We start from the raw sequence: 71466 nt of genomic DNA, 5'->3' as shown, positions 1-71466 counted from the left end.
GGATATATGAAGCTATAAATGTGTATGGAATGCAGTGAACTCCTTTTTGTTTTCATTTTTCTTGGCCATTTAGCTGGTTTTCCCTATTCCATTTTGTGATAGATTGCACAACAGAAAGGATATGTATAGGTCACACATGTTGTTTATGCTAATGTTGCATAATATTCTCATCAAAATAAACTGTACAAGACTCCAAATTGCTTGGGTGGGCAAATTTAACAAGTACTTGTCTTAGTGGAAGTAGCATGTATTAGATTGAACAATGGAGGCATCGCTTCAGTTGGTTTGGACATCACGGTTATTTTAACTATGAAAATGCTAGTACCATAGGTCAATTTGGTTTATTCTAAATTATAGTTCATTCTTGCCTTTGAAGTATAAAATATTAAATAAAAAAATTAAACCCCAAATTATTGTTTTTACTAATTTGAATAAAAAGAAAAGATCTTATTTTAAATAGATGAAAATGATCCTACAAGTTCTCAAAGTGTTCTATTTACCTATCTCTTAGTTCTTACCCGGTGTTTGATTCGAAGTAAAATATATATTATTTTAAAAATATTTTTATATAATTTAGATAAATATTATAGAAGATAGAAATGACGGCGAATAGAATAGGGCGGAGATGAGTGCGTTGAAGAACACAATTAATATAGAATTTCACTTATAAAACTTAGAATTTCACTTAGCTTCTGTATTTTTATTAGAAGCTATTATTTTCATTTATAACTAACCCACTTACCTAAAAATTAATATTGATCTTGCCGACTATTTTGTAGGTAAGTGCGTCCACAGGCTGACAAGAAAGGGAATTCTTGCACTATACCAAATCTACTACTAGCATTTTCATCTTTTGCCATCTTTAGTACAATATCTTAGCTTTTTTTATTTTAATCTATTTCGTCGTTAAAATACTTTAATAACCATTATAGTATGTAAGAAATAGAAAGCACATTTGAAATTTGATGAAGTCTTGATTAAATTTAGATCGCGTTTTACAGAGCTTATTCGAAGGTGACACTTGTTGTTATCAATTAGACAGTTATGGTTAGATGATATAATTAGACACATATAAACGCAATTTTTATACGAAACATAAATTTAAGCGTGAAAATTTCATCTCGGAACTAAAAATATAAAAGTATATATAGCAAATTTATTAGTGATTTGAAATTTTATGAATCAAATTTCAAATGTGAATCTGTTACAACTTGAGTGATAGCAGGTGATTGCGTGGAGGATGCCACGACAAATATTCTTGTGGACGTATATAACACTTGGATATTGTTTTAAATAAGTATTTGTACATTAAATTTTATGTTTAATATATATACTCAGCCTCATAGACTTGTCAAGAGAGGCTGACCCACGTGCATTTTGTGAGGTACGTTTATTCGATAACTTTAAATTTATATATTTATATATATCTTGAAAAATTAACAGAAATTAAACATAATTAATAGTGCCCTCATAAAAAGTATAAAGGTATGCATTGTACAATTTGTAAATTATACTTTTTTTTTTTTTGAAATTTTACAAAATTAATATAAACGTAGTTTTCAGGTTTTGAGTTATATATTAAAAAAAATTAATACCAAAAAACCAAAAATTTGACATAATAAACAGACATAATATTATTGGTGAATTAATAGCTAGAACCTTTTTTATAAGCTTAATATTGGTGAATTTAGAGTTTTCAAATCTTGAGTTTGCCTTTACTTATCGAAATATTCTATCTAAACATTAGAATTTAATAGTGTTTCGGTTGAACACCTTAAACTCCTAATAAAGCGTTTCAATAGAAATTTCTTATTTTAATTTTAAAAAAGCTTTAGATAATTAAATTGATCATATAAAATAAGTTATTTTCTTTAATTAAATATATCAATCTTAATTTTGACTGTATTTTTATGTCTGGATATAATTTCAACTTTTAATAAATATATGGGTCGATAATTTTATAGGAAAGAGAACAAATATAGTCCACATGTCCGTACATACTTTTTTTTTTTTGGTTGATTGGAAGTGTCACACAAAGAGATTAGTCTGAACTGGCACTTGCTTGGCTTATATGAAAAGGAAAAAAAATAATAAAACAAAAAAATAATAAAAAAATTGGATGTATATTATATACTTTATTGTTTGATAATTAATATATGGGTCCATTGGAGTCTATATGTATATATAATATAATGTATAGTTGGTTGTGATAATTAACTACACAAGATGGGCAATTTCCTTCAAAAAATTTAAAAATCCAACCCCAAATTGAATTGTCATTTTCAAAACAACTTTTGATTATTCTTCACTGTCCCCTTTAAAATTTCATCAATCTTTTAGTGGCACAATGTCATTAGTTTAGACTTTGGAGAATGATAAGTTTGATTGAAAGCTCTATTAAATAAATAAAAAGATATATTTTATAACATTTATATCATATTTATTTTTCAATTACTTTATTAAGTATAAAATTCTATTTGATATGATTCAATTAATTTTTTATATTCTTACAAGTATATGTATAAGAAAATTAAAATATGCTACCTTGTATATTTGTTATGTTTTTGGGAAAAAACTCTTTAGGTATTTTTGTTATTTAAAAATTGATGAATCAAGAAAACATATTAGAAAAAGTTGTTAAATTTTTCTATGTCCAAAATTCTAGAGACGCACTCATACTACTAAGGTCCTATTACCCTCCTGAACTTATTTTATAAGTAATTTTCTACCTTTTTTCGGCCTACGTAGCACTAACTTGAAAAAAAAAATCAACCAGCATTGGGCCCACAAGATAGTGCCACGTAGGCCAAAAAGGAATAAAAAATTATTAATAAAATAAGTTCAGGGGGTAATAGGACCTTAGTATAGTATACGTGTGTCTCTGAGATTTTGGACATAGATTGAGGGAGTACTTGTACATTATCCCTTATAAAGAAGCAAAAATATAGCATAATATATTAGTTCTAGACGAAATGTTATTATGACAAATGACTGTTATAACAAAATTTTACTACATTTAAAGAAAGGAGATTGAAAGTAAAGTTGAAAAATCAAATAAATCCGATGATGACAAGGTGTGATTGGTTATTTTTATGTCATTGAACGATATTATAAGGGGTCGTTTGATAGGGTATAAATATAAAATAAATAATGCTTAATAGAGTGTATTAATAATGCTTGTATTAGTTATGCTCGGTATTACTTATGCATTATTTGGTTTGATGGAGAAGATGTTTAAGTACTTTTGAGGGATAAATTGGATCTTTAACTATGCTAATGCTTGTATTAAATCATTTTGTATTACTAATACCTAGAAATTCATGGTATTATTAATAATACACTATTCAAGACACAATAATGTGTATGTTGGGTTTTAGCAAGTGTGAATGGGAAAAGAAAAGAGAGAATATCAAAAGTGAGGGAACTACTTTGGAGGAAAAATGAAAAGTCATTCGCAAAGTGCAAACGAAAAGTCATTTCTTTGGATTTGGATTTGGACTTGGCAAATGATGTGATTGATTGATAAATTTTTTGGACAAAATTTATTTAATCAATTTTTGTTAAATAAAAAAAAATCCTGTTAATATTATCTCTTATAAATTTGCGGGTAACGGTAACATTCCGAAAAGTTGTTACTTTTTCGAAAAGTCGTTACTTTCCAAAAAGTAGTTATTTTCCTAACAGACACAATTTTTTCGAAAAGTTGTTATTTTTTTTAAAAGACACAACTTTCTGGATAAAATGGGTCTGAACAGATTTCACTGAACAGACATGTTCCTTGCTGAAAATGGCTATAAAAGGAAGTCAATTTTTGATTTTTTAATCACAGAAAATTTTTCTATCTCTGCATTTATTTTTCTCTCAAATAAAATCAAAGTGTCGATCGACTGAGTCTGTGCGACTTGTTGCTGTTCTTAAGTTCGTTGAAGTTAAAGAAGTTTGAGGTACCGCTATTTCTTTAACAGGTTTAATCCGTTTTATCTTGGGAGAAATTAATTCATAACCTTGGGTACAGTGAGGGGATTAAATTTCTTAAGGACACACAGTAGTTTCTGTTGACTCGGATTAATTCTTGTATTCTATATTATTTTCTGCTTCATCTTATTTCTGTTTCTGTTTCTGTTTATTAACTTTATAAATACAAGTTATTGTAAGAATAACAATCTTAAGAAATTTAACAGTTTCTGTATTTGAGGTTTCTGGAGATTAAAACCTTTATGGTTTTCTACTCTGCTTGAATTTTTATAATTCATTCGATTAACGATTAAAAGAACATAAAAACTTTATCGTTAAATCAGAAACAATTTGTGTAAAGATTTGTTCTTTACTGTTAGTATTTTAAATACTTAATTTATCTGTCATTTGTGACAGAAAAAAATGACTAATTCAAGTCAAACAAATGCTGGAACAGTAAGTGCTGCAACAACAACGGTTGCACATAATCGTTCAAATGTTGCCTTAGCACCGGCTGAGAAAACTGCAAAGTTTTTTGGAGTCGACTTTAAGAGATGACAGCAAAAGATGTTCTTCTATCTCACTACGTTGAGTCTGCAGAAGTTCATCAATGAGAATGTTCCTGTTATGTCAGATGAAACTCCGGTTGATGAACGATTCTTGGTAACAGAAGCATGGACACACTCAGATTTTTTGTGTAAAAATTATATTTTGAGTGGTCTGCAAGATGATCTGTACAATGTGTATAGCAATGCAAAAACCTCAAAAGAACTCTGGGATGCTTTAGAAAAGAAATATAAAACAGAAGATGCCGGAATGAAGAAATTCATTGTGGCAAAATTTCTGGACTTTAAGATGATAGACAGTAAGACTGTCGTCACCCAAGTTCAAGAATTGCAGGTCATAATCCATGATCTCATTGCTGAAGGTATAAATTTATTTAATGCCTATGTTAGAAATATTAAGTTTTCCCTTAATACTCACATAACCTTTAATGTAGGATTGATTGTGAATAATGTTTTTCAAGTGGCTGCAATTATTGAAAAGTTACCTCCATTGTGGAAGGACTTTAAAAACTACTTGAAACACAAACGTAAGGAGATGACTGTTGAAGATCTCATAGTAAGGTTGAGAATCGAAGAGGATAATAAGGCGGCAGAAAAGAGGTCACGTGGTAATTCAGCAATATCTGGAGTAAATTTTGTTGAAGAAGATTCCACAAAATTAAAGAAAAGAAAGAAAGCATCTGGTCCAAAAAGCAATCCTCCTAAGAAGAAATTCAATGGAAACTGCTTTAATTGTGGTAAACATGGTCATAGGACTAATGAATGCCGGGGTCCTAAAAAGGACAAGAAAAAGAAAGATCAAGCAAACTTGGCTGAATCCAAAGGAGAAATGGATGATCTGTGCAATGCTTTCAGAATGTAACTTGGTTGGAAATCCAAGAGAATGGTGGAGAGATTCTGGCCTCATGCCATGTTTGTGCCAACAAAGAATTATTTTCATCATATACTCCAGCACTTACAGATGAAAAATTGTTTATGGCAAACTCCGTTGTTGCAAAAGTGGAAGGAACTGGCAAAGTCCTATTAAAGATGACATCAGGCAAGGTGGTGACTTTGAATAGGGTCTCATATGTTCCAGAATTGAGAAAGAATTTAGTTTCAATTCCAATTCTGACCAAGAATGGATTTAAATGTGTATTTGTTTCTGATAAAGTAGTAGTAAGCAAAAATGATATGTATGTAGGAAAAGGCTACCTTAGTGATGGCCTTTTCAAACTCAATGTAATTGCAGTTGATATGAATAAAAATTTTGCTTCTTCTTACTTGCTTGAGTCTAAATGTTATTGGCATGAACGTTTGGGACACGTTAATAACAAAACCTTGCGAAAACTGATCAACTTAAATATTTTGCCAAAATTTGAGTGCAATAAATCAAAATGTCAAATTTGTGTCGAATCTAAGTATGCTAAGCATTCTTATAAATCTGTTGAAAGAAATTCAAATCCTTTAGAATTGATTCACACTGATATTTGTGACATGAAGTCAACACCATCACGTGGTGGGAAAAAGTATTTCATAACTTTTATTGACGATTGCACTAGATATTGTTATGTCTATTTGCTAAATAGTAAGGATGAAGCAATAGATGCATTTAGGCAATATAAAACTGAAGTTGAAAATCAGTTAGATAAAAAGATCAAAATGATCAGAAGTGATAGAGGTGGAGAATATGAATCTCCATTTGCAGAAATATGTTTAGAAAATGGAATAATCCATCAAACTACTGCTCCCTACACTCCTCAATCTTATGGAATTGCAGAAAGAAAAAATCGAACTTTAAAAGAAATGATGAATGCATTACTTATAAGTTCAGGTTTACCACAGAACTTGTGGGTGGAAGCTATCCTTACAGCAAATCAGATACTTAATAGAGTGCCTCACTCAAAGACAAATGTAATTCCATATGAAAAATGGAAAGGTAGAAAACCCAATTTGAAATATTTCAAAGTGTGGGGGTGTCTAGCCAAAGTCCAAGTTCCTATACCTAAGAGGGTAAAAATAGGACCTAAGACTGTGGATTGTGTATTCATTGGATATGCCACAAATAGTAAGGCATGTCGTTTTTTGGTTCATAAGTCCGAACATCCGGATATTCATGATAATACGGTAATGGAATCAGATAGTGCTGAATTTTTTGAACATATCTATCCGTATAAAACTAGACTTGAGTCATCTAGTGGGGGGATCTAAACAACCCAGAGAAGAACCAAAAGAGAATGAACAAAATGAAGAAAGTCCAAGACGCAGTAAACTTCAAAAGACATCTACTTCATTTGGATCAGATTTTGTAACATTTCTTCTTGAAAGTGAGCCTCAAACATTCAAGGAAGCAATGTTGTCTAGCGACTCAACCTATTGGAAGGAGGCTGTTAATAGTGAAATTGAATCAATCTTAAGCAATCATACTTGGGAGTTGGTTGATATTCCTCCAGGGAACAAACCCTTGGGTTCAAAATGGATCTTTAAAAGGAAGATAAAAGACGATGAAACTATTGACAAATATAAAGCAAGACTTGTTGTCAAAGGTTTTAGACAAAAAGAAGGTCTTGATTATTTTGACACATACTCACCAGCGACTAGGATTACATCAATTCGGATGTTAATTGCACTAGCTGCAGTATACGGTCTTGAAATTCATCAAATGGATGTAAAAACAGCCTTCTTAAATGGAGAGCTTGAAGAGGAAATTTACATAGAACAGCCTGAGGGTTTTGTAGTTCCTGGTAAAGAAAAGAAAGTGTGCAAACTTATTAAGTCACTTTATGGGCTAAAACAAGCACCAAAACAATGGCATGCAAAGTTTGATCAAACCATGTTGTCAAATGGATTTAAGATCAATGAATGTGATAAATGTGTTTACATTAAAGATACTCCAAATCAGGAAGTTATTTTATGCCTATATGTAGAATATATGCTTATAATGAGCAAAGACATTGCTAATATAAAAGCTACAAAGCGTATGCTTGCTAGTAAGTTTGATATGAAAGATTTAGGAGTTGCTGATGTAATATTAGGAATTAAAATTCTTAAAACTCCTAACGGTCTAGCATTGTCTCAAACTCATTATATTCAAAAGATACTTGAAAAATTCAATTTTTTGAATTCTAAAAGGGCAAAGACTCCAATTGATGTAAATCTTCATCTTGCAAAGAATAAAGGCGAAAGTCAGTTTCAATTGGACTATGCTAGCGTATTGGGAAGCTTAATGTATGTCATGAATTGTACACGACCAGACATAGCTTGCGCTATCAGTAAACTGAGTCGATACACAAGTAATCCTAATCATAATCATTGGTTGGCAATGAAGAGAGTTTTGGGATACTTAGATGACACTCAAAACTATGCTTTACATTGCAACAAATATCCAGCCGTTCTTGAAGGATATAGTGATGCAAATTGGATTACTGGGTCAACTGAAACAAAATCCACAAGTGGATACGTTTTTACTATTGGTGGAGGAGAAATATCTTGAAAATCATCCAAACAAACATGTATAACTCGCTCTACAATGGAGTCTAAATTCATTGCTTTAGACAAGGCAGGTGAAGAAGCTGAATGGCTCCGGAATTTCTTAGAAGATATTCCATTTTGGCCCAAACCAATGGCCCCTATATGCATACATTGTGATAGTCAAGCTGCAATAGGAAGGGCTGGAAGCATTATGTATAACGACAAGTCTCGTCACATAAGACGAAGACATAACTCTGTGAGACAACTACTCTCTAGAGGAATTATCACAATTGACTATGTGAAGTCAAAAGATAATGTGTCGGATCCACTTACAAAAGGCCTAAATCGAGAGGGAGTTGAGAAATCATCGACGGGAATGGGACTATGGCCGAGAACAAGTCATCGTGGCGGTAACTCTACCTAGAAGACTGGAGATCCCAAGATCTAGGTTCAAGGAGATAAAACAAAGTCATTGATGACGGTTCAACATTGTCAAAGGATAAAAAATATTATTATTATTTTATGATCCATTCTCATGATGAGACAATGTTTAGTAACCAGGATAAAGACATAAGGACTTTTTAATGGTTTCTAAGTTTGATACAGGGAATATCAAATGGTGTATCTATGGGATAACACATTTAGAAATCACCTATGTAAGTGTGAAGTGTAAGCCGCTTTAAGGAGAATCCGGTAAGGCCAGTTCTTTAAGCACTTACTATCCAAGATGTGTTCATGGCTGAAACGAACAAAACAATGAGAACTAAGAACAGTTCAAGGGTTGATTGTGTGATATATATTGTCTAGGTATACATCAAAGCTTGACGGTTCAAAGATATCAAATCTACCGATTGACCGAGTATATCCGATATATGTTCAGTACGAAAAGCTTAAAGGGAAACCTACTTATCCAGATGCGATTAACCTTTACCTACAAGACACACAAGTTTTTTCATGCATATGTTTTAACAATAGCCTTCCCCATTCATGTGGGGGATTGTTGGGTTTTAGCAAGTGTGAATGGGAAAAGAAAAGAGAGAATATCAAAAGTGAGGGAACTACTTTGGAGGAAAAATGAAAAGTCATTTGCAAAGTGCAAATGAAAAGTCATTTATTTGGATTTGAATTTGGCAAATGATGTGATTGATTGATAAATTTTTTGGACAAAATTTATTTAATCAATTTTTGTTAAATTAAATAAATCTTGTTAATATTATCTCTTATAAATTTGCGGGTAACGGTAACATTCCGAAAAGTTGTTACTTTTTTGAAAAATCGTTACTTTCCAAAAGTAGTTATTTTCCTAACAGACACAATTTTTCGAAAAGTTGTTATTTTTTCCAAAAGACACAACTTTCTGGATAAAATGGGTCTGAACAAATTTCACTGAACAGACATGTTCCTTGCTGAAAATGGCTATAAAAGGAAGTCAATTTTTTATTTTTTAATCATAGAAAATTTTTCTTTCTCTGCATTTATTTTTCTCTCAAATAAAATCAAAGTGTCGATCGACTGAGTCTTTGTGACTTGTTGCTGTTCTTAAGTTCGTTGAAGTTAAAGAAGTTTGAGGTACCGCTATTTCTTTAACAGGTTTAATCCGTTTTATCTTGGGAGAAATTAATTCATAACCTTGGGTACAGTGAGGGGATTAAATTTCTTAAGGACACACAGTAGTTTCTGTGGACTCGAATTAATTCTTGTATTCTATATTATTTTCTGCTTCATCTTATTTCTGTTTCTGTTTCTGTTTATTAACTTTATAAATACAAATTGTTGTAAGAATAACAGTGTATAGCTAATACATAACGTGAAAAAATATATCAAACTAGAGACTACTAATACACAAAACTAATATATATATTATTTTTATTATTATACTCTACCAAACAACCCTTTAATATTTTAAGTCAATGTCATCATGCATAGAAAAGATTTAATCAATGCATGTCTCAATTCTTTTTTTCTTTTTTGGTATTCCTACATTTTATAGTTAGTTATATTTTTTAAGGGAATTAAATTTCGTGGTTAAGCAAATTTATACTATTTAATTAGTCATTATAATTATAGTTTGCTATTATTACCACTTGCGACTAATATTAACAATTATTTACGTGGGATGACTTCGAGTTAGTATGATTAGCCACGTTTATATAATTCACCACATTTGTATAATTCACAACTGACAATTCTTCGTTTGATTTGTGTATGTATACGGTGATTAGTATTTAGATATGACAATGATTTCCTTTGTTTTTCAGTTTCATCACCATATACATTTAATCCTTTTGTGTATGTAATGCAAATTGTATAACTGCTTAAAGTTCATATGTCTATGTTTCTATCAATTCGTTATTTTAAGTTTTATCATATTTGTATAATTCCAGACTTAATATTACTCAACTATACAAAAACTCGTGAGTTATACAAATGTATACGTGAATTATACAAACGAGGTGTGAATTATCCAAATCATTGCCCTCTCTCGCTTTTCTTTCTCCTCCCCTCCCAATTTCGCTCGCCAGATATACCAATACGTATGTATATCGGTTACATATATACAATTATCTAACCGGTATACATATACAATTCACCTCTCTACCCTCTCTCGCTCGCCTCTCTCCTCCATCTCCCAATCTCGCTCGTCATTCTCCTCCCCGTAACATGTAGCTACGAATCATAATTAACAAACTATAGCTATGAAGCATACTTAAGATATTTTTGAGTGTCTTTAATCATTAATGTTAGACTTCGGTTGCATATTTATCAACCTACTCTTCAAACCTTTCAAACATAACTAACTTTCATATGATCATCACCTTATGGGCTTACCTATGTATTCATGTGGTAGTAATTATCTATCACCCATATATCAACAGAAAAATTATGATTATGAAAACCTTATCAAACGTAAGTTTTTTGTTTGTTGTGCATCTCGAAAGAACAAAGTAACAAGTCAAGCCTCACGTCATTACTCTAGTATCTTTATATTAATCTCTTTAAACAATCGACTTTGATATTAATTATTGAGCTAACACAATCAAAAGTAATTTTGTAAATATTTTTTGCTTTGAGTTTAACGCATGATTTCTCCAATAATTTAACAAACTAAGTTCCACATATCGTCTTGTTGAACTAAGTTGCACATGGTCATATAAACGTCTCATCACCTTATGGACTTATTTGGATATTTACTATGTGCTGCTTGAAATGGTAATGTAATGTCAAACTCACTCGAATTTTTTTTGGGAGGGGGGTTGGGGGGGGGGGGGGTTACAATAAAACTAACCAGCGTAGTCATTGAGAATTGTTCAGATGTTAAATTAACTATCAAATGTAAATATTAACTGGTTCGAATCATAACAAAATTTATGTATTATTTATACGAAATAAAAAATGAAATAATTAATATTTGCATAATTCTAACGAACTGTCAAACCACTCTACATATATAGCACGCAAGGAACATGTTGCTAAATCAAGATTATAGAAACTAATTAGAAGACAGCATATGATGAGGCTGGCCTTCCATTCTGTTGTATTAATTACTTGGCAGTGCAAAATTTTTTGTACAATGCCAAACCACAAAAACATCACTATACATCACAATTCTAAATAAGTTAGAGTCGACTATATGAATTATATTATACATATTGCTAGATCCCCATTTGATAACAATAACAAAAAGATTTTGCTAATTTTAAAAGTGAAGTCATAAAAGATTGAGACAAAATCAGAATTTAACTTTATAGATTTCAAATTTTATAAGAATAATTTCAAATGAGTTCTAAATTTAATAATCGTACATATTTAATAAATTTCTTTATACAAATATATTATCTAAGCAAAAGTTACTGAATTCAATCAAACTCAATCCAGGCTTCTATCTCTCTCCCTACTCGTGGAGAAGACATGTTCTCATGCACCAGTAAGAAGGTGCGAGAGGTTTGCTACGATGGATGCAAGGATTGGTAGAAGAAGTATATGAAAGCGGTGATTAGCCATATATAACGTACCAATAACTTAGTGAGAACACGACTAGTGAGAACTCGATCTTAGATAGAAGAATAAAAGAAGAAAGAATTGTGAATATGAACAGACACATAAATCTAAAAGGGTAACACAATTGTGTTTGATTACAATGATCAAGCCCATTTCATCTTCTCGAATTTGCTCGGAATCAAAGTCTCTCCAATGGCTGTATGCTCAAAGAAATCCCCAAAATATTCGCCGTCAAATTCCCCAAACGGCGTCGGGTAAACCCATCCATCACCGGAGTTACTCAATTTCATCTCTTCCGATTCAAAAATCCCTTCCAAATTCGGCAATTCAATAATCTGACCTAATTGATCTTCCGTTTCCATCGATTCACTGTGTCTCAATGTCGAAGAAACAGAGGAATTTAGTTCATCCATGGCAGCTGCTTTAGCAGCAGCAGCTTGAACATCTCTAGGTGAAATTGACGCTGGACGAGGCAACGATTCAACAAGTTGAGGAAAATTGAGAATCGCTGAATTCCCTTTGATGCTAAGCGCAGCAACGTCATGAGCTCGTGCAGCCATTTCAGGTGTTGGATAAGTACCCAACCAAATTCTCGATTTCTTACGCGGTTGTCTAATCTCAGAAACCCATTTTCCCCAACTTCGCATTCGAACTCCTCTGTATACTGGGTAAGTTTCATCTCTTGTTCGTTTCTCCTTTTCCTCTGTTTTTGACACGGATATGGAAGATGATTGTACAAGCTCCGCCATTAATTAATGGTGATTGAAGTGGACAGTTACACAGATGCTCAGAGAAGTTTGTATCGAATGCCAAAAAAGTAGGGAATATATATATATACGAAGAGAGAAGAAAAATCATGTAATTCGAATTACCATGCTAACGAGAATGAAAGAGAAACATAAAGGATAGTCCGATGCATATTCTTCGTCGAAAAAAATTAAAAGAGGTAAAAATAAAATAATTAAGACGTAATTGGATCTTTAATCATATTATTGCATGTATTTGAATTCACTTGCGCTATTAATGCTTAGAAATTTATAATTTTAATAATATATATCTTAACATATAATAGAGTGTATAATTAATGCTAGTATAAAAAATATTTTTTCTATTCATAATTAATTGTTATGTTTTTCTTTTTAGAGTTAAATTATAAAAACTTTAACCAATAATTTATGATGTATAGTTTCATCATATTTATATGCAAAAAAAAATTGTAATTTATAGTACTTTTCATAAGTTTTTAAATATATATTTTTTTAAAAAAATTATTAAATTAACATAATCTAATTTATCTTTAAAAATAAGTCAAATTGACTTTAGAAAAAAACACAACATGACAAATAAAGTGGACAGAGGGAGTATATGAAACAAGGTATTATTAATAGCAGTTGTGGAGTAACCTACAATATCCCTTCGTCGAAGAATTACATTGTATAGTTAGATAATATATATATATATATATTGACACGTTTTGACTTTTACACGATTTTATGTCTTTATATTTTGACACTCCTCGGTCAAAATTATGATATTGCCACTGACTAATAAATAAAACCAATGCATGCATTGGTTTTACCAGTACACTACCAAATAACAAATTTTAAGTTAAAATAATCAAAATAAGTTAAAAATTTTGAAATAAAATTTCCAAGTCAAAACCAAAAAGTCAATCACAAAAATATTTAGGTATAAGGAATAAAAAATTAAATTCACTCTCTGATTGAAAAAGTGTATCAACCTAAGAAACTATTGCCTCACATTAAATAGCCTCACACAATAAATTATCAATCATGGAATAAGTTTTTTCTACCCAACCAACACAACACATTGATACAATAAAATAAAAAAGTGAAATCACATTAAAGTGATGAAAATCACATTGCCACTTCACTAACGAGGTCACTATATAAATACGTCACGAGGTGTAATTGGACACCTATTCACATAAAAGTTTCTTTTTTATGTGTATAATAAATAAAATAGTAAAAATTAGCAAAAAAAAACAAAAAAACAAAGTATATTTAATGAGCTTACGTTGCTCGAAAACAACATAAAGTGAAAATTAATTTTGGAAATGAAATTAAAGCTTTAAAATAATATTTATTCATAAGTAAAATAAATTATCAAGTAGTACTATCATTGTATTTCAATATTTGAGAGATTAATGAGTAGAATAACATTTCTTATTTAAATTACTTACAAATAATGGTAGATTTAGCTAATTAAAAAGGTGTTATATTTCTGAACACATACGTTTACTGTGGTCTTTTTCAGCTCAATATCATAATCATCCACGTATTTTCGTTTATGTGTTCGTTAGAGATTGCTCAGTGTTCCTATATTAATGATTTTCCGTTATATTAGTGATGTAACGTGTGAACATAGGTGGAATTAAAGATTGATACATTAGTGATATTCAATTGAGGAAATTTCAAATAGTTTTGAGTTTATAATTTGAGAAAATAAGGAGATAGATAATGATGTTACATATCGTATTGAAATGGAGGTATACAGTTGAGATAATATATGATAAAAATATGTTACGAAGATTTAAATATAAATGATTAGACTTATTGTATTGTATGAGATAAGATGTTGATCAAACAAACGAACATGTTTAGAAAAATGGAGATGAGGAAAGTGAGGTTGAGCGCTAGTTTGAGCATGTGAAGAGAAGGTGCTCGAATATATCATAAATTAAGGAAATGTGAGAGGTTAACTATAATAGGTTTTAAAAGAGTCAAAGGTTAAAAAATAGTTTCTAAAAAAGTCAAACTTAAGCCTTTGTTAGGTTAAAAATATGAGAAGTAAAGGAGTACCATTGTTAACTTCTATAAGTCATATTAAACGTATTTTAAGTTATTTTTAACTTTTGTGAGCGTGATTAGGGAAGGGGGGGGGGGGGAGGGTAGAGAGTAGATAGAGCTAAATTGTATCTGTATATCAGTTAGATAATTATATATATGTAACTAATATGTATATGTATCAATTATTGTATTTATATATTTGTACACAATTTGATTTCGTACACAATTGAATCGAACTAAAACATTTGAATTTGTATATCCAATCTCTGTTGTTTTATACAAATACAAATATACATTGTATTTGTATAATTTACGTTTGTATAGAGCGCAACAGAGAGAGAAAGGCAAAAGAGAATTAGAAAAGGAAAAAAATATATTTTTATAATTATAAGTATACAAGGCAGAGAGATAAGTATGTATTTGTATATCCCATCTCTTTCGCTTTATACAAACACAAACATAAATTATGCATTTGTATTTGTATAAAGTAAGAGAGATTGGTAGAAGAGAAGCGAGAGAGAGACTAGGAAGGGAGATGAGAGAGGCGAGGGAGAGATGACCGAAAAAAGAGAGTGGTGAGCGAGATTTTAGTAAGAGGGGACATAGTGTTAGGTAGTGGAGCCTGATTTATTTTAGGTTTTCCTATTTATTCTCTATTTTAGGTTTTCCTATTTATTCTCTGTAACCAAAAATACTCTGATTTATTAATATAAATATACCTCACCACCGTGGAAGTTTATTCACGGGATTTTACCACGAAATATTGGGTTTTCTCTTTCTCTCTCTAGATCTCTCATCTCTTTCTCTTGAAAGTTCTTGTGTTCTTCATTCATCTAGTGTGTGTGCGTGAATTCGATCCTAACAACTGGTATCAGAGCTAAGGAGATTCAACACGATCACTGAAGATGGATAGTTCAAAGCTTGGAATCGAGAAGTTTGATGGATCCGATTTCAGTTTCTGGAAGGTGCAGATCGAAGATTATCTGTACCAGAAAGATCTTCACGAACCGTTGACCGGGGTGAAGCCGGAATCCATGACGGAGGAGAAGTGGAAACTCAAGGATCGGCAGGCTCTAGGGTTGATCCGGTTGACTTTGTCAAGAAACGTGGCGTTCAACATCGTGAAGGAGAAGACTACGTCTGGTCTGTTGAAGGCACTGTCAAACATGTATGAAAAACCATCGGCTATGAACAAGGTATATTTAATGCGTAGATTGTTCAATTTACAGATGTCTGAGAATGGATCCATTTCTGATCATATAAACCAGTTCAATATGATTGTGAGTCAACTCAATTCTGTGGATATTAATTTCGAAGATGAAATTAAGCCGTTGATTTTGATGTCATCTCTGCCCGAGTCTTGGGATACTGTTGTTGCTGCGATTACCAGTTCCCGTGGATCTGAGAAACTGAAGTTTGATGAAATCCATGATGTTGTTCTTAGCGAAAGTATTCGCAAACGAGAAGCGGGAGATTCATCGGGCAGTGCTCTCAGCGTTGATCGAAGGGGGAGAAGTAAGACGAAAGGCCAAAATCAACATGGTCGATCAAAATCAAAGAATCGAGTAAAATCACTGAACAGATCAAACGTGACTTGTTGGAACTGTGGAGAAAAAGAACACTTTCGGACGAACTGTACAAAGCCAAAGAAGAAACAGAATCATAAATTTGAGATGTGATTCTGTAAATTCAGTAGAGGACATTGGGGATGCTCTAATCCTTAGTGTGAACAGCCCGGTTGAATCATGGATTTTGGATTCTGGTGCATCTTTCCATTCGTCTACAAGCAAGGAGTTGTTCCAAAATTTTAAATCTGGAAATTTTGGAAAAGTATATCTTGCTGACAATAAAGCCTTAGAGATTGAAGGAAAGGGGGATGTTTGCATAAAGACCACCTCGGGAAAACAGTGGACATTAGAGGATGTCAGATATATTCCTGGGATCAAGAAAAAGCTGATCTTTGTTGGTCAGTTGGATAGTACGGGATATGCAGCAGAGTTTGGGAAAGGTTCGTGGAAGATCGTGAAAGGTGCTATGGTAGTAGCTCGTGGCACCAAATCTGGAACCTTGTACACCACTGCAGGGTGTATAAACATGGTCGTTGTTGCTGAAGGTGCTTCCGGTTCATGTCTGTGGCACAACAGACTTGGACACATAAGTACTAAACGAATGATGATGCTGGTTGCAAAAGGAGCATTAGAGGGTCTGAAGTCTGTTGATATGGGTCTTTGCGAGAGCTGTGTTATGGGCAAACAGAAAAGGGTAAGCTTCACAAAGACTCCTAGAGAGCCAAAGAAAGTGCGGTTAGAAATGGTTTATACAGATGCTTGGGGACCATCTCCAGTATCATCACTTGGAGGATCCAAATTCTATGTTACCTTCATTGATGATTTTAGCAGAAAGGTATGAGTTTACTTCTTGAAGCATAAGTCAGATGTGTTTGCAACTTTCAAGAAGTGGAAAGCTGAAGTTGAGAATCAGACCGGTTTGAAAGTCAAATGTCTAAGGTCTGACAATGGAGGAGAGTATGACAAATCAGAGTTCAAGGCATTCTGTGTAGCTGAGGGAATCAGATTGATGAGAACAGTTCCTGGTAAGGCAAGGCAGAATGGAATTGCTGAGAGGATGAACAGAACATTGAATGAGCGTGCAAGGAGTATGAGGATACATTGTGGGCTGCCCAAAACACTTTGGGCGGATGCTGTGAGCACAACTGCAAACTTGATCAACAGGGGACCATCAGTTCCTTTAGGGTTCAAGATTCCAGAGGAGGTGTGGACAGGAAAAGAGCTCAAGTACTCACACTTGAGGACTTTTGGTTGCACTGCTTATCTTCATGTTGATCCAGAAAAGAGAGACAAGCTTGACGCCAAGGCTGTGAAGTGTTACTTCATAGGATATGGTTCTGATTTGTTTGGTTACAGGTTTTGGGATGACAAGAATAGAAAGATCCTCAGACATTATGACGTGACATTTAATGAGTCTGTCCTGTACAAGGACAGAGACCAGAAGGTTTTAGAGATTACAAAGCAAGTGGGAGTTGAGGTTGAGTTGGAGAATAATAACCCTAGAGATGTCGAAGCAGATACTAAACCAACTCCTACTGAAGAATCTGAAGTGGAGCAAGTTACACCTGAGCAGGTGTTAAGGAGATAATCCAGATCCATCAGGGCACCAGATAGGTATTCACTTTCATTACACTATCTATTGCTGACTAATGAGGGGGAACCAGAGTCTTTTGATGAGGCCCTACAGGTGGAGGAGGATTCGATCAGGTGGGAGCAAGCCATGGATGGTGAGATGAGGTCACTTGAGAAGAACGACACATGGGTGTTGACTGAGCTACCTGCAGGGAAGAGAGTTTTGCTGAACAAGTGGGTGTTCAGAATTAAGACTGAACCAGATGGCAAAAGAAGGTTCAAGGCTCGTTTAGTGGTTAAAGGAAATTCACAAAGGAAAGGTATTGATTATGCTGAAATATTCTCTCCTGTTGTGAAGTTAACCTCTATTCGAATTCTATTGAGTATTGTTGCATCGGATGCATCTAGAGCAAATAGATGTAAAAATAGCATTTCTACATAGAGATCTGGACAAAGAGATCTATATGCAGCAACCGGAAGGATTTGTGGTTCCAGGCAAGGAACACATGGTGTGCAAGCTCACCAGAAGCTTGTATGGACTAAATCAAGCACCAAGACAGTGGTACAAGAAGTTTGACTCCTTCATGACCAATAGTGGATTCTGCAAAGCTGAAAAGGATCGTTGTTGTTACTTTAAGAAATACACTGATTCATATGTCTTTCTACTCCTGTATGTGGATGATATGTTGATTGCAGGATCTAGTATGAGGGAGATTAACAATCTGAAGACAAGGTTGTCTGCAGCGTTTGAGATGAAAGATTTGGGTCTAGCAAAGCAGATTTTGGGGATGGAGATTTTTCGGGATAGATCTGCTATCACTTTAAATCTATCTCAGGAGTTGTACATTGAGAAGGTGCTGAGCAGATTTAGGGTTAATGATGCTAAACCCAGGACTACTCCATTGGCAAATCACTTCAAATTGTCAAAGGAGCAGTCACCCAAGACTGCCGATGAGCATGATCATATGACACTTGTTCCATATGCTTCAGCAGTTGGTAGTTTGATGTATACTATGGTCTGCACTAGACCTGATATAGCACATGCAGTGGAAGTTGTTAGCAGATATATGGCGAACCTTGGGAAAGAGCATTGAGAAGCTGTGAACTGGCTTCTGAGATATCTGAGAGGTACATCCAGTACTTCACTTTGATTTGGCAAAGGCAAGGTGACTCTACAGGGTTTTGTGGATGCTGATCTTGGCGGGGATGTTGACTCAAGCAAGAGTACATCCGGGTACATTTACACCATAGGTGGAACAACAGTGAGTTGGATGTCCAGGCTTTAGAAGTGTGTTTCTCTTTCATCTACTAAAGCTGAGTATGTGGAAATAGCTGAAGCTGGGAAAGAGATGATATGACTGGCAGATTATCTTGAGGAATTGAGCAAAAAGCAGAGCGAAACGATTCTTTACTCAGATAGCCAGAGTGTCATACAATTCGAAGACAAAGCACATCAGAAGGCGATGTCATTTCACTCGCAGGGCAGTAGAGGATGGTGATATGTGCTTGGAGAAGATAGAGGGTGCAAAGAACCCGCAGACATGTTGACGAAATGTGTTGATGTTAGGAAACTGAGGTTATGTAAAACCTCGGTTGGTCTTCTGTAGTTGTTGCTACAGATGTTGCGGTGCGGTAAAGATTTTGATGATGAAGAGATTTTTTTTTAAGAATGTATTTTTTGGATGACTGAGTCAGTGGGAGAATTGTTAGGTAGTGGAGCCTGATTTATTTCAGGTTTTCCTATTTATTATCTATTTTAGGTTTTCCTATTTATTCTCTATAACCAAAAATACTCTGATTTATTAATATAAATATACCTCACCGCCGTGGAAATTTACTCACGGGATTTTACCACGAAATATTAAGTTTTCTCTTTCTCTCTCTAGATCTCTCATCTCTTTCTCTTGAAAGTTCTTGTGTTCTTCATTCATCTAGTGTGTGTGCGTGAATTCGATCCTAACACATAAGCGAAAGAGAATGTAATTATAGGTAGAAGTAAGTTCGGAATTTTAATTAATGCAAACTGTAACTATGTTAGCTAATTAACTAGTATATGTTTAACGAGGCCTAAATATTTGGTATGTTGTCCAACCCATCTTTTTTCTTTAATGGGTTGGGCTTTCCAACTGAAGTCCATTAACAGACTTCCGGCGACACGAAGCTTGACAACTGCAAACGGAAGGTTACGACGATCAACGTCTCCGACAATGAGTGCAGGTGAATTTACTCTTCTCTCCCATTTCTTTAGGGTTTGTGCTCTCTCAATTTGTATGCATTCATATAGGAACAAATATATACAGTTTGATTTATCTAGCTGACCCGAATTATTTTGGGATTAATAACAAACCATCACAATATACTCAGTGTAATTGGTGTCTGGGGAGCGTAGAATATATGCAACATTACCTCTACCTTCTGAGCAAGTAGAGAAGTTGTTTGTGAAATGGTAAAATTATTTGAGAAATGAATATAGAGGATTTGTATAGCCATTGCAACTAATTTGAGATTGAGACATAATAAGTTTAATAGGTAATGATCATAATTGATCTTCTATACCCTACCAACATTGAAATGATCCTAGAAAATGTCAAATTAAAACATTTTTCTCCACTGAAAACACACTCTATTGTGGGTTCTTTTACAGCCTTCATGGATTAATCATAGAGCAAATGTGTTGGATAAGGTTGAATTATATGACTAATCGATTAATCCGGAGTAATTTGACGATATATTTTCGTGTTTGCTAGATTTATAATGGAAGGATTGTACATGGGTGGCACGGGACCTGTTGTTTTAACTTTGTGGTTTTACATTGTAGATCTTTGACCTTATGAAACAATCTAAACAAGGTAATAAGAATGTTTAGTCAAATGATTGATCATCTGTTTGATGAGTATCAAACTTTTTTTACCTATAAAGTTTAGTTGGCGTGTATTATTATTGTTATATTTGATGACAAAGGAAACCTGTAGCCGCTATCCTTTGGGTGCGCACAGGGTAAAACCAACACTCCTATGCAGTAGCTCGCAAAACACGCAACAGAGATAATTCGCACTATGCAAGCTCGGTGCATCATGTGTTATTTGTATTTTTATGACATTGAGTGTAGATAATTGTTTCCTCACTTGGTGTTTGATTTGATGCAAGTGCCTAGGTGAGGGATCTTTGTACTTTGTGACCCCCCCCCCCCCCTTCTCTCTTCTCTTTTGTTACCTATGTCTTGTCACTCGTGTTATACAACTTTTGTCTTCTATTTTATGAAGGGGGAGCATTTGGTGGAAATAGAGGACTGAGACCAGTGCCACCTGAAAAAGGAGTTTTTCCTTTGGACCATATGCATTTATGTGACCTGGTATAATATTTCAAAAGATCTCATTATTTATTGATTTTGTTATTGTCTTCTGTTTTCCCTTCCCTTCTTTTAAGATAAAACTGTAAAAGTATAATAGAAAGTTTTTGATAGAGCATCTATTATCTTTTGCAAGGTTCATTCCTTCTTGTTGCTTACTATACTATTTGATTTGTTTTAGGAGAAGAAAGAGTACCTCAATTGTCTTAAATCCTCTGGGCATAAATCTGACAACTGTAGACACCTCTCTAAAAAGTACCTGGTGTGCCGTATGGAGAAGTAAGTCCATTGACATGATTTAGTAAACACTTGCACTGTTTAGTTTTTAGTATGCGAAGTTATTCTAGTGTACAGCTTCTGGTAGTCAACAAAGTACTTTCTTGCACTACAATATTGAACCACATACTTTATTCATGAGTTCATACAACTGCCAAGATTGCGAGTTCTGCACAAGGCTTGCCTCTTAATTCTTGTCATGCTTACAGAATTTTAGTTTAAGGTCATCTCCACATTTTCAATATGTTCAAGTTTGTTAAGACTATGCCTTTAAGCTTCTATATTTCCTTTTTTTCTTCTTCTGTGGGCACAAGAGTTGAAACTTACCTAATTTTGTTAAGTATGTCTAATTACCGGTGTTGATTTCATCTCTTCAATAATTGGTGTTATTATGCCCTGTCTTTATCCAAAAATTGAAGAATGATGTCCCTTGTGGAGTAGGATGGCAGATTATTTAAAATCAGGACACTTGGTTCTAACAAATGTTACCAATTGGTTCAAATTCAGAACTTTTCTGGTTTTCTGCATGCTTTTCGTCAAATATCTCAAGAAAGCATGTGCACAATAGTGGATGAACAAATGCAACAAGCTGGCATTTTTGCCAAGTTTTTGGTTTATTATGGATGGTCTTTAATGAATAACAGCACAAATTGTTTCTAGAAAAGCCATAAATATCATTGCATTTGTAAAGAAATGCAGAAACTAGAAGATAAGGGTTTGACACTCTCTTCAGGGGGATTCAGAAACATATAGTATGGTTCTTTTGGTCTAAGAGCAATAGTTATATACAGAACCAAACCAATGAAACTATCTAGGACAAGAACAGGAAGAAAAGCATTCAAGAAAGCGATTTCTCTTTTTTGCTTGATTGCACCTCTGTTTAGGACCCAAACAAAATGATAAGAGATCTCATAAAAGGCTAATGTCAAATTCCTGCATTTATGGAATTAGGAGAAGAAACCTTCTCCGTCTTTTTCATTTTGCCCTTTTCCTGTATACTATGTTTCTTTGGCATGTTTTATCTCAACAGAGCTTTCGGCTTTTACTTGAAAGAGAAATAGAACTGAAGAGAAATTCACACACTTGTTCCTACAGTATATTGGTGTTTATAGCAAGTAAATGCAAAGTGATGCCTCCTGGCGAAATAGTTTCATCAGATTTGTCTTTTATATCTCCTTGTACTAATTTATCACCTGCTCCTGTAGGTCTACAGCAACTAATGATCCTCTGTAGGAATTTAGGCTGTAAGAAAATGTTTTATGTTATGTTTGTTTTGCAGGAACTTGATGGCAAAGCAAGACATGTCAGAACTTGGCTTTGGCAAGAACTATGATGCAGAAACTTCTTCAGAGGAAATGGAACAATAGAAAAATGAAAGAATGGAGAAGATCGATAAATTTTGTTAATTCTCTGGGATCCTTTTGAGAAGCCTGGGTAGAAAGTTACACATACAAGCTTCATTATCGTCATGTGAAAACTTTCATAGTTGCTTATAGGAGGTCTTCTTTTTCTAGATTAATGCTTTTTTAACCTCCTTTTTCCCTTTCTTCTGAATTTTGTGTACCTTGAGAGCAAAAATGTATATAGAAAGAGAGAAGGATAAAGAAATGCTATGATAAATTACAGATTGGACAGCTACATTCAGGCTATTGTTCGTTACTTGTTTCTTCCATATCTCTGTTGCTTCAGCAGTGCTTTTCATTTGAATAGTTTCATTTTTAAAAAACATGGTTAAACTTAAAAGGTTGAAAATTTGTGGTCATGAGTCCAATTCCCACACTCACATTAGTTACTAATGTATACTATTTTGTGAGTGCTTTTAACCTCTACATTAATATGATTATGCATGGATTCCTGCACTCTAAATCCAAAAGAATTATACATAAATTTCATAAATAAACAAAATTTGAGTACCATAGAGCCATAGCTGACGAAGATAGAAAATTTTGCAAGTTTATGAAGGTGCACTTGTATATAAATGCTATTAAAAATGTTGCCATAAATAGTTTTATTCAATCAGCTTCATTGATAGACATTTCATCAGGAAATAAGAGTTTAAGATATGGAACAACACTTGGAAGAATGGGCAGATCAGCCAAGTTAACACTCATCAGATCAAAAGCAATGCATGCTTTGTGCATGTATGTTCCATCAAATACTGGGATTTTAGGGTATCTTTGGCTGAAGTGAGTGAGGATGACGCGGTATGCTCCAGCAGCGTCCCCAGCCTCAATAGCTTCCCCCATTGTGCTGTGATTTTTTGCTATAGCCTCTTCCAACATGCCATCTTCAAAAGTAGCCTGCAGCAAAATGGCCCACAATAACCAAACTGTAAAAGGACAAATAATTTGGGATAGAAAAAAAGGATTCAACAGAAAATGTTTCTCAGACATTAAGTAACATGCCTCATGTATGAGAAGCGTTGCCTCGCGAGAGGCTTTAACCAATTCTGGACAAGGCCTTGTGTCACCAGAGTAAACAATCTTCCAACCTGGTATTTTCTTCCCAATAACATTAGTCCTATCAGCAAACTTCAGGACGATTCCATAAGCTTGTGGACAATGAATAACGGGAACACTAATCAAAGTCATCAATCCTGCTTGTCTGAGCAGGTTCTTTAGCCTGCTTGTGCTCCCATTAGCATCATTATCATCATTTGACTCAAAAGCCTCCCATGAAGATTCTGTAGTATCCCTACAATCAAGGAACTGCATATCTAGTTCCTCGAGCATTTGGTACCTATCAAGAAATATTTCAAGTTGCCGAGGACCTACAACAATTAAAGGTTCGTGGGGAGTTCCACTGAGTAAATCATGTCTCAGAGCAAGAATTCTTGCAACTCCCGCATGATGATCTGCATGAATATGAGAAATCCAAATACATTTTAAACCCTTCACTGCTTCATCAGCACCTTCAACACCAAATCTGGCGAAAAGAGCAAAGTTTATCACACATTTAAGTGTAGGCAAAAAAAATATGGATATGATAGGCTTATGTTAATGAACTGCCACTTTTACCTTCTTTTTAGTTGTCCCAGTGTTCCTTCACCACAATCTAACAAAATACTTCCATTTAAGAAAAGATTAATAAATATAGAACTAACATTTCGGTATTTTGAAGGCTGCGATGAACCAGTTCCGAGAAAAACTATCTCCATATCTTCTCTTGTTATACCTTCCAAACAGCTCGGTAATGGAGTTTCATGCAACTGTAGCTCTTCAACTATTCCATTGTTCCCATGCCAGAGTTGGCTAATATGTTCAGAAGCACTTATAATTTCTGGAATATTCGAAGTTAGCTCATTTAAGATTTCTGTCCGAGAAATAGTAGCAGGAACATTAGAATTGTCTAATCCAAGCTCTTTGTATGGAAGAAGATGGAACTGTTCCAGAAAACAAAAGTTCATTTTAAGTAAAGAAAGCATCAAAGTAAATAATTAAGCATAAGATACACAGCAACGGATTTTATGGAAATATATGTGTATGTACATTCCTAAGCAAATCAAGTTAGTACATACTTTCTTAGTCCTTTCTATAGGCAAGAACAATATATTTTACTTATAAGAAGTAGCAACTTTCTGATTCCAGTGTAGAACCATTTCAACCAAACTATATCGATTCCCTCACCTTGAGGAGGTTCTCTGCATAAGTGATCTGACATGAAGTTGGAAGTGACAACTGAAAAGAACAAAATCAAAATAGCTGCTCAAGTAGGCAAACATATACACGGTCCAAGTAATTATCAGCCGTAAGATATATTGCTCATCCAAACAGAATTTTAATAAAGGTATACCTCCCTCGGGAACTTTGAGATTGATGGTAAGCTCTTCAATTGCTGAAGAGACCAAAAACCAGGAGAAGGAAATAATTGAGGACAGAAGTAGTTAAGTCTTGCAGCAATTCTTGAACTGGATTTCAGAATTGGAATCTCAATATTCTTCCTGCAGATAGCCCACAAGAATAATAAACATATAACAATATAAACAGGAAACATATATTAGAGGAGAAAGCTAGACATGCACTCGGAAAAAAAGGGAACATTATAAGGTAATTACGGCTCATGTCGTGCCATTATGTGATGGGCTTCACCAAATCTGGCCATCCATTGCTCATACGCGGGTGTATTTGTTACTGACACAGGGCTAAGGTGTATCAAACAATTTACTTTTTTGCACAGTTCGACAGGTTGTCCTGATATATTCGAGTAAAACGGAGTAAGAGACTGCAAAGATGACAACTCTTGCAGATGAGATGGTGTTGGACAGTCAACAAGGAGCACAATAGGACCGTGAGTGGAAGGCTCCATAACATCGCAAGGGTGAACCTGTGCAGCGAAAAAAATGCAAGCAAAGCACCGAGAACTTAATGAGATAGACTATGAAGTCCACGATAAACTTTGGAAAGAATCTTCCTAACTTACTATGATATTTTGATGATCTGACTCCACCGAATTCCCTCTTTGCAATTGACCATATTTTGGCCCAGGTTCCACTCCGAGAGCAGCAGCCTTATCTGGATAGAACTTCCCTTTGATCTCCGGAAACTCACAAATATAAACCACCGAAAGCTCACCAGGATTTAATTCCACTTCAGCTGTGAGATTCATCCATTGTGCTTGAAGGTCTTCAGCTAAATGACTACCACTAATTAGTGGAGTGTTTGTCTCAGAGGATCCTTCCTTCATTGAGCCACACACTTTCAAGCAACATGGTGGCACGAGAACAGCCGATAGTTTGACAACTCCATCAGTAATGGGAGCAAAAAGACGATCAAACTTACTTGAAGAAGCGCTAGCAACTTCATCTGATCCATTACGGAGAACACTATCTATTTGACCCATGGCAGAATTTGGGATGAATGATTCCATTGCTTTAACCAATAGATAAAGATCCGGAGGACCCGATACATTTACCTGCAAGCAAATGGTATAAGCTGTATCAAATTTTCAAACTCCATTTGTAAGCAACAACACCTCAATCCTAAACAAGCTGGGATCGACTATACGAATTCTCTCTGACCATTTATCTCCATTTAAATTCATCTCAAGCTAATAACGTATAAAACAATAAAAGTAAAAATACAAATAAGAAAAGCGATGAAATTTGTGATGAATAAGTAGTAAGTAAAATAAGTTAATGAGACACTCACTGACATCCCTTCTTTTCCCATCCCAGCCAAAGTCAATAGGAGACCTGCAAGTAAAACAATAGAATTTCTTTGGTGGTTTTAATCAACTGCAATCAATACGCCAGAGTCTTCTCAAGGGTTAGTTTGATCCAGACACTTAAGTTAACTTTCATATTGTGCTCATTGATAACCAACCTGGGAGTCCACCAACAGTTTCTGAGCAGACACGTGATAGAAATATGTGATCAATCTGGTAAAAAAAAAGACTTTTATGTGTATTTCCCTAGAACAGCAACAAAGTAACTTACACATAATTAGGTTTACAACAGCAAGATAATATATCTGAATACCTGTGACAATGTAATTTTATGCTCTGTCAAGAAGCGTTGCAATCCCTGCAAGCAAAACATAAATAGGTGTTGAGAACTAAGTCCAAGTGTACTTTTTTTTTGTGACAAGGGAAATCAACAGCTACTACCCTTTGAGTGTTCACAGGATAAAACCTCCGCTCCTATGCAATAGCTTACAAACCACACAAGAGACGTAACCGCACTAGACAACCAACTGTACATTTTTTATCTTCCAATTTATCTACAGCAATCCTCTTTTTACAAAGGCAACGAGAACCAAGGAAGAGCAAGAAGGACAAAAGTGGAAAACATTTGTTGAAGGATATTATGAAGAGGAAACCTACTAGAACAATGATAAAGACATAGACAATAGCTAAATCATTTTTTTATTGTTACAAGAAAAATGCCTCCTCGTTCATCTACTAAACATATATTCAACAGAATCGAGAATAGGTGGATCAAACAATTAGGGTTTGTTTGGATGGGCTTATAAAAAGTAATTTATAAGTCATAAGTAGATGGTACCTTACTTTTGACTTTTGCGTTATTTTAGAACTTTTCTGGCCTAAAAGTGGGTGCTTAAAAGCACTTCATAACCTTTTCAAACACCTCCAAAACTAAAAAAACTACTTAAAAGTCAAAAGCACCTAAAAATTAAGTTAATCCAAACGGGCACTTAATCCACTATGCCTCAACAGGAATCTAGATGCATTCAGCTGTATAGATCCTCTATACCGTTCTACTGCATTATGCTCATTCTAACAGAATATAGCTGGATTTAGACTTTATATAAACAATATAAAATTAAATGCAAACTAGGTATCTTTTTAGGTCAAATTAGTCTACCAGCTTCACAAAAGCAATAAAAAATGGCCATAATACTCAATCATCATCGTCAACAACAACAACATACCCAGTATAATCCCACAAGTGGGGTCTGGGGAGTATAGTGTGTACGCAAACCTTACCCCCCTGCCTTGGGAGGTAGAGATGTTGTTTCCGATAGACCCTATGCTCAAGAAAACACATAACAAAACACTACGGGAAAAGAAATAACATAAGTGAAGAAGCCACGACCAAAATACTAAAGATGGCATGAAAAAACATTCTGACAAAAGGGAGCAGTATCTACAACAAAATAGATACTATAATCAAAGTACAATCAAATAGATATCGAGATATTGCCAAACTAACTAAATAGATTCACAATAGAACTATGCTGCACTTATAGTATCAACTAGAACAATATGAGAACCACCTGCAACACACACTTGGGGGATCACCCATTTTGTTGTACAGAAAAATAAATCATAGTTATGCAATACATAGTTAATACATCACACTAATGGTTTTCGATATAAAATTCCGCATTACTCATAAAACGTCTGGCAGAAAACTCCAAATAACTATTACCTACATACCTTATATGGTCAATTTATTCAATATTTTATACAATATAGAATGCGCAATAAGAATATGTGTTTTAGCAATTGCACAATTAAACTAGTTCTTGATATGGTTATCTCAAACTTTACATAACAATTAACGCATTCTTATTTATCAAAAACAGTTCACCATATAATAGTCCATGCACATTTTATTGTTGCATAACTAGTTCGCAAACCAAACAACCGCCCTAATGTTATTTACAGAAGGGAACTTGAAAAACACTTACTTCTCCCGCGTTAAATAAAAACCTCCATTTGTCCGAAAAGAGGAGGACAGAGGGTGATGTATCTTGAGTATCCATGCCATTTCCTAGGATCTGTGTGAAATTTAAAGAATCAAAAGAAGTTAAATTTTTCCGAGGGGTGAGAAAGCAAGCAATTAGAATAACAAACTTGATATGATTAATGAACATATAAGTTAAATGCATATTTATAAGGACACAAGATATTTGTCCACACCAAACATCCTTACTGTGAAAAACGAAACAGTTAAATGAATACTCTTACAATTTCCGTGAATATATTGAATGATTTAGTTACTACAAGAAACATTCAAAGTGTTTTTCTAATGAATGTGGTGTCTGAGCATACTTTCACGTAGTTGCACTAATTCCACGCGATAATTGCCACCTCCCACCAGCAACAACAGGTCCATAACTCTGTCCACCAAGTCTAGGACAGAACAGGTACATAATTCTAACTCTGTCCACTAAGTTTAGGACATATAGAAGAATCACCTAGCATTTTTATTTTTTTTTGTCTATGCTGGGATTTGAACCTCAACCAATTAATGGACCACTGGGCCACACTAGGCCACACTCTTAGGTGCAAAATATTCAAAACGTTATTATTCAAAACTAACAGAAAAGAGAGAACTTTATGCTCTAATCAATTGCTAAATCTTTTCACACATATATAGTGTACATACAATACACATTAAAAATGTCAAACTACCAAAATAAACAACACTTCTTCAGAAATTTTCCTTTTATCAGTACAAAGCAGAAAACTTTATTCTTTGAATTTAACTATCTCCAAAACTACAATACCATTTACATTGTTATTCTTTCTATGTTGAGTAACACCCAGTTCAGTTTCCTGCTTAAATTGACAGAAATCACCACATTTTGAACTTACCTGTATATATGACTTGTTATTACCAGTTTTTTTGAGCTCGTCTTCTTCCGGTAGAGGGTTTTTCTTCGGCTTGTCATTACTATGATTACCCTCAGCCCTTCTTTTCCTCTTCTTCCCCATTCCACTCAAAAATTTACACAACGATTCCCTCTTTCTCTCTTCCACCGGCGAATTCTTAGTTTCGGCGATACAGTTCAAGGGTTCAAGAAAGATTTTTTTTTTCTTTCAAAAACACACCTAAAATATTTTATTTTTTTTAGCTTTATATTCAAATTATTGAAAATATGAATTTTACATCTAAACTATTAAACTATCACTTTTTAGTTTGAAAAACACAAATTTTCATAAACACAAAATTTCTCAAACAAAAAATTGATAATTTAGATATGAAACTCAATTTTTTAATAATTTAGACATGAAATTAAATTAAAAAAATATAGTTTAAATATATTTTTGACACTTAATTTTTTATTTTTTTTACTGATTTCCTCTTTTAAAATTACGCAATACTTTGGTTAGGCATCTATTATTGTTACCTAGTAAAGTTTTGGTTAGGCATATATTTGTTTAATTTAGGGGTTGACTTTGATTTTGAAATTCTTTTGTGTTTCCTCTTGTTAGTCTAAAGTCTTAGGTATTTCACTTAGGACGTGTTTGGAGATTGATGAAGAAAAATAATTTTAGCATAAATTTTTAATATTTTTAACTTTTTTTAAAATTAAATTACAAAGTTGAGAATGATTTATTTTAGGATTAATAATTAGTAATGGAATGTATTAGTTTTAATTTTAGATGGAATAATAATTTTGGTACGACTTATCCCCTAACAAAAACATCTCCTCAAACTATAACGATTCATGTCACGTTCCGAGTCTATACCCTGGACGTGGCTGCCATTCAATGAGCATTGCTGACCTTGAATGAACCCTTGACTTGACTTACTTAACTCAGCGGAAGACTTAACTCAATGAAATAAAACAATCTCATAATATAACTTAAAGTAACTAACTTGGCCAAAATGACACTTAAGTTTCATAGAAAAATATTTGTTATACAAAGATAAGAGACTCAATATTAACCGTCTATGAAGCCTCTACAATATTAAGGTGGATGTTGGACAGACCCCACAACATCCTATAAAAGAAAGACTGAAAAGCGAATAAATGTGTCCTCTAAAATGCAAGGAGGCTCACCACTGACTCCGAGTGCTCAGTTGGATCAATGAGACACTAGATGATGCTGATCCGATTACATGCATCTACATCATGATATGATGCAGGCCAACTGACATCAGTACATTGAATGTACGAGTATACGAGTTGGAATTCCAACAACAACTTAAGCTTGAAAAAGAGTAAGAAGAAGCACTTACCTTGTCTCTACTCAACTCTTGAATAAATTGACTTAATATAAAGCAATTAGACACATGCAATATATAAAGCTTGTAAAACAATGAAAAACACTTAGTTCGTTAAAAAAATGCAATAACAAACTCAATTTTACTTATATATGAAGTAATATAGTTTCTTCTCTAACCAACAACCACCACTATGAGCCTAATTGGTGATACAACGTCTTACCCACGCTGCCATAACTGTCCTATACTTTGTCGTCGCATAGAACTAATTAACTTGGTGGATAACTTATGTGATCATCTAAAAAGTATGACCTATTAATACCCATGATGACTAAATGGTTTATGAAGATTTTGAGTTATTATGAACTCGCATCCCCATATCGGTGCTGATACTACTCCCAAAAATATACTTAGCTCATATATTTTAAAAACAACTTCCTTCTTGGGTTGAGATAATTGCTCAACACTTAGCTTTAGTTAGCTCTATTGGAATTAATGTTCCATTTTCTTGCTCAATACTCTTTTGAAAATCGTAGTTTTCTCTTATCTTAAAAAAACATTTATAAATTCTTAGGAATACTTAGTTCCCCTATAACTTTTGAGAAATGAACTCAATTCTTTACTCTTTACTTAGTTTGAAAATTGAGTCTTAAATCATTTCTTAGGGAATACTTAATTCTCTAATAAGTTTTGAGAAATAAACTCAACTCCCTATTTGTTACTTAACTTGAAACTTGAGTCATAAATCATCTCTTAAGGAATACTTAGTTCCTTTATTACTTTTAACAAATGAACTCAACTCTTTACTTGTTACTTAATTTGAAACTTGAGTCTTAAAAACAAAGTTAAACATTGGTAAAGACTCTTGAAAATCTTTAAGAACTTTGTTTTGGACTTGCTTCTTAAAACTTTAGACTTGACTCTTAACTTTTTTAACTTTGATCTTAGTTTTCCTTAAATGAAATTTCAAATTCAAGGTTATGATTCGTGTTTTTGGCAATTCCAATGTATTTAGAAATCATTTGATCAAGTAATTAGAATCACTGGAGAGTGTAAATACACCTCGGAAGAACTTAAAATAGGTTAAACTACGAAAATTGGGTAAAAACGCCGATTCAAATGCATCCAAGGCGCGCTGCGCCAGACTTCAACTTCAAAGACCTCACCCTGGCGCTCTGCAGGCGCGCCGCCCCAGGCCTTTTGGCGAAGATGGGGCATGCCGCTCCTGGTGCTGCACAGGTGTGGCTAACGACTTTCTCCTCTCATTTTTCAACGCTAAACTCTCTAAACCTCCATAGTTATTTTTCCAAACCCTTAGCATCAAACAACAATGGGCATTTAAACAAACTCAACCAACAGGAATTTGACAAGATTCTTCAAGAATTAACCTCTTAACATGTAAACAATTCTAAAATCACTGATTAAAATAAGTTTAGTGTGTGGGTGAACTAACCCATACAAAAGATCTCACATAGCTTGATAGGGATCACCCCAATGAATTCCACTCGCAAATATTAACGTTCTTGGCGAATTCTTGACTTCTATCCCTTTCTTTTTTATTTTCTCTCTTCTCCAAGCCCTAAGAGTGATTTGATTTTCAAAAATTGAGTTAGGACTTGTTTTTACCCCAAACAACCCCTAAAAACGAAATAGAAAATTAATTGGTGAAAAGAATAATTCGTCATTCCTTAAATTCAGATTTGGACTTTCCTTACTTCAACAATCCAACTTCCGATAGACATCTCTCCCTCATACGATATCAAAAATGTGCAAACTTAGCGGCGTTGGAAAGATATCTCCAAGGACTTCCCAACCATATCAAGAACTACCTCTAGCTCATCCTAAGCTAGAAGTTATGGCTGTTTGAAAATAAGCAAAACTCACTTTCTTAACTTAGGCAATTTTTCAGACTTTTCCTTTTCTTTCCAAAAAGAATATTTTTAGTTTCTTAGCTTATTCCTACCTATTTCAAATTGTGAGATGTTACAATTCATTTCATCGATATAACTTTTATTGAGATGTAAATGCATGGTTATGTTTTCTTAAGACGAGAATTGATAAAAAAAAATTGGATAGGTTTGTTTGTGACGAAAATATAGTGTTGATGGATTTAGAGATTGTCTAGATTCTATGGTGTAAAATTTAATTATTTTGAGTTTAGATTATGTTAGCCGAGGGGCTTGGTGGTCTATGGAAACTTTTAGATTGAGAAACAGAATCGTAGAAATCCAATTATAGTAATTTTCGCGATAAGATGTATTTGTATCGTCATAAATTTAAGTGTAAGTTGTGAAACGGAGAATTCAAAAATTGGCGTCATGTTTCTCTTTATGGTCGATGCAGCAAGAACATTGTTGTGGTCAACTGATCCGCATGGTGGTTAGGAGAAAAGCCAGTATAACAACAACTTAATTGTCATAGAGGGATTTTCATAATGTCTAGGACTGTCATAGCGGTCATCGATAGTAACTTTTAATGTCTTTTTTGATCTTTAATCTTTTTTTCCTAATATCCAAAAGTTCATTCTTAGATTTGAGAGAGGCGACCAAGTAAGACTTTTTTCATCATTTGAGGTAAGATAATTACCCATTCAAACATTAATCAGTATGTTTAATTTATAAGATCATTAGAATGGTTGGTGTAATTCTTCAGGCCCCAAGATCATAATTGATAGCAATACGTTTGGATACTCCTCAACTGATATAATAATAATTCTAAGTTGTTAGATTTTATTTTCTAGCGAATTGAGCCAAATTGATATGTGAAAAATATAGTTGTTCATGGTTATGGTTAAAAAATTAAATTGAACCACAATCTGAATCAAACTGATTTAAAAAATTAATATTTGTTTTAGGTTTGTTTTAAATTTTAAAAATTGATACTATTTGATTTTACTAAAAGATAACCAAACCGAACCAATAAATTAGATATATAAATTTTATAATTATTTATATATTATTCATATATATATATATATATAGAGAGAGAGAGAGAGAGATAAATCTTAATTAACTTAAGTATTTAATTTTACCATTTTCTAAAGCCCACACTTAAATTTTAGGAGAAATTACACAAACCCACTAGTTAAAAAAGCTTAATTACATAAAATACATTCTAGTATAAATATTTTACATATTTTAACATACTTTAATGCATTTAGATATATACATATATCTTCGGATAAATGGAATTAAAATCATATAAATTTATTCTAGATATAGCTTATAGTAAGGAAAAATTACTGAAATACATGTCTTTATGTTTTTCTTATTTTCAATATTCCATTTTATTTGTAAAATCCTCTAAAATCTCTTATCTTTTTAATGTATCTGAACTACATATTAATGTATCCAAGCTACATATAATGTATCCAAGCTACATATTATGTTATGATGTATAAGATATTCTTTAATTCGAACTAAATATTAATATATTCATTTTGTATTACTTTTTAAAGGATTATAGATTGTAATTTTATATTAAAACTATGTGATTCCTAAAATATAGGGCAGATGACAGAAATCACAAACTTTTAAGGGTAAAATTACCATTTGTTCCTTATAAGTTTATAATTACAGAAATTTCTCAAATCGATACAATAATATTAGCGCTGATACATTAATCTGGTGCATGAGATACATTAATTGTTAAGTAAGATGCATTACATTTTATACATAATACACTAATTTGATGCACGTTTTATACATGATACATTAATATGATATGCGGGATACATTAATTCGATGCGCTGATACACTAATCTGATACGCGAAAATGAGAAATTTTATAAATTTATGAAACTAATTGAAGATAATAATAATAAGAAAACTTAAAAGTGAGATTTCTATCATTTTTCCTAAAATTTATGGTTATAGTTATCTAAACAAATCTAATTCGCCTTCCTCCCTCCCATTTTGCTCACCAAATCGAGCCCAACATGACCGACCCGTCCCACACTCTTTCTCCAAAACGGCGCGGCATCTCTTCCCTCTCGCGAATTCAAAGTTTCAAACAGCAAAGAAGCTTCAATGCAGACACAGGACTAATATATAGCAGCAAAATTGAAGGTATTTTGTTTTCAATCTATTCGAATCGATATCGAATTCTTAGTTTTTGCTAAAGCTTTGTAATTCAAGCGATTTTAGTTGAGAATGTGCTTTGACTGGTTATGTGAAGGTTAAATTGGACTCAATTCACTGCTGCCTAATGGACGACGTTGATCGCTTATTTGAATGCTTCAAATGCGGCATTTCTCCCCCTCGTAATCGCTCTTCCCTTTACACTGCAATTATGTAAAACTTTTTTTTTTAATTTCCTCCCTATTTCCATTTGAAGAATAACATTTTGATGCCAAAAGGAAAATATAGTGACTGGTTTGGTATTTTTCGTAGTTGTAAAAAGTTTGTTTTTTTCTCAAAATTTGATCTTTTTTTTGGTTTACTGTTGTATGACTAGCCAAAGGGTTGTTTTGAACTATCTAAGATCTGTGTTTACCATTTTTTCCGAGTAATATCTGTATATTACATGTCAGAAATGCTTACAAGACTTGAATTTTGACTATGGTCTATTTATAAAAAAATAGGGCTCAATAGCTGGTAAGAAAACTGCAGCAAATTTGGCAAGTATTAGAATATGGAATCCAGCTAGTGCGAAATTGAAGCCAAACAATGTTATACGAACATAAGTAATGGTAAGTTGTAAACAAAATAATAGGAGGCACAAATTCAACCAATGTGACCTACATCAACAAGCGGAGAGGAGCAAATTTATTCTAACAACCTGTACACAAAAGGGAGTACCAAATTAGAGATAGAACTTTAATTAATCCCAAAAATATATTCCAAACGAATACCTCACTGTTATCACTTACAAAGAAGAGTTTCTAAAAATTGGGGGATGATTTAAATGAAGGAAGAAGAACAATATTTATAGGGAAATTACTCTGCAAGTAAAGAAAAAGAATAAGAGAAAATACTTTTGTTCTTTGGCTCCAAGAACAATTGGTTCGCCATCACAAGTATTTTGCGTATGCCCAAATTTGGGTCATATCTTATGGAAAGAATCAAAGCCTAACTTTTTACATATGGTGCTGTATAGTGTGGTTTCTTTGCGATCTTAGGTCATAAACGAAAAAAATAGAAATATTTGAAAGTGCACCACAACTATTCCCTCAGTTGTTGTTTGACCACATTCTAAGTGAACTTTAATTTTGATATTTCTCTATTATCTGGTTGTTAATTGTTTCTTATACAAATTTTAGAATCAGCAATAAGAGAAAGGAAAAAGGGAAAGCAGACTGTGAAGCAAAGTGATACATTGGAAAAGCTATCAACATCTTCAGATATTTTTTCATCAAGATCAAAGGGAAAGGTCCAAAATGCAACAGATGTTGAGCTCTGCCTACAAAATGTACATATTGCTTTCGTTCCTTTATATGTTTCATTTTTTTCAAAATTTCATGGCTTCTTTTTCTTTCCCATTGATAATAAGCTTTACTTTCTTAAACACGTAGTTTCTTGAATTGTATTGACAAGTACTATTTTTCAAGCACATCCCATGCCGGTGGAAACTACTAACTGAAATTCAAAGATTCTTCTTGTAGACCAGTTCATCAACAACAAAGATACAAAGTCTTAAGAAAGCATCACAGCTCTCTCCCCTAGTGTTTTATGGTTCTCCACATGGAGTTCCTCCAAAAAGACCAGCTCGTTTGTTGCGGCTGTTGAATGAAATCCGTGTAGACTTTAACGAGCAACATAAATTAAGGTAATTGAAAAAGATTTTTATCACTTTACCCACTAGTATGGTTATGCAATTTGCTTTTTTTGAAAAAAAGTATTCTTCCTTGTGTTTAAACAGCCAAGATATATGGGCCACATTTCCAAGGCAAGATGAAGCGATGAAGTATGCAAAAGAGAAAAATGATGCTCGTGTTTTCAGTTACCAGGATCATGTGAATGGTCAAAGAAGATTCCTCGTGTCCACATATAAGGAGTTCTGGAGAAGGTGAGTCTTCTCGACTCTATCTGTTACGTAAAAAGATTATACTTCCCCATGTCCTAAACTTTCTTTGTGTTTATAATTTTGATTAGGTACAAAACTATGAATCCTAAATTTCGGCACCACTATGAAGTTATCCAGGAGGTAATCTTTTCTAGTTTTCGTGTCAAAACATTAAGGAAATGCATAGATATGAAGTTTATAATCATGTGCTGCTGCTGATAAGGAATCATAGTAAAGAAGTACATAGGAGGTAATCTTTTGTAGTTTTCCTGTTAAAACAATAAAGAATTGCGTATAATCAAGTGAAGTGCATCAAGGATGAGGAAGGCAAGATGTTGGTTGAAGAGACCTTATTAGACGAAGATGACAATCATACTTCCAGAAACGCTCGAACAAAGAAGGGGATAGAGCCATTTTGCAGGGTGATTTAGAGCACCTGAGAGACATCGGAATTTTGGGTATAGTAGGTGTATTAAAGTTGAGGATGTTAAGCGTGCTATTAGTAGGATGAACAGGGAAAACGATTAAACCAGATGGGATTCTGGTGGAGATTTTGAAGAGCACAAACATGAAAGGTATGGAGTGGTTAACTGAGTTGTTTAATGTTGTCATTTTTAAGATGATGACAATGCTCAAAGAGTAGAAGTGGAGTACAATGGTTCTGTTATACAAAAGCAAGGGTGATATCCAAAATTGTAACAATTATAGTGGTATCAAGTTGCTAAGCCACACTATGGAAGTTTGGGAGAGGGCGGTGGAGATGTGGGTGAGGAGAGGTGTGTCCATTTCTGAGAACTTGTTTGGATTCATGCCATGGTGATTGACTACAAAGCTATCTATCTTGTGAGGAGACTGGTGTAGGATATAAGGAAAGGAGGTATTTATATATGTTGTTTATTGGCCTTGAAAAGTCCTACGGGAAATCTTCTCGAGATATCGGGATGCTTGAAGTATACTAGTGGCTTAAATTAGAGCAATAAATGATAATATATAATGAATCGAAGACTCGGGACAGAATGGTGGGAGGACATTCGGTGCACTTCCCAGATGAGATGAGGTTGCACTAGGGATCAACACATAGCTTGTTTCTATTTGCCTTGTTAATGGATGAATTGACGAGGGATATTCAAGATGAGGTGCCATGGTGTATGTTATTTGGGTCTTTAATCTAGGGAAGTGGGGACATGGATGATGATGTCACACATCGTATTGGTGCGAGATGGATGGAGTGGAGGCTTGCCACCGGAGTCTTGTGTGATAAAGATATCACCTAAACTTAAAAGTAAGTTTTTTAATGTAGTGATTGGACTGAATTTGTTGTATGGGTCGGAGTGCTGACAATTCAAAATCTCCAAATGTTTCAAAGATGCATGTTGCGGAAATTAGGATTTAAGGCAAGTTTATAAAGTAGTGGTTGGACTGACTTTGTTGTATGGGGCAGAGTGCTGGCAATTCAGAAACTCCTGCGTTTCGAATATGCAAGTTGCGGAAATGAGGATGTTGAGATAGATTGTGATAAGATTAAGAATGAGGATATTGGGACAAGGTTAGAGTGACCTCCGTTGTCGACAAGACAGGGGAAACGAGATTGAGATTGTTTGGGCATGTGAAAAGGAACCCTAGTGTGGAGGTGCGAGGGGTTGATGTAGTGGGTACCGGGAAAGGTAGAGGTAGGTTGAAAAAATATTGAAAAAAGGTAATTAGACATGACATGACGCAACTTCTACTCATCAAGGACATGGTGTTAAATGAAAGAGAGTGGAAGTCGTGCATTAGGGTAGACATATAATAGGTAGTGAAGTGTTGTTTTGCTTTTTGATGGGCTTAAGCTTGGTGGTGACTGTCGTAGTATTTTTTTTTTTGAAGCTGATGACTGTCGTACTATTAGCTTTGTCTTTTCTTGCTTTTGATTTCTATCATCATCTGTTGTTTTTTGTGTTTTAGGTATTGCACTATTTTGTTGTTATTGTTTTCTTATTAGTTGTATTTTCTACACTGTCGTTTTTCCTTTTCATACCTACTTTGATTTGTTGTACGTGAGTCGAGGGTCCTCCAGAAACAGCCTCTCTACCTCTCCACAAGGTAGGGATAAGGTTTTTGTACATTCTATCCTCCCCAGATCCCACTTGTGAGGTTTCACTGGGTATTGTCGTTTGTTTAGTAATCCAGGAGGTAAGTTTTGTAATTTTATCACCGCTATGGAATGATTTAGTGAAAGTCCCTTCCAGAACCTTTTGAACTTCCCTTGATTGTCACATGATGAATTCTGTGCACTTTTATGTCAAAAGATTAATTGGGATTTTAGTATACTAGCTTTGTATGTGTGAGAGAGAGAGATATGCCACTTTTATCTGATTAATAAAAAAGAGAGCCGCTGCAGATGTCAAACTGTTATATCTTATTTTCAGGGACTGCCATGCCATCTCTACTTTGATCTGGAGTTCAACAAGAGAGAGAATCCGGATAAAAATGAAGATGAAATGGTTGACCTTCTTATACAGGTCATCTTTGATGCAGTCAAGGAAAAGTACAGTCTTGAAGGAAACGATGATTGGGTTGTGGAGCTCGATTCCTCCAATGCAGGTTGGATGTTTAATGGACGGTTTTATCTAGTATTTCATCTTTGCGCAGTATGTTGTCAATATGACAATGTATGTATGCATGTTTATATTATTGTTTGTATATATGTATTTTATTAGTGAACAACCAGCCCATTGACTCCCACTGTTGCAGTAGTACTTCTCTCACTATAGCTTAGTGTATGGTGTGAAACATGTCCGTCTACTCATTTCTTCGGTAATAAGCCACAATATCTGGTACGAAAGCCTAGTAAAGTTTTTTTTTTTTTTTAATTCAACTCATATGTATACACAAGTTAAATTAGGATTCCACTGGCCAATATGGCAAAAATAGCTTATTTGACTAAAGTGGTACACTGGGATGGGTTGTTTAAACATCTACAATTACATGTCCTAAAAAGGAAAGAAAATCAATACCTAACAAAAATTTGAGTATTACTTTTAACGAATTATGCTACCTACTATAATTATACATATTCTGGGATATTCACAGAGGCTCCAACATTTCCGTGCAAGCTGGTTTGGACCGTTGGCCCAGGCTCCCAACGGTCAGATATCTGATTTCTCTTTTTAAAATTTAAAAATAAATAAATGTTACCATTAAACTACGCTGGTCTGGTTAACTGATTGTGTGGCTGATTAGACATTACCAGGTTTACCAATTACAGGCTACCAGTTACCTAAATTAACTCATGCAGGTCTGGTTCTTAGCGTAACCCAGCCCAATCTTGCCCCCTCTACCTATGCCGGTCCAGTCTGGGCGAAAATTGGTCCTCTAATGTTGTTGGCCTTAACCAAGCTCTGATACCATGTGAAATGGAAGAGAATGCAAGGAATTCAGCTTGATAATTCCCTCAAGCTATTGGGGTTTAATTAATTACTTCTACATGTCCTAAAAAGGGAAGGGAATTATTACCTAACTACAATAGAAGTAAATTAAGCTTTCTACTATAATTATTCATGTTCTAGAATATGTACCAAGATTCTAACCTCCGAAATAAGCTTGTAGATGTTCATATTAAAGAATAACTCTCTTCGACACACCTAACTCTTGAGAAACTTGGGACCTCTTCCCTTATTTATTTCCCAACTTGATTTTCTTATGTGGTATTCACAGGAAATGTTCTCTTTTTGTGGAACAACTTTTCATTAGATCTTATGCTGATTTTCAATATCCCAGGATCTTACTGTTGATGCACAAACATATTACTAAAGCAAAATCTGCATTTAGAACAGGAAGCAGTTTTAGCAGATATGATTATTTTGTAGATGAAGTTTCTTTTGGTGGATCAAATGGGGCACACAATTTTTAGGAACTGCAGTAAAGAATAATATATGGGAGAACTATCACATGATCTGATGCAGAATATTTCTTTGCTATATCAATAAATTGTACGACAACTTTTCTACGTTGTAGTGATCAATATTGATGTAAAGCTTTGCTGGCAGAAAAATTTTCTCGTCATTTAATAATCCGATTTCCAAAAGCTGCTTTCAAGGACAACTCACATGCAGGTGCATTTGTTACAGAGGTATCATACACATCAGTTCCTCCCACTTAGCTCCTGTTTAATTTCAATTTATCATTTCGTGCAGGCCAATTAGGTGTTCACTTGTGTCTCACTATTTTTTGATTACTTCTTATGTCTAACAACATGTGCATCATTCATATTTTTCGGAAGAATACTACTACAAATGATTGGTCATTTTAATTTATTTATCTTATTCTCAGTTATCAGTTTTGTGCTCTATTGTCAGATATGTTCAAGGATCATTAGCATAAGTGAACATGATGAAAGATTAAGAAAGCTTTTCATCTCAAAGGATTCAAGCTCAACTAATATTCCATTTCAGCTGTTTGTGGATAAAGCTGTCTACTCTAGAAATCGCTGCTTTCGCCTAGCCTTGTCATCTAAAGCAGGGAAGAGTTCTGTGCTTCTTCCAAGTGGACGTTTTAAATGCAAGGACAAGGTATGTAACTTTTCACTGATGGTGTTCATCACTAGGTTGATTATGTTAGTAGGTGACAATTTGTCTTCTGCATAAATGATTGTCAATTAACTAGGTGGTTGTGATAACTTGTACTGCTATATCATCTCAGATTTTAGCTATCAGAAAGATTTGTGGTAGTAAATGATGATGAGAAAAGATATGCAGCATTTAAACTTAAATGCAACTAAAGTTAAACCACATAACTACTAGGATCATATTAACATCTTATTTAATTTTGTGCTGAATGTACGTATCATCACCCCACCTGCTTACTGCTAGAAACATTCAACTAACTTTTCCTAAAGGTAGTCTAACAGAAGTCTTGGATCTGCACCAAAAGGTATGGCCTAGTGGTCAATGAAGTGGTCGAGAACCATGAGGTCTCAGATTCAATCCTCAGCAGAGAGCCGGAGACAAAAAACACAAGGTGATTCTTCCCATTTCTTCTAGGCTCCTAGCCTTGGTGGACAGAGCTACCTGATTCCTGTTGCTGGTGGGAGGTGGCAGGTATGCCATGGAATTAGTCGAGGTGCCCGGACACCATGGTCATACAAAAAAATAGGAGAATACCTGAAAGTCATTGCCAACTCTTACTTATCAAAGTAAAAAAAGCTGAAAGTCAGTACAGGGGTCCTGGTTTCTTATATACCAGAAATCTCTAGTACTCAAAATAACATAGTAAATGAAAGAAAAACACAAATCAATCGAAGAAAATAAAACTTTTTAACATTATGATGTAATTTAGTGACTCAAACAGCACTAGATGAATGATTATTCCTTTATATTCCTCCTTTTGTTTGGGGGGATATCTTCTCCTTCTCTATACTGCATCAGAGTTGGAGGAGAGCAGTATAAAGTTAGACAATGGGTTATTATGTTTTGTGAGATACTGGAATGTTGTTACCCTCCTTCCTTCTTTAAAAGTGCTAAGTTTTACTTCTGTTTCATTTTATATGGTAATATTTGATAGGATATAGGTTTAAAATGTCGATTTAACATGTGTACTATATTAATGGTAGTGGAAGAAGACACCAATGTTTAAAATTTGAGTAGTTAAATGAATTTGAATTCTTAAAACTTTGAGCATGTGCTTAAACCTGTTATTTTTACACATATTGTGTACTTGTTCTAATAGCCAGCAGAAGCTGGCTTCTATAAGTGGTAGTTCATGCTTTGAGAAGAAATAAGACACCAACAATGATCAATATGTGTTCTACTCTGCTTCTGATGCTCCCTATAGTTTAACGGCAAGCCTATTATTTAGGTTATCGCTACAAAATATTCTAGATAAGGAAATGGAAAGTATGTCCATGGTTGTTAAAAACCAACCATGAAAACTGTTTAGTATGCTTTACATGTGATATGTACTTGTAGTTTAACCCCACAGACTTTTCAATTTATAACAGTCCGAGGAAGAAGTCTTTATGGCATCCTTGATTTGCAATATGGATGCTGATTTTGAGAAGCTACTGATCTGCAAAATGGATCTAGATTGTATGAAGGCCCTTCAATTTGATACAGAGGTAGCTCCTCTTCACGTACTATTTTTTGTAGCACTTGGATTTACAAATTCTTTTGTCATTTTGTGTTATGAACTTTATTTTAGCCCTTCCTATGTTTTTATTTTCTTTTAAGAATAGAAATAAGTTCAACAACTTATAATATGAAGTCTAATTTGACACCAGTTGCAGTAGTCAGATTTAGAGATGTAACTGCTGCCATAATTTAGGGAAAAGCTTCAATTGATTGCACTCTAAAGGGCTCAAAATCATTTTGTATGCAGAGTACCAGGAGTTTCCAACGGCATTCTGCTGTTTCATCGAATTTTGACCTAAATGCTTGTAGAAGTGATGATCCTTCAAAAACTTATTTGACGGGAAAATCACCGTTCCCATATCTGGATGTGTTTGTAGAGTCTGTTGCTTCAATTGGAAATATACCAGGTGACACCCGCGACTTTCAGCATTAGAGCAGACAAACATGAACGACTTTTATTTCCTCTTCTCTTCACCCTTTTCTTTTTCCATTCACATGCGTGCCTTGTTGAATAAATTGGACTGTGCTTGCATATGAATAGTTTGTTCCTTTTTATTTTCTGTGTTTTATGTTGTTCGTGTGTATATATTGTAATTACTTGCTGCAATTATCTTTATATTTCTTCATAGCAGGAAGTAAGATAAAGGCATTAGTATATGACTAATTTAAGTGCCCATTCCTTCATGTTACAGTTTTGCCAGAACACCTTGTAAATTGTGAATGGGCCTCCCTCTCTTTCTTGTCTTTGTTTTAAAAATTAGATAGGAGAGAGAGCTTTCAGGGGGTATTTACTAGGTCTGCACCATTATTTTGATTGGCTACTGATTTTGACTGTTATCAGAGTACTAGTTGCTTCTCTCTCTTTTCTTTTGTACTTTGATGGGTCATTTGGTTCATGGACAAGTTATAGAAAGATTAAAATGTATGAGTATTATTATATGGTGAATTATAACCACTTGATAATTGTATTTTTTAGGAAATGTTTGGTTCTTTGTATTAACATTTAGATATGATGTGCAATCATCTACAACGTCTGTTTGGTTTGAAATGAAAATGCAGATGCCAATCATACCCTTGGCCTAAATAAAAAGAAAAAATCCAATCTAATTTTGGATTATATTAAGATGTGAACTACTTTTCTGTAACATAATCACATATTTTATGAGATATATAATTTCTTTTACTATTTTAGATAATGAACACTTCTAGAAGGAAAACTGAAATGAGGTATAATAGATGAAATAGTTCTTTTGTAATTTTTAACCTGAAATTTATTTTGACCTCTTGTATTATTATTCCATATGAATTTCAGCATAAAATGATGCACTAATTTCAACATGACGAATGCAAGATTATCTCAATACATCGATTAAGGGGGGAACAAAACGTTGTCTTTTAATGCATAATTTAAAACTGACATATGGAGCATGTTTCACTCGATTTTTGGACTTAGCTGGGTGATGCCATGCCATGTAGTGTTAAAGATGCATATGAAAGCTGGAGTGCATGAAGTGTTGGTAAATCCATCAGGTTTATCTGGAGAATGGTATCTACCTCATTTTTTTGGCCTTTTTGGACAAAAATGAATCATAGATGCTTTAATGGTTTTTCAACTCCATTAAAGTTGAAATATGAGGAATTGCCCAACCAACGAAACAGTCCTCCTACATTGGCATACATAGTTTCGGGTGCTTGACACTTGTACAAATGCCTTCTTGGTTTACCAAACACTAGTTCTAAAACATATATTAACATACGACTCATTGGGATCATTTCGACATACTCTTGATGGCTTTGTCAACATCCCGTGAACTCCAACTTGATGGCTTATCCCTAACAGAGAAAGGCATGACCCAGGAAAGACCAAAAAAGCAACAAAACATATTCCAGAGGTCTGAGGCCGATGGGCAGTGCAGTAGCAAGTGGTTGACACTTTTTGTGTGCTTGTGGCAGAAATAGCATCGTTAGCAAGTCAGAATTTCCTTTTGGAGAGATTATTCCGTGTGAGGCATGAGTTATGTAGTGCAGTCACATTGCATTAACTTCTGTGGGATCAATTCTTATTCATACCCATAGCATTATCAAATAGGTATCATTCTGACATTCGTGACATTAGATATTTCCATAAGAGAGATGTATGAACTTGACATGGAGGTCTGGTAAGTGTATAAAACAATTGTAAGACCAATAACATTATACGAGAGTGAATATTGGGCCTTTAAGGTCCAACATATCCACAAGATGAGTGTTGCAAAAATATAAATGTTAAGGTAAGTGTATGATTAGAAATGCACAAGTAAAGTTACTGCTTAAAGATGAAATGATAGAGGGTCATTTGACGTGGTTTAGTCATTTTTTATGTAGACCTGTGGATACACCAATCTGTGGTGATATCGGAATGATTGAAGATGTTCAAAAACGGAGACAAGATAGCTCTAAAATAACATAGAAGTTGTCACGAAAGACCTACAATAAAAGAAAGTTGACTCGAAAAACCTACAATATCTTAAAATCATTACAAATTTAGTGAATTTGAACACAATGAAATAAAAAGATTTATGTAGGCATTATTAACTAGTCGGGTTTAAGTCTTTAGTCATGCTGGTAAACTTACATTAGGTCCAACTTCTAAGAGTTTTTTAAATCTTGTTACGTATTTGTATTTCTTTGGAAAATATAGATAACCTGTTAGAGAGCCTAAATTTGAATGAAATGGGTTCAGAAGGAACAATACTGAAATGAGGATTCATATAGCCGAGACCAACTAGCTTTGGATTGAACGCTAGTAGTTGTTGCTCTGAACTACCTGTGTGCCTTTCTGTGCCATGACTGTCTTCATTGTTTTGATGCTTGGATGTCAAAGATAATGTTCTAGTTCCAGTTTTCTACTAGTCAATGCTTAAAAGTTTTGGCAGTCTACATGTGTCTTGAGCATGGAATCAAGGATTACTGCTTACTTTCTTTCTATTAATTTCTTCGCAGGAAAAATCCGAAGTTGGTATTGGTTCTCTGAGTATGCATTGATGGTTTACAGCATGTCTAGGAATAGATTCTGTGAAAGAATTGGCAGACAACATAAAAGCAATCATGGTAATGCATCACCAATATTACTTTTGCAAGTAAAAAACTTTTGGTAGTGGTCACATCTGTTTGACCTCGCGATCTCCACTCTTATATTTCTCATCCAAGGTCACCTTGCAGGGACATGTTTCCATTTTCTCTATTGGTTACATCAGATATAGTCGTGCTCGGAGTATCTTTTACTGATTATTTAGATTCTGTGCGATGATATGCTTTTTTTTAATGATGCCCCTCACATATGGTGTCAGTTATGTACGTAGTTGATCTGCAAAGGGGTGCTTATTATCAGAAGTGCTATGATCCTGATTGCAGAGGTAAATAATGGTCTTGTTTCATTCATTAGTTGAACTTTTTGGCTAAAGAATGATGACTTGTAGCCTTTAATGATGTTAAAAGGCTATCGATCTCCCTTACGACCTGTCCCTGATAATGTTATACCTCATTCATCCATTTCCTTCAATCTGCCTGGACATAATATGGACGAGGAGCAGCCAACTGTAACCAGTGACACAAGTATTTTCAGCAGCTGCAAGAAAGAATGGTGGCTTGAAGCTGTAAGAGTTGCAGACAGCATTGAGAATGTACAGAAAGCATTGGATCTTACTGAGGTTGTTTATCTTCACTCCAGCTTCTTTTGAATATTTTTCAAATATACTTGACTTGTTGTTGTAATAGTAGCTGTCCCACAAAGGTGAGTTTTCATCATATGCTTAGATATATCATGAATCTCAGATCTTGGGGAAAATTGATATGATAGGATCTAAATGAGCAAAACCCAAACTTTAGGTGATACTGAGGCGCAGTAATTGAGCAATAAAGGGTTATGTGTTTTCTCCCGTTCAGTTTTAGTTCCCTTTTACTTCCTTTTGTTTTTGTAAATAGACAATATTGCAGTTTAGCTGTTTGCAGATCGTTAGTTGTTTGCCTGTGTTAGAACAGAAGTAAGACCTTTGCAAGTTAACTTGCTAGTTGTAGGATTTATCAATATGGATACAACTGTTGTATAGGCAGGTTGAAATGGGCGTCTAGCGGAATAAAGTGATGTACATTGTTAGCTGAAACAAGAACTTATCTCTTCCTCTTTTACGCGAACTAGATGAATCTGACTAGCTTCTTCATTTTGTTACTGAAAGCAGGAGGAAACATGTGAAGAAGATGAGTGGTGGATGGCTGTCGAAGAGACTGCATACCAGATCGAGCTATCGTATTTTGGAAAAGCCTAGCCATTTCAGCCCTGGCAAAATGCTCAACTCGTAAAACTAGCCAGGTCCAACTAGTTGGTGCAAACCAGTGCATGGTGGAATGCTACATTCCAATTTCCAAGTCTATTTAGCTATGCTAATGGTTTGGGTAAAAATCGATACAAATCGACTAAATAAATCAAATTTATTTTGGTTTAATTTTGGCGTAGTTGAATTTTTTTTGAAGAAATGAAAGGGAAAGGAGGCGTTTGATGAATAAAATTGGGCCTAGCTACAGTTAGGTGATGTAAGATGGATTTGTAAGTATGCTGTTGGATATTTTGGTGTGTAGCTAATTAAACAGTAGATGCACGTGAAAGATAATTAGTTAAAGAAGATGGTACTTTTCATTTCCGCATAATTGAGAGTAGGAAGGTTAAACTATTTAATGTTCAACGTGAAACAAAATTATATATTTAGAAATTATATTGAAATTACTATTCTTTTTAGGAAGTTTAGAGAAAATGACAAATATCTATATTTAGTAATTTAATTTCAGTTTTTTACATGACATGTTTAAGGTCACAAGATCAAAAGGATAATTTTGCATATTCAATCTAATTTTAATTTATGATCACAATATACAAAAGTCTTCTTTATACTCTTAAACTCCGTATCAAATTAGATAATTCTTTGTAAAATGGAGAGAGTAAGTATTAATTTTTCTCTTAATAAAATGATTAATTTGACTATCCAATTAAACAATTTCGTTTTTCCTATCTGAAAATGCTATATTTGTTGGTCGGTTTAGTTTAATCATTGATTTGGCTATTCATTGCCAAACCAAGGAGCAAGTTAGTGACTTGGTCATGATTCCCCTTTTTTTCTTTTTGATATTCGAGCTAAAAAATAATTAAAGGGGAACAATGAAATTTTTCAATGTCCAATATTTATATTTAAATTTAATTGAATTTGAACCAGTTGAAGAATAAAACACTACTAAAAAGGCCTAAAAAGGTGATTGGAGAAAATTAAAAAAGATAACAAGCACAACGATATGAATGGAGGGCAGCGGTTCTCACCAAACTCATAAATCAATTGAACACCAAAAACATGAATGTACAGCTGCAAACCAAAAACTTAACAAAAAAAAAAAAAGTAACAATAAAACAAAACAAAAGAAAGAAAAAAAAGCAATATATTACTTTTTTTCTTTCTTTATTACGTACAAAAAAGGCAAATCAATTTCTAGACCCAACATAAATTCAAACAACGTACAAATTATCAATTTAGAACTTAAAAATCGCTCGATAAAGGTGCATGTTCGTGGTTCATGAACACATTGCTATAGATAAGACCAGCTAACCCACCGCCAACAAGTGGTCCAACCCAATAAATCCAAATACCAGCAAAGTTTCCACTAACCACAGCGGGTCCAAATGAACGGGCTGGGTTCATTGAACCTCCAGAGAACGGGCCTGCAGCTAAAATATTAGCACCAACAATGAAACCGATCGCTATGGGTGCAATGGTACCCAATGAACCCTTCTTCGGGTCAGCTGCTGTGGCGTACACTGTGTACACCAAAGCAAATGTAATGATTATTTCCATCACCACTCCTTCGGCAGCTCCTACTCCAGCAGCCACACCGTGGATCGGAACCGCCTGATTAATCATTAAAAAATTTACAATTTTGTAACAATGTATACCACATAAATTTCGATTCAGCAAAATACAGAACTTACCATTCCTCCAGTCACAACTTTGAGAAGGTAACAGCCAACAATTGCACCCAAAAGTTGAGCAATCCAGTAAAATAGACCGGTGAGGAGGGTGATTTGGCCACCGAGAGCCAATCCGAATGTGACGGCAGGGTTGACGTGACCACCGGAGATATTAGCAGCAATGGCAACAGCCACGAACAGTGCGAATCCATGGCAAACTGCAACAGCTACTAGCCCAGACGGATCAAGAGCAGCATCAGCTGTCACCTTGTCTGCAATTGATACGTTACAAAATTTTGAAACCAGAGACGAATTCAAAATTTATAACTGACCAAAGTAACAATGTGGACTTAAAGGGTAAACCGTACGAATTTAATATCGTCACCTAAAAAGCAACTATAGTTAACTATGCATATATTAACTGAAATTAGCAATAACTTAATGTTACTATTAGTGGCGGACTAGAATTTTTAACAAGGAGATTCAAAATTTGAAGAATTAAACACAGGAATTAACTAAATAACTTTAATCATGTATAAAAAATATTATTTTTCAGCGAAGGGTGATGAAACCCAGCTAACACAAGGCTAGCTCCGCTCCTGGTTATGATACGCTAAAATACGGTGATAATATAATATTACAAGTGTGTAAATTAAGGAGGAAGATTGAGTTTTATTAACTGTAAGCAATAGCTGAACCAACTCCGGCGAAGACAAAGAGCAAAGTAGAGATGAATTCAGCAATGTAGGCCTTAATAGACCCTAAGCTGAATGAATCATCGAATCGTCCAAAAGCTATGCAAGGCATTTTTTAAATTTATAACAAAAAAAAAAATTTATAGTAAAATAAACACTAAGAAAATGCTTGCTTGCTCTCAAATGACAATATATAGAAGCTCTTTCATTGTCACATATTTATACTAGGAAATACACAAATATAATATAAAGTTTTATTTAATAAATATAATTTCTTTTTTTGTTTTTCACTCCTCCTCACGTAGTTCAGATAAGGGAATAATTGCATATGTGGCAACACCTATCCAATCAATTTTTTTTTTTGTAACAAATAATATTCCAAGCTGGCATTAACATGTTTTTAATAGAAGTGTCTGGAAGATAGGCAATAATAATAATAATATATGCATGTGAAATGTAGGTCCAATGTGATGGAAAAGTAATGAGTAGAAAATGGAGTTGATAGGGGGGAAATTGGGTAAATAATAAATGGACAAAAAAATTACCCAGAAAGTTAAGAAAATTATAATATTTTTTTATTTTTAATTAAAAAATATTAAAGTTAAAAAGATAAAATAAATAGAAAAAATATTATTCTTATTAAATTTTTTTGACCAAAAAAAATTTTAGGAGCAAATTTATTAATGGAAGGATTGGTCCACAAAGTGCGCCTGACCGACCATGAACAAAGAGAATGCTAGAATGGGGTTGTTTGATGTGGCCTTTTGGATTTATTTAAATTCTGTGGATAAGAATTGAGCTGCCCTTAATTAGTCTTCTCTTAATTAGCTTAATAAAATGAATTAGATAATGTGAAAAAATTATATAATTAGAATTAGGTTCATATCCTATACTAATCTTATCTATATGTATTTTACTATTTTTTCAGTTTTAATTTATGTGATATTTTTTGTTTTTCGATTTAAATTCGATCGGTAATTTATATATTGAATATTTATTTTTTTGAAATGAAATTTATAACTACGTAAAAAGCACTATTAGTCACAACAACTGATAATTCAAAATGTTCAAAAGATCTATGATATTTTATGGTCAAATTGATCGACTTGTTTGAATTTCGAAATCCGAAAAGTGTTACATAAAATTGGACGGGAGAAGTACTAATTAAAAGTTTTATACAATATATTGAAGAAGATATATGAATTTTTGCCACTAGATACACTAAAATAGGAAAAGAGGCAAGCAAGATAATCATATATCTCAGATGAATACAAATCACGCTAATTACATGTATCTGAAACACCAGATACATAGGTAATGATGAGTGAGATGGAGGTGACGCGAGATAGGCAAGTGAGATTTTTTATGTATCCTAGATACATGCTATTGCACTCTGATAAGTGTATCTAAATAAATTACACATAATTTTCATCCTATGTATTCTGAGATACATGTATCTAGATGTATGTGGACACACTAAAATAAGGTAAGATTCATAATATTATAATATTACAAACTAGAATGTATCTAAGTAATTAGTTTCAAAACTAGTAAATTTTTTGTTCGTTATCCTTATAGAATAACAGGTCATTTGGTAGCTGGTTAGAGTTAAGCATATATTAGTAAAGTAAAATCAACTATGAATAAATCTATGCATTTTTTTTATGCATATATTAGTTATTTCACATTGTATCCTGTATAAATTAATATATATATATATATATATATATATATATATATATATATATATATATATATATATATATATATATATATATATATAGATTTTCTCATAACTTATACATATATTAATCACGTATATTATTAAATTGTCACCAAACTAAAAGTCATATCAATTATATAGATGAATAACTTATTTCCTATCTATCTACCAATTTTAAGTATAAAATATATAAAAGTTAATATATGAAGAATTTATTTCTTATGAGTATGATCCCTTGGCATTTAATAATAATGATGAGAAATGTACTACATCAATTTTTTTTAAATAATTATTGTTATTATTTTTTATTATTACAAAAGATTATTATAAATAAATATATAAAATAATGTGAAATTAATTTTAATACGTTTATTATTATAATACAATATTGTTATAAAAGATGATTATCACGGAAAGACCTATCTATACATAATTTTTTTGGGTAAGAATATGTAGGTTTTGTTATGTATATATTTGAGTTTTTGATTAGAATCATTTCTAAGGTATGACCTAAATTTAAAATACATTCTCGTGTTATAAAGTGAACAAAAAAATTCTTGCACTATTTAAAAAGTTGCAAGATCCATCATTTTCTCTTCCCTTTGTTATTTTAAAAAAAAATGCTTGCCACCAACAAAAATGTACCAAGTTGAATGAATATATGTAGGTATGCATTGCTAAACTAGTGAAGTTAACTGATTTTTTCAATTCCTGGGAATTGAGGGTTTAAGTCATATTCTACAAAATATATTAAAATTTTAAATACTCTTCGTAGAAAGTAAAGCCAAATACAACTCCAACTTCAAAAAGTTCAAATAAATTATTTTTTTAAAAAAAAATTCATAACTAAATGCTTACATAATTTCACTAAATTTCCAACATTTTTGCACATTGCATAAAATGTGAATTGCATTGTACATATAGTGCATATGTACTGAATGTTTTATTAAAGAAAATCTCTAAATAGTTCGACATAATATTATTAAAATGTTTTTTTTTGCATAATCTTTCTAACCAACGAGACCTACTATATAAATATTTCAAAACTTATGTGTTGTTGCAAGTCAATTTATTTGATGATGCAAAAAAACATATAAACTAACAACACACAAATTTAAATTATGAGAACGAAATATTCATTATCTATCCATATCCTTATTCTCTTTAGATAACTTTTGTCTTCTCATTGTGGCTAAGACATAATCAAGTTAAAAAAATATTTTTTTTTATTTGTTCAATCAGTTTAGTGACAAAAATAGAATGAAGGAATAACGATGATTCCTGTTACTTAATAATATATAATAATATTTTTTGCTTACTAAAATAACATAAGGATGTACATTCAATTTGAGTCATAGTTGAGAAATTGTTTTAGCCAAAATTTTATATATTTCATATAGTTAGTGATAGTGATGTGAGTCCATTATTGCTTACTTTTTTAAGTCGTTGCAATTTAAGGGTTTGGATATTCCCATTTTATTCCATAGTTCTATCGGAAGCTTTTGAGCTGTATATATGAAAGATTTTAGGTGAGGATAAAATATTGGGAAGTCTCCTATTTTTGTTGATGATAATATAAAAAAAATAAAATCAAATCTACGACATCAAAAAATTGAAACTGAGAAGGTATATTTTAGTTAATAGTTTTAGCTCATGTAGTCGAAATAAAAAGGAATATATTAATCAGGGATGTCAACGAGGCAGTGCGGAGTGGGCCAGGATGATGGTTGAGCTTAATTCAAAAAAAGGTTAATCCCTCCACTAAGCTCTACATAACATCTTTTTTCATTTTTAACCCGTCTCACCATGTCCAGCATAGATCCACCCCTTTCGCTTCGCATAGACGGCCTGCCCCACATAACTTTTTTTAATATTTTCATTTTCTAGTTAAGTTTGATACAAAAAATAAAATTTATAAAAATAAATTTATATTTGATTAAGTTATATTAATTTAATAAATAATGACTTAGAATTTTATTTTTGAATGTAAATAATGAAGCATGTAAAAAATTGTTTCAATTTTAATTGAACCATTTTCATTTACTATCTTGAATATGTTAGCAACTTTAAAGAAACTATCTTAATAAAAATAATGTTCTATCACTCTTATAATATGTAAAAAGTTAAAATTAAGTTGAACCCGCATAAAATCGGATAGACTCGCAACCCACCCCACTCCTCATTAGTTTTTCAAAAGGAAAAATTAGCAAACTAGTCAGAATCCTTAACTTAATTAGTAAAAATATCTACACTTTAAAATAATTATTGAAAATGTCAAAATGTCAATATTTTAGAAAATAATTTGTATTCAAATTTTATTTTTTAAAACAATACAACTTTGAATCAAATTCTACATCCATTACCTATTTACACTTCTTCCTATGCTTTAGTACCATTAAATTTACTCTTTCAATTTTCAATTTTTCAGTTTTCACCATTCCCATCATTCACTTTTTTTTTCTTTTATCAAAATTTCACCATTATTCTCTCTCATTGCTGAAGAAGAATTAATTATTCAAATTTAACAATTTTTTCATATCTATCAATTAATCAAGAGATCTCTCAATTGATAAAGGTATTTTTGAATTCATCATTTATTTTGCGAGATTTTGTTTTCAAAATCATACATAATGTTCAATTTTTTGGGTTGTATGTATTGAGGATTTTCCATCATTTTTTTTAATTTTTATGTGAGTTTGTTAACATATTCATCAAATATTTATGTATTTTAGATTTTTAGAGTTTAAAATAATTTTTGTCAATCTTTTTTTATGATATGTTTTTATATTTCAAATTTAGTAGAATCCACATAAGCATTTAGGTATTGAGTTATTTTGTCAAAGTATTTGAAAGTATTTTGAATTTTCTGTAGTTTGTAGTCAAATTTGTTTTTACAAAGTGAAAATCTTAATACAAATCTGTATTTGATTGTTTAAAATTGTGAATGAATACGAATCAAAGATAAACTAGTTGGTATAAACATATAATGAGCAAAATAAAATACAAAACTATTGGACTAATGCAATTAGAATGAATACACATAATGAATACATATATAAACTGTATTTTGGCTATTTATAGTTGAGAATGAATACGAAATCAAAATATAAATACAAAACTTTATGGTATACATTAGGACGACTACGAAATCAAATTTAAATACAAACTTTATGGTATTGTTATTTGTAGTTTTGATGATTTGACAAACTTAGGGACCTCATAAAGGTACAGGGTTTTCTACTTGAGTATTGCAGGTGTCTTGTTTGAAGTATTGCAGATGAAACAAACCCAGGGACCTAGTAGAGGTACCAGACTCTCATGATGATGAGCCAGTCGACTGCCAGCTGTAGACGGTACAGAAAGTAGGTGCACACTTCCCGATGGCGTCAGAAAAGTGTGACCTTTCCAGCCAATGGCAAAGAAGTTTAGGAAAGTGACTTGCCCATATAAAAGGCATTTTCCTAAACATTTGTTGTAGTTTTTGCAACTTGATAAAAACTTTTCAAGAACTCTTGCAAAGGCTACACAAAGCAAAGGCAGAATTATTCCAAGGACAACAGCAACATCTGGAGCTTTTCGTCTAGTTGTTTAGGAATTTATTCTCTTGTTCTTAAATTGTAAACCACTCCTAAAACTATAAAGGAATTGGTGTGTTGTGATAAAGTCTAAGTTGTCCAGTTAGGATAGCTTAGTGGGTAGATTGTTTTTCTACTTAGGCTTGTTGAGCAATAGAGGACTGTTGCTTAACGGTAAGATTGATAACTCTTTCTTACGTTTTGGTGTAATCTTGTTTCGCTTTTGCTTTTGAAGATTAGTGAAAATGATTGAAAACCCTGTGAGACAGGTCGTGGTTTTACTCCCTTAAGCAAGGAGGTTTCCACGTAAAATCATTGTGTTGATTTTACTGCATTTAACTTTCTGATAATTTTCTGAAGTAAAGTAACGGACCTGGTCCATTACTTAGTAAGTGAAGTCATACATTCTATCAAGTGGTATCAGAGCAGGCACTACCTATTTGGTTAACACCAAGGAAGTGATTTTGTTCTAGAATGGCAGCTCCACTTAACCTCGAAGAAGGTCAGTCATCACACAGACCTCCTCGTTTCAATGGACATTTCTACAGTTGGTGGAAAGTTAGAATGCACGATTATCTCATGGCTGAAGATAGCGAGTTATGGGATATTATACTAGATGGACCCTTTGTTCCAATGATGGAAGTAAAGGATGGAGAAAAGACCATCACTGTTCCAAAGCCCAGGCAGAAATATGATGATGCTGACAGGAAAAAGATTGAAAAGGGCTTCAAAGCTAAAACTCTTCTGGTCTGTGGGATAGGACCTGATGAGTACAACAGAGTGTCAGCCTGTGAGTCTGCTAAAGAAATCTGGGATTGCTTGTTGACTGCACATGAAAGAACTGAACAAGTCAAAGAATCCAAGATTGACATGCTCACCTCGCGATATGAGAACTTCAAAATGAAGGAAGGAGAAACTATACATGACATGTTCACAAAGTTGTCTTCCATTACAAATGAGCTGCGAAGTCTGGGTGAACCTATAAGCATGACCAAACAAGTCAGGAAAGTGCTTCGAATTCTTCCAAAGTCTTGGGAGAGCAAAGTTGATGCCATTACAGAAGCTAAGGACTTGAAGGTGCTGACCATGGATGCCTTGATTGGAAATCTTAAAACACACGAGATGAATCAAAACCATGATTTGTCAAAAAGGGAAGCCAAGAAGGACAAGTCACTGATGCTGAAGTTTAAATCAGACGAAGATTCAAGTGATGATGATGATATGGCATATCTCATCAGTAGATTTCAAAAGATTGTGAGAAAAAACAAAATGTATAAAAGAGGAACAAATGGGACTCGAAATGCTGCTCAAGGTGATACTTGCTACAAGTGTGGAAGATCTGTGCACTTCATCAGAGAGTGTCCTTTACTCAAGAATGATAACAAGGAACCTCAAAAACACAGGGGTGACAAAGAAAACAGAAGGGACCTGGTACCTGGTAACAGAGATCGTAAAGCTGCTGCTGATATGGTTGTCAAAAGGGCTCTTGCTGCATGGGGGGATTCTTCTAGTGACTCAGAAGATCCTGATGAGACAAAAGATGTGTCAATGGTTGCTGTGCATGAGGAGGGAACTGTCTTCAATAAAATGTTTGCTCTCATGGCACACACAGAAAATGAAGAAGAAGACAATCAGGTAACTCTTCTTGACATGAAAAATGACTTGGATAAATATTCTCTTAAAAAATTGAGAACCTTGGCAAAAGTCATGTTAGATTCCGTGATAGAATTAACATCTGAAAGAGATACCATGATTGTTGAACTTGAAATTTTAACTGAAAACAAAGGTCAATTTGAAGACACAATGTCAAGAATGGTGTCTTTAGAGTTAAATAACTCTGAACTTAAGAATCAGTTGTGTCAGTTTACTGAAGAAGCTGAAAAGCTGAATGGAAAGCCAAATGGTTTGCAAGCTGAAATTCATGAAAAATTGAAGAACTCTGAGACAAATCTCAGGTTGTCACTTGAAAAGAATAACAAATTAGAACAGGATATTGTGAAACTTAAGGAGGAACTTGAAAAATCTCTTAAGTGGACCAAATCCTCAAAGTTGCTATCAAATGTGACAAATCAGAGTAATTTTAATAAGAAAGGACTAGGAAGTCTAAACATAAGTCCTCCTTATAATCCTCATAGTAAGTATGTGTTTGTGTCTGATAATCTGTTGTGTTTGCATTGTGGTAAGAATGGACATTTTAAGAATGAGTGTGTTAGTTGGAGAAACTCATGTGAAAGATACTCTAATTATGTTGAAAGACAAAATGCACCAAATGAGAGACCTGGTCCTACAGAGCCTGTCTCAACTCACAGATTTTCAAAGAAAAAATCTGTTCCTGCTCCTAGGTCTTTTGTTAGAAAGATTCAAAGTCTACCATATTGGACCAAGAACTATCTGATCACTCCTTTGTCTGCCTACTGGGAACTCAAGAAGAAATGGGTTCCCAAGCTTAACAAGTAATTTTTGGTGCAGGTGAGTGAGAGGAGCAGCAGTCAATGTTGGTATATGGATAGTGGCTGCTCTAAACATATGACTGGTGATATAAAGAACTTTCTCTCACTCAAGACCCTCCAAGGAGGAGGTGTCTCATTTGGTGATGGCAAGAAGGGATACATTTTTGGAGTTGGCAAAGTAGGAAGATCTCTTGAAGATTCAATTGACAATGTTTACCATGTGGATGGGTTGAAGTACAGCTTGCTAAGTGTGTCACAAATCTGTGACAAAGGAAATGAGGTCAAATTTACTTCTGAAAAATGCACTGTGGTGAGTTTAACTACAAACAAGGTAATTCTCACTGCACACAGAAGTAAAAATATGTATGTGGCAAACTTGGAAATCTCTCACGGAGATGACTTAACATGTCTCAGTGCTCAAAATGAAAATGCTGATCTCTGGCATCGTAGGCTGGGACATGTGAGTTCATCTTTATTGAATAAGTTGATTTCAAAGGACCTAGTCCGAGGATTGCCCAAAATGAAGTTTGCTGAAAATAAAATATGTGAAGCTTGTGTTAAAGGAAAGCAAATCAGATCATCATTCAAGCCCAAGAATCAGGTAACATCATCAAGAACCTTAGAGCTGCTTCACATGGACCTTTGTGGACCCTTGAAGGTTCAAAGCAGAAATGGCAAGAAGTACATCTTGGTGATTGTTGATGACTATTCAAGATCCACCTGGACGAGATTTTTGAGATCAAAGGCAGATACAGCCGATGAGCTTGTGGTGTTCTTCAAAATGATTCAAACCAAATTGAATCAAGTTGTTTGCAGCATTAGATCTGATCATGGGACAGAGTTTGAAAACTTGACATTGGATAGATTCTGTATGGAAAATGGTACAAGCCACAACTTTTCTGCTCCAAGAACTCCTCAACAAAATGGAGTGGTGGAGAGAAAGAACAGAACCTTGGTGAACATTGCCAGAACTATGATTATTGAATCAAATCTTCCTCAAAGTTTCTGGGCTGAAGCTGTTAACACAGCATGTCATGTTACCAACAGGTGTCTAATAAGAGTTGTGCTGAACAAGACTCCATACGAACTGCTCAACAACAGGAAGCCAATGCTGAACTATCTTAGAGCTTTTGGATGCAGATGTTTTGTGCTGAATAATGGGAAGGATGATCTGGGAAAATTTGATCCCAGAAGTGATGAAGGAGTATTTGTTGGATATTCTTCATCCAGCAAAGCCTACATAATATTCAACAAACGAACACAATGCATTGAAGAAAGCATTCATGTTGTTTTTGATGAAAATGGAAGCTTGAATAATGATGGATCAAATGATGATGATGATATACTCAAAATGCTAACATCCAAGAAGATTGAAGGTGCTGAAACTGATGCAGATCAACAACTGAATAATGATTGTGATGATCAAAATCACAGCCCACCTAAAGAGGATGCTGAGGTTGAACAGGATGATAAGGTACCTGGTACTACTCAAAACTCCAGCCAGAGTACATCAGACTCTCCAGAAGATGACGTCACTCCTGATGAAGAAGATCATGATGATCTGCAAAATCAGTCTACTACAAGGTCAGGATGGAAGCATAGTTCATCACATCCTCTTGATAATCTCATTTCTCCCTTGAATTCTGGAATTCAAACTAGATCAAAAACAAGAAATCTAGTTGCATTCTCAGCATTCATATCATCCATTGAGCCTAAGAATGTTAAAGAAGCATTAAGTGATGCAGACTGGATCAATTCTATGCAAGAAGAACTTCATCAGTTTGAAAGAAGTAAGGTATGGTACCTGGTTCCTCGATCCGAAGGCAGAACAATAATAGGAACCAGGTGGGTATTCAGAAATAAACTTGATGAAAATGGAGTTATTACTAGAAATAAATCCAGGCTGGTGGTGCAAGGATACAATAAAGAAGAAGGAATTGACTATGATGAGACTTTTGCACCTGTTGCCAGAATGGAAACTATTAGAATCTTAATAGCTTTTGCTGCTTTTATGGGGTTTAAGCTATATCAAATGGATGTGAAAAGTGCATTTCTGAATGGAGATCTCAAATAGGAGGTGTATGTTAAGCAACCTCCTGGTTTTGAAGATGCAGAACTACCAAATCATGTGTTCAGATTGAATAAGGCATATATGGTCTGAAACAAGCTCCAAGAGCTTGGTATGAAAGATTGTCAAAGTTTCTGCTGAAGAATGATTTCAAACGAGGCAAGATAGACAATACTTTGTTCTTACTAAAAAGAGAACAAGAATTGCTTATCATTCAAGTTTATGTGGATGACATAATTTTTGGAGCTACTTCAGAACATCTCTGTGAAGAATTCTCATCATTGATGGGAAGGGAGTTTGAAATGAGTATGATGGGTGAGTTGACTTTCTTCCTGGGGCTGCAAATCAAGCAATCATCAAATGGTACTTCAATATGCCAGGAGAAGTACATCAAAGAGCTGCTGAAGAAATTCAATATGTTTGATTCCAAACCTATTGACACTCCTATGGGAACAAACTCCAAGATGATAGTAGAAGAATCTGATCCCCTTGTAAATCAGACAATGTACAGAGGAATCATTGGCTCCTTGCTATATCTGACTGCTAGCAGGCCTGATATTGTGTATAGCATTGGAATGTGTGCTAGGTTTCAAGCATGTCCTCGTGATTCACACCTGAAGGCTGCAAAACGTATTCTTAGATACTTGAAGAAAATAGGGGACCTGGTTCTCTTTTACCCTGCAGGTGATACTTTTGATCTAGTTGGTTTTGCAGATGCTGATTTTGCAGGTTATTAAGTTGACAGGAAGAGCACCTCTGGAATGGCTCATTTCCTTGGATCATCACTTATCTCTTGGGGCACAAAGAAGCAGAACTCTGTGGCTCTTTCAACTGCTGAAGCTGAATATGTAGCTGCTGCAGCCTATTGTTCTCAACTGTTGTGGATCAGGCAACACTTAGAAGATTTTGGAATCCACATCACAACAATTCCTCTCATGTGTGACAACACTAGTGCTGTGAGTATGGGAAAGAATCCAGTTCATCATAAGAGAACAAAGCACATTGATGTAAGACATTATTTTTTGAGAGATCATGCTGAGAAGGGAAATATTGTGCTCACATACTGTCCAACGGAGGAACAGATTGCAGACATCTTTACCAAGGCTCTCAGCAAGGATCAATTTGAGAGAAATCGATTAAAGTTGGGGATGTTGATCTCCAAGTGATGCTTTTAGCCTCCAACAGTAGAACTCCCTTGATGGTTAGATTTGCAGTGCAGGTATCCTTTGTGTGAAGCTTAAATATTTGAACAAGATCACTTTTTGTATCTTTAGTAGGTATACTCTCAATAGGGACCTGCTCAGCAAAAGAAGAGGATAGAACAATGCAGGAATGAAGTCAAACTCTATCATGGTACCTGGTACCTGTCCAGGTTAGCATTTTTACATTAAATTTAAACTAAAATTTTGACCGTTGAAAAATGCCACGTGTCAGTCATCGGTTACTCTGACCGATCAGTCCAATCGTTTCTCCCTCAAACGATGCATCTAATCAAGGACCTGACACCCTTTCACTTCTTTTAAAAAGGGCCTTTTTCTTTTTGGAACTCTCATCTGTTTCTTAACTTTATTTCTCTCCTTTTATCAAAAAGCTTATCAAATTCAAAGGCCAAATCTGTCCTCTTCTTCCTTTTTGCTTTTAAACGAAACCTTCCAGTATCACAAACATGTCTTCCTCTTCATCTTCTTCTAAGAAAATGTTGGATGCCCTTAGTGAAATTGAGCCCCTTGCATTCTATTCTCCAACAACTGCTCAAGTCAGACTTCCTCCCCCACCCAGTCCCTCCACAAAATACTCCGGACAACTCTTTCTTCTCCATTGATTTAAACACTTCTTCGGTACCTGGTCCATGTGAAGACATGTTGCTTGACAACATGTTTGAGGGAGACCTACCAAAACACAGGGCTTCCGAGTCAAATATTCTGGCAGCAAGTGAGGAACTTGTGATTGAGAGCCTGGCAATGATGAGAGAAGAGGCCAGAGCAGAACATACTGACGCCCTGGAAAGAGAAGAGGTAAGGCCTTCTCAACCCATCTTCGATAAAACCCCCGATTTAGGGCGGTATTCTTCTTTCTCTTCATCTGAATCTGCAAGTGAGGAAGCACCTTTAAAATGGAAGGTGGAAAGTCGAAAAGGGAAGGAAAAGGTCGTGGAGGAGACTCCTAAGAGACGACCTAATACAAGGTCTGCTGCACCTAATGCACGATCTGCTGCTGCAGTCAGAAGTGCACGAACCTTCAAGGTATCAAATTTTAGGATACCTAAAGAAAAGTTGGTTGAGTTGTCTGGAGAAGAGGTTGAAAAGAAAAATAACAAGAAGAAGTCAGAAAAGAAAAGGGAAAGGGTTACAAAGAAGGTTGAAAAGTCACAGTCAAAAGGGAAGAAATCTGAAAGGAAGAGGAAGCGGACACAGGAACCTGGTCCTCAAGCCATGAAAATTGAGAATGTCAACTTGCAGGAAGTAGTTGACAGTCTGAGGAAACAAGCAGTTCTCGCTGGAAGAGTGTTTGATATGGGGATTATTACTCTTCCGGGCATGGACTCTCTGCATGACATGGTGGAGATCCAGTCTTGGCTGCACCTGTTCAACAAGAAATCCCCCATCCTCCATGAAGAAGAGGTTCGTGAATTCTATTACAATGTTTAATTTCTGGAAGATGGGAGTCTCCTCACACGTGTGAACAATGTTGCTATTTCTTTGAATAAGGAAGTGTTGGGCAAAATCCTCAGAGTGCCTACAGAGGGGACCCGGTCCGTGCAGGGAAAAACTTGCTCTTCAGAATTTGCATCTATGATTTCTAAGATTCCCACAACCAAGGTTGCTGGGATCTATAAGAAAATTATGAAGAGTGACTATCAACTGGTCTTCGAGTTTGTCAACAAAGTGATTCTCCCTCGCACTGAAAAGAGAACACTTGCTACTGTTGCTGACTTGTACGTCATGGAGATGCTGTGCAGCTTTGAGGCTCTGTGCCTTCCTAGTCTCATGATTGAACACATTCACAAAACAGTTATTGAGAGGAAAGGAGTACATGGACTGGGGTATGGATACTTTCTCACTAAAGTATTCAAGCACTTTCAGATTCCTCTCGGTGTTGGAAAGGTGGGGACAGTTAAACAAACTATCTCTGAGCATACCTTGTTTGAATGTGAATGTATTGAAGGCAGAGGCTTACCAAAAAGCAAGATGGCTCAACTTCTTGAGGACCTGGATCAGCTTAAACATGAGATTGAAGAACTCACTGTGCGGTTGAGTAGTAAAAAGGCTGAAATTGCTGTACTCAAAGCAGAGCTGCTTACTGCACAGAGTGAGGGACCTGGTTCTTCAGTTGTACAAGCTCTGGAGAAAGAGAACAATGAGTTGAAGGCGAACATAACTGCCCTGCAAGAAAAGGTCATCAAGGATAATGATGCTGCCAATGCACGACTCACTCTTGTTATCCAGTCCCTATCTCAAACTCCCCCCCTCTTCCTAAATTGTCAATCAATCCTTCCCTATGTCATTTTTTTGTGTGGCTGATCATCGAGTTGATGGTGTTTTAGTTTGTCTTTAATGTATTTATGTTATAATGGCATGTTGGTTACTTTATTCCTTTGCTGTTCTTCCTATGTTCTTTTGTGATTGCTCTTCCTCTACTGTTTGATTGCTTATTAGCTCTAATCTTGCTCAGTATTTATGTTAACTCAATGGTTTACTGCATATTTTTTTTATGATGCCAAAAGGGGGAAGTAAACTGTTAGTAGCTAAATAAGGGGGAAGTAAAATAAGGGGGAATATACAGTAAGGGGGAATACACTGTCAGGGGGAACAATTCTGGTGAAGATCTCAGATCATATCATTGTTTGTCATCATCAAAAAGGAGGAAAATGTTATTTGTAGTTTTGATGATTTGACAAACTTAGGGACCTCATAAAGGTATCGAGTTTTCTACTTGAGTATTGCAAGTGTCTTGTTTGAAGTATTGCAGATGAAACAAACCCAAGGACCTAGTAGAGGTACCAGGCTCTCATGATGATGAGCCAGTCGACTGCCAGCTGTAGACGGTACAGAAAGTAGGTGCACACTTCCCGATGGCGTCAGAAAAGTGTGACCTTTCCAGCCAATGGCAAAGAAGTTTAGGAAAGTGACTTGCCCATATAAAAGGCATTTTCCTAAACATTTGTTGTAGTTTTTGCAACTTGATAAAAACTTTTCAAGAACTCTTGCAAAGGCTACACAAAGCAAAGGCAGAATTATTCCAAGGACAACAGCAACATCTGGAGCTTTTCGTCTAGTTGTTTAGGAATTTATTCTCTTGTTCTTAAATTGTAAACCACTCCTAAATCTATAAAGGAATTGATGTGTTGTGATAAAGTCTAAGTTGTCCAGTTAGGATAGCTTAGTGGGTAGATTGTTTTCTACTTAGGCTTGTTGAGCAATAGAGGACTGTTGCTTAACGGTAAGATTGATAACTCTTTCTTACGTTTTGGTGTAATCGTGTTTCGCTTTTACTTTTGAAGATTAGTGAAAACGATTGAAAATCCTGTGAGACAGGTCGTGGTTTTACTCCTTTAAGCAAGGAGGTTTCCACGTAAAATCATTGTGTTAATTTTACTGCATTTAACTTTCTGATAATTTTCTGAAGTAAAGTAACGGACCTGGTCCATTACTTAGTAAGTGAAGGCATACATTCTATCAAGTATCATTCGGACGAATACGAAATCAAATCTAAATACAAATTATTTGGTATACAAAGTGATATTGGAAATAAACAAAATAAAATACACATGTAAGATTGATGAATACATATATCATGAATACATGAGTTCTGAATATTGGACAATTTCTTAAATAGAGAAACTATCTTGAATATGTTAGCAACTTTAAAGAAACTATCTTAATAAATAATGTTCTATCACTCTTATAATATGTAAAAAGTTAAAATTAAGTTGAACCCGCATAAAATCGGATAGACTCGCAACCCACCCCACTCCTCATTAGTTTTTCAAAAGAAAAAATTAGCAAACTAGTCAGAATCCTTAACTTAATTAGTAAAAATATCTACACTTTAAAATAATTATTGAATGTCAAAATGTCAATATTTTAGAAAATAATTTGTATTCAAATTTTATTTTTTAAAACAGTCCAACTTTGAATCAAATTCTACATCCATTACCTATTTACACTTCTTCCTATGCTTTAGTACCATTAAATTTATTTTTCATCTTTCACTTTTCACTTTTTTCTTTTATCAAAATTTCACCATTATTCTCTCTCATTGTTGAAGAAGAATTAAATATTCAAATTTAACAATTTGTTCAGATCTATCAATTAATCAAGAGATCTCTCAATTGATAAAGGTATTTTTGAATTCATCATTTATTTTTCGAGATTTGTTTTCAAAATCATACATAATGTTCAATTTTTTGGGTTGTATGTATTGAGGATTTTTCATCATTTTTTTTTAATTTTTATGTGAGTTTGTTAACATATTCATCAAATATTTATGTACTTTAGATTTTTAGAGTTTAAAATAATTTTTGTCGATCTTTTTTTATGATATGTTTTTATATTTCAAATTTAGTAGAATCCACATAAGCATTTAGGTATTGAGTTATTTTGTAAAAGTATTTGAAAGTATTTTGAATGTTCTGTAGTTTGTAGTCAAATTTATTTTTACAAAGTGAAAATCTTAATACAAATCTATATTTGATTATTTAAAATTGTGAATGAATACGAACCAGATAAACTAGTTGGTACAAACATATAATGAGCAAAATAAAATACAAAACTATTGGACTAATGCAACACATAATGAATACATAAATAAACTATATTTTGGCTATTTATAGTTGAGAATGAATACGAAATCAAAATATAAATACAAAACTTTATGGTATACATTAGGACGACTACGAAATCAAATTTAAATACAAACTTTATGGTATACATTAGGACGAATACGAAATCAAATCTAAATCCAAATTATTTGGTATACAAAGTGATATTGGAAATAAACAAAATAAAAATACATATGTAAGATGGATGACTACATATATCATGAATACATGAGTTCTGAATATTGGAAAAATTCTTAAATAGAGATACAAATAACTTCATAAAATTTCAGACATTTTCAAAGATAAATTATAATTTCATAACGTCAAAATAATGCCTTAGTAGAATAAAATGGTTCAAATATGATAATGTATGGTAAATTAACGTGTTTAGAAACAAAAAAAATAAGAAAATTGAATATTGAATTTTTAGAACAATGGTGATAGGCATGTTTTTTAGAACATGATAAAAGAAGAAGAAAGAGATGGAAGTTGGTGTATTTTGTTAAATTATCAACGGAAAAGGTCAAAATTGCCCCTAAATTATGTGAAATAGATCATTTATACCCTTCGTCACATTTTGGGATAAAAAAATACCCCTGTTGTTATTCTAGGAGACCACATATACCCTCAAGAGTTACCTCATATTTTTATTGACTTGGCAAGCCACCCAAACATACAATTGTTAATAAAATTGAGAATTTTAATAAAATATTAAGTGAAAAAATTGTTTCTTTTTAATATTTTTCTCTCTTCTTAATTTCTATTTTTAACAATTATTTCTTTTTTGAGATTTTTACTAAATATTAAAAGTATTGACAATGAATCCTATTAAATGTCAAAATATTGACATTTTAAAATTTTTTCTTTTTCAAAATCCCAGCCTTCATGTAGAAAATTTTTACTATGTGTGAAGCATAACTAGTACTAGTTGTATAAAAATATTATTTTACCAGTAGGACCCATGCTTTTTGGCTTGGTTCTCTTTCTTACTTGTCTCTTTCCCCTTTTTCTTATTTTTTTCTTTTCTCCTAATCTAATTTGAAATCAATTTAATTACTCCCTCAATTTGTATAAAAGAAAATAATTTATTTTAATAAAAATATTTGTTTTATTACTAAATAACTACATAAGATATTAATAAATAAATTTTAAATTTCCAAATCTTATTAATAAAACTAATATAATAAAATGAATCTCTAAAATGAACTATTTATTTTATATATGCAGTGGTGAAGGAAAAAGAAGAGGTAGTGACGGTATTGGTGGAGGAAGAAGTAGTGGTGGTTATCTCATCTCAAATCTCAGTTAGACGTATGCCTAAAGAAGGCTCAAGAGAACTAATTGATAACTTGTACTTACTATGCTTATAACTATGATCATAAGCACAAAACTTATGTATTTGACTTGACTGTTGAGACCACAACTGTTAAGGAATCAAATATAACTTCACATTATATATTAATCTACAAGGCCTCTGTAAATATTCAGGTTGCTTTACTTAGTTTTTACAATCCATGAGATTGTTATTTTGGTGGTCATAATAAATTTTAGATTTTAAGCTATGGACCAGTAATAGAAGACATGAGAATAATCACATTGAGACAATAACAATGACATAAGAAGCAATGCAACATCAATGTATTACTTAGGAGCTTAAATGACACGATTGACTTTAATTGACTAAGAGGATAATTCACCCAACTTGTTGTTGTGAATACCACTTCTATACTAGCACATTGAAGGATAAATTCACAAATGTAGAGTAATGAACGTACATTGAAGTTATTCGACACAACAAGGAGAGAAAATTAACGCTAGCTATATTAAAGATCGTATTTCGTCACTGCATTTTCTTTACTAGGAATAGAATTTTAGAAAATTCACTTCGTTAATATTAATCACAAACATCAGATTTCATGTAAAGGAATTGACCAATAAAACTACCACATTTCAGCCTTTCCTTTAAGGCGTTAATTTTTTATAATTCATGACGAAACTAATGTCAGCAGTTAATCACATTGTGTGCCTCGTAAAATAGTATCTAAACACTTTTAGAGATAGTAGGCCTATATATACAACCTTTTCACGGCTGGTGATTCACTACATCCTCCTTTTATATATCAATACAACTAATTCATATATCATTTTCCAATATAAATTTGTAGAGAATAGCAGAAGAAGAGTATAATTGGGGAACCTTCTGCTAGTCCGAAATTGTTAACTAAGATCAAAAGATTCAACGAAAGAAGAGGAAGCTAGAAAGGAGAAGGAATATTTTGAATAAGAAAAACTTTGATATAAGAGAAGACTATTTGATTTGGGTTGATTACAGACTATGACCACCCCTATTTATACTAGTGTAGGGATGCTTCTAGAAATTATTCTAGAAAGATCTACAAAAAAATCTAGATAATCTTATCTTCTAACTATCTAACAAAATCTAGATTAGTCTGTACTTTACTCTAAGTATCTAATTATCTAGAAGATATTTATACTACCCAATTCTACAAAGTCCTAATAAATATCTAAAATGTTTTTGTACCTCCAAAAAATTATCTTTATTTTTAACAAAGCTTCCATCATTAACAATACACATAAAGTAGTCATTGACATCCCAAACAAATCCTACAGTAAAATAGGAGAATATTGAGTTCAAAAATTTTGATTCATTCATGAGTTCTTAACAAAAATATATAAAATTCTTCTCCTAAATTTGTATTTAAGGAGTGACAAAAATGGGCAATAACCTTAACTCATTTTTTTTTGCAACTTATTCTTTAACTTGAATTATTGAAGAACTTCAACTTCCTTTCACACTTCAACAAAAGGAGAAGAGAAAAGATTCTTAATAACCAAGAAAAGTGAGCAGTTAGCTTGTGAAAAAAATTCTATTCTATATTTACACTAAAGCATAAATAACACATTTTTCTAGTATTGTATGAAAAAATTAAGTTAAATCCATAAGTGTTTTCTCTTTGGTTTGCAGATATGAGAATTTTTTCAAAGACCATATAAGAAATTTTAAGACCGCTATTTTAAGCCTTGAGAGAAATACAGATAGTTGGAGTTATCTAACATTTTTCGAAGTATTAAAATGAGTGAAAAGACCAAGTTATATTGGTCATATATAGTCTTCTTGACCTTAAAAGATCATCTAGAACCTTTGGGCCTCAAAAGACTCCATCGACATAGGCCTAAATGTGATCCATTAGCCTTAAGACCTTTAATTAGATCTAGCCAGTACCGGCTCTTGTCTAAGAATTTTTAGGCTAGTGTCTTGGGGGGTCTCAAATTTCTATGAATAAAAAATTGTGTTTAATTCTTTTATGAAAAAAATATTCCTTCGGTCCTTATTTAGTTATCTACTTTAAAAGTGACATATGTTAAAACATCAATTATTATCATAGGTTAGTTATAATTTTATCCTTAACTTAAAAGATTATGCAATTTCCCAAGTATAATAAATGTATTTTCTGATTCCAAAAAACATGCATTACAACTTAATAGTACTAGAAATTTTCTAGAATTAAATAAGGGAATTTTAGGAAATAAATTATTGTCCTTTCTTGATTTGTTAAAATAAACTAAAAGGACATATGAACAAGTAAATAGGGACAAAGGGAATAATAATTATTTATAATAAAAAGTACATATATATACATTATATATTTTTTGCTAACACTCACCTTATTTATCCTTTTTAACTTTTAATGCTCTCTGTTTCTTAAATCTTTGAAAATTAGAATAATATTCTATCAAAAATATAAATCAATAGTCGAAAAATGTTGAACAAAGTAAATTATAAATATTCTTTTATTTTCACGTAACATTTCATATTTAAGTAGGATATAACAAGTTAACAACTTTTTGAATCAGATACTATTGATTCTAACTTTTATCTTTATTTAAAATTATTCAACTTGTCACTTATAGAACTATATTATCGATTCATATAATAATTGTCTCAATAAAATGATGCTTTCAATGTTAAATTGATAAAATCTTGCTTCAAAATAGTAATTAAAAAAAACTTTTGAAACAATCATTTATAAAAAAAAAGATATAAGTAATAATTTTAATCTAATTTTTTTTAGAAAAATAAATAAATACAAATAAAATTTATTTAAATTTTAGACCCCTAATTAAAATTTCATTTTAGGCCTCAAAATTATGTTAAATCGCCCCAGTATATAGCTCAATTAGGTGATGCAGCTAGTAGTTTAACTAAACCGAACAAGCAATTCAATACTTTATTCTATTTTCTTAATCTTAATCTGTTAGGTCTCAAGTTAACACTTCTCTTTAACTATACCGAACAAGCAATTCAATATTTTATTTTATTTTCTTAATCTTAATCTCTTAGGTCTCAAGTTAACACTTCTCTTTGAACTTTAAGCTCAATTACCACCTTGTTATTTTGAGTTTAAATACTTTCATCGAGGATAACTTGACACAATACGTATTGAAATGTATGGGGGCGTTACAACACCTTCTGATCTAATTCAAATCATCGTTGCTCATATAAGATCGAGCCTTAATCCCTCACCTATACGATAATGCTATGTCACGTATCATATGAGCACAATCAACATATGAATAATACAGGGTGTTACAACGATGATGGTGGAAGAGGAGAGATGCTGGTGACAACAACGGGGTGGGGAATGTAGAGGGATGCAATGGAAAAAAATAGAGTCTTTATGTAAATAATAAAATTGGAGGGTTTTAAAATTAGTATCATTAGCACTAATTGTCAAATTATCACCTCTAATCAATAAATAAGATTTGTATCACCTTTTCTTTTTTAGAAAAAAATAAATAAATCTTTGAAGCTTTTTTAATTTTTTCAACACAAGATTCATTTTCCATCAATAATTTGTTACTTTTCAGAATAATTCCTATGCTTTAATTTTATTGCTTTCAAATTAACCATAGGAGAAAGCAATTATGAACATAATATACTATTAATATCACCAAATTATTTAGTACTACTTAAATATGGTATCTATAAAAGGTATGCAGCACTCATGTAGACGGAACAATTCCAAGGAAAAAAAGAAGGTCTTTTTCTTTTGCCAACTTTTGACGCAAATTTCATTAATTTAAGAGAAAAAGTTTATGACCAAATAGTATGAGCAAGTTAGGAATACAGTAACCAGGAAGCTAAGGTTCATACAATATATGATGGCGTTTTCTCAATTCAGAACTCACAACGTCTAAATTCTGAATACTCTATGGTGTGTGTAAGCATCATATTTGGGTGCAAGCACTCTTCTTCGAGATCACTTATAATCTCCGCTCTGATAATTATAGGAGCCCTTATCATTTTAAAGATAGTATGTTACTTTCTTTGTCAGTGGCGAAAGAGAAGACAATCTCACATCAATCATTCGGATTCTGGTGCAGGACAGTTGCAGCCACAACAAAGCCAGCAACAGTGTTAAGAGGACTTGAACAGACGATTCGAAACTCAGCTAATGAACTTGCCTTGCCGCAATTTTATCTTGTTTTGTAGCTTAGCAACTTCTCCCATTCTATAATGTTTACTTTCTACAATCAAGAATGTCACAAGGCATACATTTTTCAGTTTTTTCATTAATGTTTGTGTTGTCTCTTAATATAAATGGGGTCGTTACTATGTTGAATTGTCTTTAAAAGCTTCAAATTACAACAACAACATAATTCCCAATCAGGTCTTGCAGGTGGTTCCTATGCCTTGTACCAGCAGTACAAGAGCACTCTTATGCTCCTCATGGATGCTGTTAATTTTGTCCTAATTTTCTGTCAGTATTTCAAAATAGATATACATATATATATATATATATGATCTTTTCAAAAGTTAATGAGTGCACGTGCAACTCCACAGATAAAGGTGGGGCCCCTCTGGGTAGAGTGTACACAAGGCTTATCATAACCTCGTGGAGGTAGAGAGGTTGTTTCTGGGGAGTAAGCAAAACATTAACTCCCCGGAAAAGTTATTCGTTATGGATTTAGTACAATGTGCTACAACTCAGCCCCCCTGGTATAGAGAGGAATTAAAAATGGTAAAAATAGGAAAAAGTAGGATTACATAGTA

At 33.6% G+C, this 71466-nt stretch overlaps 8 protein-coding genes across 18 annotated transcripts in view; 4 read left to right on the top strand and 4 right to left on the bottom strand.

Annotated features, from left to right (window-relative positions):
- LOC101246513 (probable inactive ATP-dependent zinc metalloprotease FTSHI 2, chloroplastic) overlaps positions 1-180 on the top strand; it is a 12685-nt gene extending 12505 nt beyond the window's left edge. For both annotated transcript variants that reach the window (XM_004252305.5, XM_010315991.4), the window contains one exon: positions 1-180. This exon is cut by the window's left edge. The gene's annotated coding sequence lies outside the window, so the exon portion shown is untranslated.
- An 11271-nt stretch (positions 181-11451) lies between these two features.
- LOC101256853 (dehydration-responsive element-binding protein 3) lies at positions 11452-12934 on the bottom strand. The gene has a single exon (XM_004252453.5). The coding sequence runs from the start codon at positions 12716-12718 to the stop codon at positions 12113-12115; it is 606 nt and encodes a 201-aa protein (XP_004252501.2). The 5' UTR covers positions 12719-12934; the 3' UTR covers positions 11452-12112.
- Positions 12935-19977: 7043 nt separating this feature from the next.
- On the top strand, positions 19978-23216 carry LOC101246224 (uncharacterized). Of its 2 annotated transcripts, XM_010315990.4 has the most exons (5): positions 20000-20136; positions 20667-20768; positions 21183-21271; positions 21450-21547; positions 22824-23216. In XM_010315990.4, the coding sequence occupies exons 2-5, from the start codon at positions 20750-20752 to the stop codon at positions 22909-22911; spliced, it is 294 nt and encodes a 97-aa protein (XP_010314292.1). In that variant the 5' UTR covers positions 20000-20136; positions 20667-20749; the 3' UTR covers positions 22912-23216. The 2 variants fall into 2 exon arrangements, with proteins under 2 accessions (XP_004252352.1, XP_010314292.1); XM_004252304.5 differs by lacking the exon at positions 20667-20768 and having other exon boundaries at positions 19978-20136.
- Positions 23217-23488: 272 nt separating this feature from the next.
- On the bottom strand, positions 23489-30106 carry LOC101245927 (tRNAse Z TRZ4, mitochondrial-like). 6 transcript variants are annotated; one of them, XM_069292354.1, is made up of 12 exons: positions 29606-30106; positions 28696-28785; positions 27021-27065; positions 26866-26920; positions 26692-26777; positions 25964-26455; positions 25599-25867; positions 25337-25484; positions 25171-25221; positions 24562-24926; positions 23950-24469; positions 23489-23844 (listed from the first exon to the last, which is right to left on the bottom strand). In XM_069292354.1, the coding sequence occupies exons 5-12, from the start codon at positions 26710-26712 to the stop codon at positions 23557-23559; spliced, it is 2154 nt and encodes a 717-aa protein (XP_069148455.1). In that variant the 5' UTR covers positions 26713-26777; positions 26866-26920; positions 27021-27065; positions 28696-28785; positions 29606-30106; the 3' UTR covers positions 23489-23556. The 6 variants fall into 6 exon arrangements, with proteins under 6 accessions (XP_069148455.1, XP_069148456.1, XP_004252351.5 ...); XM_069292355.1 differs by having other exon boundaries at positions 26692-26758; positions 29606-29957; XM_004252303.5 differs by having other exon boundaries at positions 26692-26735; positions 29606-29853.
- A 4772-nt stretch (positions 30107-34878) lies between these two features.
- Positions 34879-47847, top strand: LOC101256567 (uncharacterized). 4 transcript variants are annotated; one of them, XR_011213481.1, is made up of 15 exons: positions 34879-35029; positions 35139-35223; positions 36223-36371; positions 36565-36728; positions 36822-36968; positions 37055-37106; positions 39374-39548; positions 40994-41076; positions 41303-41515; positions 42943-43059; positions 43320-43479; positions 46055-46162; positions 46274-46467; positions 46550-46761; positions 47290-47730. XR_011213481.1 is itself a non-coding variant. In XM_069292741.1 (15 exons), the coding sequence occupies exons 2-15, from the start codon at positions 35169-35171 to the stop codon at positions 47374-47376; spliced, it is 1788 nt and encodes a 595-aa protein (XP_069148842.1). In that variant the 5' UTR covers positions 34879-35029; positions 35139-35168; the 3' UTR covers positions 47377-47847. The 4 variants fall into 4 exon arrangements, 3 of the variants coding, with proteins under 3 accessions (XP_069148842.1, XP_069148841.1, XP_025884411.2); XM_069292741.1 differs by having other exon boundaries at positions 46402-46467; positions 47290-47847; XM_069292740.1 differs by having other exon boundaries at positions 46402-46467; positions 47287-47847.
- A 562-nt stretch (positions 47848-48409) lies between these two features.
- LOC101245626 (aquaporin TIP2-1) lies at positions 48410-49946 on the bottom strand. Its single transcript, NM_001302916.2, is given in 3 exon segments — positions 48410-48999; positions 49080-49330; positions 49739-49946. Coding segments are annotated over 3 exon segments (747 nt in total). The 5' UTR covers positions 49866-49946; the 3' UTR covers positions 48410-48630.
- Positions 49947-55525: 5579 nt separating this feature from the next.
- LOC138340485 (sporulation-specific protein 15-like) lies at positions 55526-57508 on the top strand. Its single transcript, XM_069292210.1, has one exon. It carries the CDS (start codon positions 55526-55528, stop codon positions 57506-57508), a length of 1983 nt encoding a protein of 660 aa, XP_069148311.1.
- A 13924-nt stretch (positions 57509-71432) lies between these two features.
- LOC101255969 (protein JINGUBANG-like) overlaps positions 71433-71466 on the bottom strand; it is a 2964-nt gene continuing 2930 nt past the window's right edge. Inside the window, exon 2 of the mRNA XM_004252451.5 lies at positions 71433-71466. This exon is cut by the window's right edge and continues 941 nt beyond it. The gene's annotated coding sequence lies outside the window, so the exon portion shown is untranslated.

The sequence above is a fragment of the Solanum lycopersicum genome, chromosome 12 (genome assembly GCF_036512215.1).
Source record: "Solanum lycopersicum chromosome 12, SLM_r2.1".
Classification (NCBI taxonomy): Eukaryota; Viridiplantae; Streptophyta; class Magnoliopsida; order Solanales; family Solanaceae; genus Solanum; species Solanum lycopersicum.
The sequence above is the reverse complement of the archived record's forward strand: the minus strand, read 5'-3'. Positions and strand labels throughout refer to the sequence as shown.

Bases quoted from the DNA above. Each gene is read 5' to 3' on its own strand.
- LOC101256853 (XM_004252453.5), bottom strand. From the start codon at position 12,718: ATGGCGGAGCTTGTACAATCATCTTCCATATCCGTGTCAAAAACAGAG.
- LOC101246224 (XM_004252304.5), top strand. From the start codon at position 20,028: ATGGGTTGGGCTTTCCAACTGAAGTCCATTAACAGACTTCCGGCGACA. The intron at 20,137-21,182 runs GTGAATTTACTC...TATTTTATGAAG, and splicing joins GTCTCCGACAATGAGTGCAG to GGGGAGCATTTGGTGGAAAT. The intron at 21,272-21,449 runs GTATAATATTTC...GATTTGTTTTAG, and splicing joins ATATGCATTTATGTGACCTG to GAGAAGAAAGAGTACCTCAA.
- LOC138340485 (XM_069292210.1), top strand. From the start codon at position 55,526: ATGGCAGCTCCACTTAACCTCGAAGAAGGTCAGTCATCACACAGACCT.
- LOC101245927 (XM_004252303.5), bottom strand. From the start codon at position 29,725: ATGGGGAAGAAGAGGAAAAGAAGGGCTGAGGGTAATCATAGTAATGAC. The intron at 26,456-26,691 runs GTGAGTGTCTCA...ATTTGCTTGCAG, and splicing joins TGGGAAAAGAAGGGATGTCA to GTAAATGTATCGGGTCCTCC. The intron at 25,222-25,336 runs GTATACCTTTAT...TGTTCTTTTCAG, and splicing joins TCTCAAAGTTCCCGAGGGAG to TTGTCACTTCCAACTTCATG.
- LOC101256567 (XM_069292740.1), top strand. From the start codon at position 35,169: ATGGACGACGTTGATCGCTTATTTGAATGCTTCAAATGCGGCATTTCT. The intron at 37,107-39,373 runs GTAATCTTTTCT...TCTTATTTTCAG, and splicing joins ACTATGAAGTTATCCAGGAG to GGACTGCCATGCCATCTCTA. The intron at 46,468-46,549 runs GTAAATAATGGT...TGATGTTAAAAG, and splicing joins CTATGATCCTGATTGCAGAG to GCTATCGATCTCCCTTACGA.